This window comes from Sminthopsis crassicaudata, chromosome 1 (assembly GCF_048593235.1).
Source record: "Sminthopsis crassicaudata isolate SCR6 chromosome 1, ASM4859323v1, whole genome shotgun sequence".
Taxonomy (NCBI): domain Eukaryota; kingdom Metazoa; phylum Chordata; class Mammalia; order Dasyuromorphia; family Dasyuridae; genus Sminthopsis; species Sminthopsis crassicaudata.
In genome coordinates, this window is record NC_133617.1 from 408,725,520 (window position 1) to 408,797,608 (window position 72,089).

At 34.2% G+C, this 72,089-nt stretch overlaps 1 protein-coding gene across 4 annotated transcripts; it reads left to right on the plus strand.

Annotated features, from left to right (window-relative positions):
• Window positions 1-10,058: 10,058 nt before the first annotated feature.
• On the plus strand, window positions 10,059-57,124 carry CEP78 (centrosomal protein 78). Of its 4 annotated transcripts, none has more exons than XM_074280111.1 (17): window positions 10,059-10,280; window positions 10,891-11,176; window positions 14,175-14,350; window positions 14,460-14,532; window positions 15,276-15,379; window positions 15,978-16,152; window positions 18,859-18,972; window positions 19,957-20,021; window positions 20,316-20,424; window positions 23,282-23,299; window positions 24,927-25,062; window positions 26,855-26,900; window positions 27,069-27,200; window positions 39,496-39,573; window positions 40,687-40,853; window positions 41,509-41,677; window positions 53,686-57,124. In XM_074280111.1, exons 2-17 carry the CDS (start codon window positions 10,924-10,926, stop codon window positions 53,761-53,763), a joined length of 1,893 nt encoding a protein of 630 aa, XP_074136212.1. In that variant the 5' UTR covers window positions 10,059-10,280; window positions 10,891-10,923; the 3' UTR covers window positions 53,764-57,124. The 4 variants fall into 4 exon arrangements, with proteins under 4 accessions (XP_074136212.1, XP_074136209.1, XP_074136211.1 ...); XM_074280108.1 differs by lacking the exon at window positions 53,686-57,124 and adding an exon at window positions 46,256-46,870; XM_074280109.1 differs by lacking the exon at window positions 53,686-57,124 and adding an exon at window positions 46,256-46,870 and having other exon boundaries at window positions 10,120-10,308.
• Window positions 57,125-72,089: the final 14,965 nt, after the last annotated feature.

Below are 72,089 nucleotides of genomic sequence, written 5' to 3' on the forward strand. Positions count from 1 at the left end.
TATTTTTTTAGCATTTAAAACCCTTCACAATCTGGTTCCAATTTGTCTTTATTAGACTGATTTCATATCACATCCTTAATGTCCCCTTTATATACTTTATGCACTAGCTGTCTTGCATGCCAATTTCTACAGACAATTTTCTGGCTCTTACTTCTTTTGCACACGCTGTCCCCTGTGCCTGGAATGTTCTCCTGCATCTCATTTCTTGGAAGCCCTATTTCTCTTCAAAGCTTCACTCTCATGTCACATCCTATCTGAAGCATTTCTTGACTCCCATAGTTAGTGCTTTTCCTCTGTTCTGTATTTGCTTTGCATGTATTTTTACTTATGTATCTGTATGTTTTAATTTACGTATCTGTATCCATATTGTCTTATCTATCCTCCCTCCCATTCTAGATTATAAATTCTTTAAGGATATGGATTTATTTTTGTCTGAGAGCCTAAAACTGTCTAGTACATGATAGATGGTTGTCAAATTATTCTTTTTCATCATTTTCATCATTTAGACAAAATGTAAGACTTTAAAACGATTCCTTATGTTTGTCCATTTTATGTGAGATTATATGGAATATTATTGTTCTATAAGAAATGATCAGCAGTCTGATTTCAGAAAGGTTTGAAGTAGCTTACTTAAATTGATGTTAAGTGAAATAACTAAAACCAGGAGAACATTGTACACAGCAGCAAGATTATGTGACAATCAATTGTGATGGACTTGGTTCTTTTCAACAATGAAGTAATTCAGGGCAATTCCAATAGATTAGTGATGGAGAGAGTCATCTGCATCTAGAGAGAGGACTATGAGGACTGAATGTGAAGCACAACATAGTATTTTCAGCTTTTTTGTTGTTGTTTGATTTTTTTTCTCATTTTTCCCCCTTTTGATCTGATTTTTCTTGTGCAGCATGACAAACCTGGAAATATGTTTAGAAGAATTGCACATGTTGAACCTATGTTGGATTACTTGCTGTCTATGAGTGTGGAGAGGTGAGAGATAGGGAGAAAAATTTGGAACCCAAGGTTTTGCAGGGGTCAGTGTTGAAAACTATCTTTGTATGTATTTTAAAAAATAAAAAGCTATTGTTTTTAAAAATGTGAGATTACAGAAAATTTATGATAAGAGTTGTAGAACTAATACAAAATGAGGAAATGATTATATGACTGTGTAGTGTTCAAGATGTGGCTCCTGGAAAATCCCAATCTATAAGCTGAAACATTCATTAATTCAACAATAATTCTCTGCATTTGTATACCACTTTGTAGACTTCTAGGCATCTTTTATACTCATTTTGTCTTCTAATATGTGTGATGCTATTAAAAGAGCCCTGGAGAAGTGATCTATTCTCAAGGAAACCTAAGTTCAACCTCTAGTTCTACAACTGATGTGTCTTTGGACAAGTCATTTATCTGCTTTGACCCTGAGTTTCTTCGTTTGCAATATAGGAATAAAAACTTTTCTCCTTTCTATCTCACTTTATTGTTCTAAAAATCAGCTGAGAATTAATTCCTACCAAAAAAAAAAAAAAAAACTATTGGGGCAGCTAGTTGGTGCAGTGGATAGAATAACAGCCCTGAAGTCTGGAGGACCTGAGTTCAAATATGACCTCAGACACTTAACATTTCCTGACTGTATGACCCTGGGCAAGTTATTTAACCCCAACTGCCTCAGAGGAAAAAAAGTTATGTTAATTATAAAGAAGTCTGTGGTTATGGTTATTTTTCAAGCCTTATACTAACCATAATAAGTAGATATAAATTAATTAGAATTATATAATTCAAAAATGGAAAATATCAATATTATACCTATTGGTAAACACCCATTTTTGGGTGTCATTTGAAGTGTCATTTATTTTAAATCACATCAATTAAACTCAGTCTTTATTAAGTACCCACTATTAATGTGGGCAGCTAAGTGGCATTGTGAATACAGTACTAGGTTTGAAGTCAGGAAGACCTGAGTTCAAATATGACCTCTGGAACTTACTAGCTAGGTGACCCTGAGCAAGTCACTTAATTCTGTTTGCCCAGTTCTTCATCTATAAAATGAGCTAGAGAAAAAAAAATGGCAAACTATTCCAGAGTCTTCGTCAAGGAAATCCCAAATGGTTTCACCAAGAGTTGGACACAAGTAAAAAATGACTGAGCAACAACAAAACTGAGATGCTGGGCACTAGATATACCAAAAAAATAGGATTTGGATTCTACCTTTCAAAGCTTACAGATTAATAGGAGAGGTGAGACGTAAAAAGTAGCTAGAATATAGAAGAGAATGTGACAAATTCACAGTTGAAGTCTAGAGAAAGTACAGTGAGCAATCTAAAATCATTTTCAGCTGGTAAGATCTGAAGGTGAATAAAGATTTCTATTGAAAATATAATGGGATGGAAATTAATAACAAGAAAATAGAAAGGAAGATGGCCTAGACATAACAGATCTCAAACTGTAATACAAAGCAGTAATCATTAAACCAATCTGATATTGGGTAAGAAATAGAACAGTGGATCAGTGGACTAGATTAGGCACACAATACATAATGAGAAATTATCTTAGTGTAAGACATGGAACTTTGCAGTATTAGTCGTGCTGCTTCCACAGGTGCCTTGAGGAGGGATAAATATCACAGGGAATGTGATAGGGAGAGGGAGTTTGCCTCTTAGATAAAGAAGGGTTGGGAAAATAGAGATATGAGCTCAAAGAAAGAACTGCTCTGATCACATTTTACCTAAAATTAGGTATATTACATATCTTATTAGGGAGAATTGTAACCTGGAAAGAATCCTGAACAATCCGAATCCTAAAGGAAAAAGTGGGACTAATTAAACCTCATAAAAAGGCTTAACCTGGGCTCTGATTGTGTGTTCCCATTCTTTGGAATTGGGGTACATCCATTCTTGCAAGAATGTAAAATAAATCTTTCCTGCATTCATCAGTGAGCCAGTAGAGTTCTTGGTAAGATATTTTGTTTCTTTCAATAGTAAATTTTGATAAATAACAAAAATCCAGATTTTTGGAATTCATTATTTAACAAAAACTTCTGGGAAAACTGGAAAGCAATTTATCAGAAACTAAGCATAGACTAACATCTCATACCATATAGTAAAATTAGGTCAAATTGGATAAATGATATAGACATAAAAGGTGATAAAATAGGTAAATAAAACATTACCCTTAGATTTATGGATGAAGGAAGAATTTATTATCAAACAAGGGATAGAGAGCTATATGGAATGTAAAATGGATAATTGTGATTACTCTAAATAAAAAGAGTTTTGCACAAAAACAATGTAGGCAAGAGGAAAACTGGGGGAAAATTTGTACAACAGTAATGTGGACTTATTCTCTTCCCTTGTCAGGAAGAAGCCCAACTTGCAATTATCAGGTAAAAACTAAGTCCCAGACTTGAATAGAGTGATAGTGAGGATGGAACTTCTTTTCAACCTCCAGTGTCTACCTCCCAACCTCTGGGTATCTTGTTTATGGGTATCTGGGTATCAACCTTTGAGATATTGATTAGCATATTATTAGATAGATCTAAGGTCTGGTCTTCCAGATGCATTTTATCTGGCTCCTTGGTCCCTCCCTCTGAATTCCTGCCTTTACTTCTGCTCCTACCTGAAGAAACCCTCAAGGCTGTATTTCCCCTATAAAAGATCCCTCATGATTAAGAATTAAGCTCACTATGAGCTACTATCTCTCTTCTTCATAGTGCCTTCTTAGTGTAACAGGGAAACTGAATACCTCTCACTTGATAATTCCAGACCCAATTTTAAAAGTCTGTTAAAAAGCCTAGCAGAAATATCTCATCTTCTGGACCTTAATGACCTGGAGATATACTAAGAGGTTTACAAACTGAGTAATCTCTATTTGTTGGAGAAGTCTGAGGTAAACTAAATCTCCTTGGTTACTCTAGTTTAAAGAACTACTTACCTCTAAACAAATCTCCTCTTTGTGGAGGATTATATGGTTTCTCATAAAATCATTAACTAAGGTATATTGAATTTATTAACTTAGATTCAGTTTATCTGAGGAATTTGGGGAAATGAAATAGGGTAAATTGTTGTAAGCAGTTGCAAAACTAACCATCATAAAATTCAGGTCAAAATTTAACAAGTTCATGTTACTTCCAAGCATTATTCTTGTGGTTACGACTATATAATTCATTTCAATCTCTGTGGAATTTATCTCTCTAGACTGGCTGAATCCCAGTTTAGAAAAGTTTGCTTCTTGCAAGATTCTAAGAATAAACACTTCTGTTCTTCACTTGAGAGATCTCTGAGTATTTGTAAATTGGATTTGTTGTACCACACACTTCCTTAATGACATTTTTCTCCTAACTATACAGCTAATTTAGGTTACTCTGCTGAACTCCTCTATGGATTTAATCTGCCTGTCAATGGCATCTCCAGGACTCATGGCATATTCCTTTAATGGATTCTTCCAAACTCCTTTCCTTAATAATGTTAACCCTATTGCTTTCCCAACTCTATTTCATATTTGCTGCTCCTGGCACCTATTCTACCTCTTATTTAGGAAAACTTTTTCTCATAAATAAATCTACCTTTTGGCAAAAAGAGAATGGCCATTGTGAATTTGTCACATGTTTATTTCAAACTAGAAATTGCTACCCTAACCTCATTAATAGTTTCTCTGATAGATGCCTTCTCTCTCAACTACATAGAGAACTGAATCAAATTTAGAAGAATGAGACATTCTCTAATTGATAAATAACCAAATGATATAAACAAATATCTTTTAAAGAAAACAAAGCCATCTATAACCATAAGAAAATATGCCGTAAATCACTCTTCTGGACTCCTTTGCATCCAGTGGCAAGATATAGAACAGGAATATTGGAGATAGGCCAGGAAGCAGCAGGTCTTTTTAAGCTAAGGTATGTAACAAGTCTCGGTTTGACTGAGGTAACTACCTATTCAATTGTTAAAGCTAAAAATGAGGCATTAAAAAGAGACAGAAAATGGTCTCTTTCACCTAGCTTAAAAAAAAACCCAGACCCTTAGGATTTCTGGCCAAAACAAAAACAATGGGTATTTCCATTCATTCTGAGTTAATCTAGCCCAAACAAGTGGAACTTGGCCAGTTGATCTATGAAAGACACAGTGATTTGGGTTTAAAGTTTGATCTTTAAGATCTTTAAGAAAGAAATCTATTACATAAAACCCAAGATATTTTGGGAAGTTTCTGCCATCAAAATTTACATTCCTTTGGGGAAAGCACTGGCAGGTAAGAGTATAATACTCTATGTGAACATTTTCTTTTCATTAATTCCCATTCCATTATATTTTCAATCAAAATCTTTATTTGCCTTCAAATCTGATCAACTGAAAAGAGAAAGAAAAAAGAAAAAAGAAAAGAAAAGGAAGAAGACTGATGGAATCTGAATGCAGATAGAAACATTTTTATTTTTCTTTTTTGTTGTTGTTTATATTTTCTTTTACATGACTACTATGTTTTTATAACTGCACATGCATAACCTTTATTAAATTGCTTGGGTTCTCAATGATGGGGTAAGGAAGGCAGGATGAGATCGAATTTGGAACTGAAAATTATAAAATAAACAAATACTAAAAATTCTTTTGCATATTATTGGGAAAAAATAAAATTCAATTTAAAAAATTTAAAGCAAAATATAATGGGGTAAAGAGAGGAAGTCTTTTCCAATTAAGGATGATAGCAAGAAGCAAGAGCATAGAGTAAGGAGAGGGGGAAGATAAGTGATGTGACTGTAATAGACACCAGATGATTGTAGGCACCAAATGTTAGGGTTTGGTCTTGTGAAAAATTCACACTGGCCATTCTCTTACCCAAAAGGTAGGTTTATTTAGGGGAAGAGGTTACAGATAAAATGATGGGATACAACAGACACCAGGAATGGTAAATATGAAATAGTGTTGGGAGAGCATAGAAAGTGGTTTTAATAATTAATGATGGAAAGGGCAAATTCCATGCTTGTTCTTTACTAGGAGAAAGGAAACATCCCATGAGGTTGGGACATGCCCTTAGCTAGCAGGCTAAATCCTGAAAGGGACTTAGCACCCTAAAAGAGGTAGTTAGCAATAAGAAGTGGGGTCTGACCAGGAAATCTTTGTATACTTCAACAACAATACTATAGGATGATCAGTTCTGATGGACAAGGCCCTCTCCAACAATGAGATGAACCAAATCAATTTCAATAGAACAGTAATGAACTGAACCAGCTACACCCAGGGAAAGAACTCTGGGAGATGATTATGAACTACTACATAGAATTATCAATCCCTCTAATTTTGTCCACCTGCAGGCTAATTGTACACTATTTCAAAGTCTGATTCTTTTTGTACAGCAAAACAACTGTTTGGACATGTATACATATATTGTATTTAATTTGTACTCTAACATATTTAACATGTATTGGTCAACCTGCCATCTGTGGAGGGGGGGGAAGGAGGGGAAAAATTAGAACAAAAGGTTTGGCAATTGTCAATGTTGTAAAATTACCCATGCATATATTTGGTAAATAAAAACTATTTTAAAAAAAGAAGAAGAAATGGGATCTGAGAGAAAGGTTAAGAGGGGTACCACATGGCATGAGAGAGAAGTAAGGGGAAAGACACCATGAGACAGAGGGTCACAGCAGACTAACTCAAAAAAGGTCAGTAAGTGTGGTATGGCCCTAAGTAGATTTATAGGGGAAATTTAACCTCAGGGACATGACTGCCCATGACTTCCCCAGAGGGTGGGACCAGGGAGCTAAACTTATTTCTATCAGAGCCTTCTCCCTGCCTGCCTCAGGGATCAATTTTATCAATTCTTCAGTTTCTCTCTGCCTACCACCCCCACCATTAAGGACCCCATCAATGAGAAATAGTAAAGTTTGGCAAGAACATAGAATATATACAAGAAAATAGTATGGCGCAAGGCTGGAAAGGCAGTTTGGACAAATATTGCAGATAGTCTTGGATGCCTAAGTAAGATAGTGATACTTGTAGAGAAATAGAAGCCAAAAAGATTTTTAACTATAAGAGTAATAAAAAGAACAGTGGATTAGGAAAATTTGGTGGAGTAAAGAATATAAAGTTAGAATATAAAGTAGGCAGGATGACCACCTTAGGAGATTAGGAAAATAGTTAAGCAAAAGAGCTTGAATTAGGATTTTCACTGTGGAAGTAGAAAGGAAAAGATGTAGCCCAGAAATATCCAATGGTTTCTGAAACCCATCAAATATGAGAGGGAAGTCTGATAAAAGGAAGAGTGAAAGACAGCTAATAAATTTTAAGCCAAAGGTTTATGATATCAACTAAAGCAGAGAAATTTAAGAGTGGGTCTAGGTGAGAATTTGGTAAAATTAACATTGAATATATTGAATTTGAGGGGTTAGTGGGACAAAGAGGTCAATAGGCTCCACATGATACAGAAGCTCAGGGGAGAAGTGAGGGTTGAAAATATAAATTTGGGAAGCATTCTGCATTCTAATTTAATTCATGGCAGTGAATATGTTTGACAAGGGAGAAAAATTAAAGAAAAGAAGGTCAAGGACGGGGCCTTGGATATTTATGTATGTATGTAGTATGTATGTATGTAGACTTTTTTAGCCATTACTATCATCCTATTCAACAGGAAGGAGCCAGAGCTAGGCATTCCTGTTTATCTTTGCTGTTATTCCCCTCTCTTCCACTGGATGGAAGTGCTGAGTAAAAACCAAGTTCTCTAAGTTTCTCACAGTTGACTTTCTAAGTCACAGTATTACAGTCAATTGTAAGAGAAAAGGCTTTTTCCAGTCTTACCTCATACAATTTTCTTGCATATATCCTATATTCTAGCCAAGAGATGTGCTGATTCAAGGCTTGATTTTTAATTTTTATGTCAGAAATCAGCAAATGCTCTAAACCAGGACTTGATTTATTGTTTTGTTTATTATTAATTTTAAAAAGTAATGGAGGGGCAGCTAGGGGGCGCAGTGTATAGAGCACCAGCCTTGAATTCAGGAGGACTCAAGTTCAAATCTGGCCTCAGACACTTCACACTTCCTAGCTGTGTGACCCTGGGCAAGTAACTTAACCCCAGCCTCAGGGTGGGAAAAAAAAAAAAAGTAATGGAAACCATATTAATATTGCAAATTAAAGTTTGAAAACTTGTGGTTTTTTGACAGAGTTGGTTGTTAAACATTTAAAAAAGAGACTCTACCCCTTTCTACAGATGAGGAAAATGAGAGTCAAAAAGATGAAAAGATTTGTCCAATGTTACTGATGAAGCAAGTATCACGGAGAGGTTTTTAATGCTGAGCCACAGAGTGTTCACTATGTTCCAGGTTAAGTAATGCCTGTTAAAAGCACAAGCCTGGTCCCTGAAATAAAGGAACTCACATTTTAATGGGAGATAAATATGGGGTGGGGGGAGGATGTACATGCAAGATAAATGTAGCAAGGATTACCATTTGTGTGGCTCTTAGAGAGACAAAAATAGACATTCTTCTGACTTCTCCCTCAAATTCTCCAAAGTCTAGTTCAGTTAGATGGAATCTCAGGCTAGAAATATATCTCTCTTCTCCCTTAAATAGCATTGGTCTAAAGAATGATGTCATTTTCACATTCAAGCTAAACTCTTGATTACTTCCTTCCAAACCATCTATCCAAGTTGATCTCTGTCCCATCAAATAAATACCAGTTCAAAAAAACACGTTGAGCAAATAGCAAAGAAACTTATCTATTTAAACTGATAAATAGAGATCGGAGAAAATATATTATGAGATTATATATGTGCATATATATTTAACCAATAGATTATCATAGACAATACAAATTGAAGGAGCATTCCCACTAGGAGCGATAGAACTCATTCATCAAAATACAGTCCCAGATTTCACCCAAGGGAAAATTCTCCAAAACCAAGAATAAAAACGGGATTTCTGTTGGCTTCTTCCCGGCATTTTTTTCTTTTTTTTCAGCATCCTGAAGAGGGGTTGGTATAGCCGTTATCTCTCGGACAGCAGGAAACCGGAAATGCTGAAGAGAAGGGATCTCTCTTCTCTCCAATCTCACCAATTACACTCAATCCCTCACCCAGAGCCTGGGCACTGACTTCCACCAATATCTATAGAGCTTTGGTAACATACATATAAACCACAAAAGGCCTCGGGCAGAAGGTGGGATGTGCTGACAATATACTGACAATACCTATAGAGCTTGGGTAACACACATATAAACCACAAAAGGCCTCCTGCGGAAGGTGGGAGGTGCTGAAGGCCATCAGGAAAACCTGGAGAAGGAGATGAGGAGAACATTCTGAGATATGAGGGACAGCCAATGAAAAGGCCCAATACGGAGATGAGGCACCCTGTACAAGGAACTGCAAGGTCAGTGTCTCTGGCTCACAACACGTGCTTAGAAAGCATAGGAAAACTGGAGTTGGAAGCAGCCAGATGGTGAAAGGCTTAAAATGCTATAATTTTTTATTTTGATCCCTGAGATAAGGAGTCACGGGAGACCAGAGAACGCTTGTAAAACATGGTCAGACCTTCAATGGACTTTAGTTAAATCTCTTTGACAGTTTAGGCCACAGGGGTTCTCTGAGGACGTTTATGTGGCTGGGGTTATGGCAAATGGGCTGAGGGGCAGAGACAGAGTGTGAGTTTTTGTTTTTACTGTAATCTGGCCCTCCCACAGTCTGAGGGACAGGGAACTGACCCCTAGTTAAAAAGTTTGAGGACCATTGGTGAGGGGTCTCTTGTGTTTGACTGGTGACATCCACAGGAAAAAGGTGGGTTGGGGGCAGAAAAGGCTGGTTTCAAGCATCCTTCTTTGCAATCCCTGCCTTTGCCATTTTCTACCTGTACGCCTTACGTCATTTACGCCCCCTGGGTTTCAGTTTCCTTACGTGCAAAAGAAAAAGTTTGGACTTTTTGACTTGAGGGTCCCCTTGAATGACCCTCAAAACCTAAATTTTGGATTTCCCAACTGGAATGGCAGAGGGAGGGGAGCAGAAGGACACTTAAAACCAACCAAGCTCCCACGGTTCCCACGGCCAACCCCCGGAAGCCGACCAGGATAGCCCCGCCCCTTCCCAGATGCCCCGCGGGCGGTGACGCGCTGACGTAACGGGCCTGCGTGGGGACGCTCGTGGGTCGTCGAGTTCGGCGCTATCTTCCCGGGTTACACCAAACTGAAGCAGTGCGGTGGGCGGCGCCAGCCTGGGCAGTACAATGGACCTGCGGCTAACGGCCGAACCCCGGCCGAGCACCGGACCGAAAGACATGTAGCGGGGGTCAACTTTCTTTAACCGAAAAGGTGAACGCCGCGGAGCACGGGGCATAGGGTGAGGGAATGGATGGAGTCTGGGGAGCCAAGCGGCGGCGGTCGGTGCAGCTGCCCGGGGATCGTGGCGCCTTCCCGCCCTGGGCCGCCGGAGCCTCGCGGCCCCCGTGGCTGCGGCCAGCCCGCGCTGCTTCCCGCGCTGCTTGTTCTAATGTGTGGGTAGAATTGATCTGCTTTTCGGTGTAAAGGGGCTTCTCAATAAACCCCACTCCACCCGGAGACCTTCCGAGGACCAGGTTTTGATTACTGCCTTAAATGTCCCGCAGACCAGACACTCCCCCAAACACACTCAAAACCAAGTCTTTTAAATGCAAAGGAAGTTCTCCCGCTGTGTAACTGCTAGAGCCTGGGGGAGGGAGGGAGAGCTAATGTCTGGTGCTGTCCTAGCACCTTGTAAGTAACCATCAATCTCCCTTTAAAAAAAAAAAAAAACTACTTATCTATATAAAGACCTCCAACACTTCCCTCAGGAAAAAACAAAATCCAAGCCCCACACATATACCCTTCCAAAATGAGTGGTGATTATTCCAATTCCAGTTCCTCCTGGGAGTAAATCTCTACTTTTTTTTTTTTTTATTCTCAGGGGTCAGGGTGGGTTTCAACTGGTGGCCAGAAAATGATCGACTCAGTGAAGCTCCGGAGAGAGAGTGCTGCAGATTTCTTTTCTCACTATGAATATCTTTGTGCTCTTCAAGATTCTATACCTCTGCCTGTTGTGAGAGCCAACCTGAGGCTGGGGGTGCTCGATTTCAACGCAGACCGCCTCAAGCTCCTGGACTGGGCACCTTTGCTAAGCGCTCTTAGGATAAATAAAAACTTGCCCTCTATTGCCATCAGAAGTTCATATCAACCAGGTTTTGGAGATTCAGGTTTGTGGTTCAGAACTGAAATGCTACTTAAACCTTTAGGCTGCTCTTGGCTTCACAAGAGAATGTGTGAAATTTTAAGCAATTGGGGAATTATATTTTCATTAGTAGGTAGGTGGGTACCCCTAGGCTTTATCTGTAATAACTGTGCCCCATAGGGTAGATTTAAGGGAGGAAAGTAGAAATATTCTTCATTAGTTTTCTCGAAGGAAATTTAAGAAGCATTTATTTCTTGTGGTAAAAATTTACTAGGAGCCTGTCATCAAGGGGAGGGAGTAAAGGGAGGGAGGGGATAATTGGGGAAAATGAATACAAGGGATAATATTATAAAAAAAAAATTACTCATGCATATATACTGTGAAAAAAAATTATAAATTAAAAAAAAAACAAAGTGATATGAATGGTAAACTCCCCCCAAAAAAAAATTTACTAGGAAAATAATTGTAGGAGCAGAGTTGGTATTCAGCCACCATTTATTAAGCACATATATATGCCAGGCACTGTGCTTTCCAAGCCAAATGGTTTAACTACAAATCCAGTATTCTTTTCATTATACTGAACTGCATATTGAACCGTTTTCTACTTTAGCCATAATTCATCGTTTTGTATGTGGCATTCATTGGGTACTTACTTTGCTACATGGTATCATAAAATAGCTTTCTAACTTTCTAATACCTCTTGTTTGCTACTTAGGGATTCAAAAGTAATTTAATAAATGGAATAGTAGTACTATATGATGTTCCCGATAAGTTATTTTAATATAGTTTAGTGCTATGTGCTTAGTACTTGTACTAAAGGGTCAAAGGAAATTAGGTGGTACATTAGTTAGAGTTCCTGGCCTGGAATCAGGATTGAGTTCAGATCTATCAGTGTGACCCAAGTCAAGTCACTTAATCCCTGTCTGCCTCCCTTTCCTCATCTTTAAATTGAGGATAATAATGAGACCTGCTTCATAAGGTTGTGAGGGTTAAATGAGATACATGTAAAGTGCTTAGTACAGTGCCCAACACATAGTAGGCAGTTAATAAATGTTACCTTTTATTACTAAAGTTACTGAGGAGGATAGTCACTGGCTCATAGATGTAGTGTGGGAATGGACTTGAGTGATTGTTAGTCCAACCCCATCATTTTATCTTTGCTTTTGAAAAATCAACTTCATTGATACATTTTACCTTTGTCATTTCAACTCAATTGTCCAGACTCTGGAGTTCTCCCTGGGGACAAAGAAGAACCGCTAAGTTCAGGTTTCCAATTCAGTGACTTCTGACAGCGTAGATGATATTCTGTCCTGTTAGCTCTCTTCTCCCAGTAAGGGTTAAAGGTGTGCTTCATTGCCAGTAGAGTTGTGTCTCTGCTTTTCATTCATATTGTATTTCTTGTGTGGATTTTTCTTGTTTCTTTCTGCTCTACTTCATACATATCTTTCCCCATTTCTCTGAATTCTTGTTATCCATCTTTTCTTACCATCCAGTAATATTCTACAAAATCCACATGCAATTTATTTTGGCCATTCTCCAGTCATTAATACCCACTTTGTTTCTAACTCTTTGCTACCATGAAGAGCACTATCGTGAATGTTTTGGTTATATTTCGAACCTTTGTTTTTGTCTGTATCTTTGGATTACATATCCGATAATGGTTTAATCACTATTTTAAATAGTCCCAAATTGAAATCTAGGATGTTTAGACCCTTCACAAATCTACCAACACTCATTCATCAATGTGTATTTTCCCACAGACATCAAGCATTGTTCATTTGTCTTGTGAGGTGAGACTTCAGAGTATTTTTAGTTTCATAAATAATTTGGGACATGTTTTGAAACATTTCTAGTTTGTAATTTGAAAACTATAATGACTATTGGTGTTAAAGTCTTGTAAATTCCACATATATTTTGGATATCAGACTTTTATTAATATTTATGAAAATATTTTTCCACACTTCAGTTTCTCTTAATTCTGTTTTCATTAGTGAATGAAGCTTTTTAATTTTGTGTAGTCAAAATTGTCTTTTATTTTCTAAAAATTTACCTCACAGCTGGATGAGATGGCATACAGTTGTAATCCCAGCTACTGGGGAGTCTGAGACTGGCTGATACCTTGAGATCCAGAGTTCTGAGCTGCAGTGGGCTATGCCAATCAGGTATTCCCACTAAGTTTAGTATGAATATGGTATGCCCCTGGGAATGGGCAAGCCACAAGGTTGCCTAGGGAGGACCAACCAGAAGGATAGAAATGGAGCAGGTTAAAGTTCTGGTGTCAGTGAGATTGAGTCCTTAAGCCCTAATTTTTTCCAGCCTGGGCAAGCAATAGGGAGACCCATTTTCTTTTTTTTTTAAGCACCTGTAGGCATAGTTCTGAAAGATATTTCATTGCATTTTCATCTAAAAGTGTTTATGGTCTTTTTATACTTATTTACATCCATTTATGCTTATTGTGATACATGTTATAAGGAAGCTGCATCAAACAAGTAGCCTGTAGCATGCTACCTGAAATACTTTTCTCATATTAGTCTACATTCCAGCAAAACAGGATTAATCTTTTTCCTCCTAAGCACTTAGAATTCCATTCTTTTTTGCACAACCCCTTTATATTCCTTACTTTCCCTTTTTACCTATCAAATCACTGCTCATCCTTTAATGTTACTCAAATACTATATCTAAGAAAGCCTTCTCTGACCTCCCTAGATGACAACAAACTTTTCTCTTAGATCTCACACTGTTTTATGTTTGTAACATGATTAATACAATTAATTTTGTATATTTTAGCTCTTGACCATTGCTAAAATTTTCTGCTCTTAGAGACAGTTACCTAAACTTTTCATCTTTCCTCATGTAGTTGTTTAATGTTTGTATTTATATGCAAAGTTGGAAGAGGGGAGATAGTTTCTTCACACATAATCCATTTCTTAATGTAGGGGGAAAAATGTCCTATGTAAGCTTTCTTTGATTGTCTTTGGTACAAGTTTTCTTTGGTAACAACTTTGAAAAACATTTTTTTCTAGCTTTCGATAGGTATAAAGGCTATTCTAAAAGGCGAATTCCTACAATTAGATCCAAAGAAGTGACTATCCAAATATGTAAAGCTGTTAAAGGCTGTTTAAGTGTATCTACTACTCTGAAGAACCTAGAACTTCAGGGACTATATTTAAGAGAACGAGATTTAATATTGTTAACAAGGGTAAGGTTTCTAAAATTCATCATGGCAACATTTGGTACTAATTCTGTTTTTTTATTTTATGATCCTCATGTGTTTTTAATGGTATGATTTTTTTTTTTTTCCATTGAAGGGATTGAATAAATCAACATCTTTGGTACATTTATCTCTAGCAAATTGTCCAATTGGAGATGGAGGTTTAGAAAGTGAGTTTTTAATTTATTTTTCCTTCCAGCTTTCCTAATCTTATTTTTCAGAAGTCAGATCAAGTTTTCTAGCATGAAGCTAACTACTAACTACTCCTACCACTACAGACCATTGTGCTGAGCTCCCCAATTTTTTATCCTTTTTTATTATTTTGTACTATATTAGTTAGCACTTAATTGTATCTTGTTTTGTATTATCATTTTTTTAAAAATGAGATTGTATTGTCTTCTCAAATAGATTGTGTAGTTGTTGAGGTCAAGAACTGTCTATGCTTTCCTTGTAGTCCTTGAACTATAACAGTGCAATAATAGACATATAGTTCTTATTTAATAAATTCTTAATGATTGAAAACAGAAACAAATGAAAAAAGATTGTAGAGCATGTGATTTTTGGAGAAATTGTTTTAGTAATTGCATAGAAATTAAAGCATAGACAGGAAGAAACATTTATAATTTATACTTTCAAAATACAGGAAAATTCTTGTTATATCAAAAGCATTTCCAAATACTCAGACGGTATAATTTTTAGTTAGTTAACTTGTGATTTTTGTAAATTAGAATAACACTGCAATTATAATAGACTTACTTGTCATGTCTTTTCTGTTTCACAGGGTTGGGATATATACAGGTATTAAAAAAACTTAGTGATTCAAAATAGTTACTGAATAAGAATAGATTCAGAAAAGTGCATAATGACTTTTTATGTTTAATCTGTTGTCTTTGGTTTCTCTGTTTTTTTTTAGCTATCTGTCAAAGTGTTAAGACCTCAATAACTCTCAAGACTATAAACTTCTCAGGGTGTAATCTGACTTGGCGTGGAGCAGAACATCTGGCCAATATCTTAAAGGTAATTCATGTTTGAACTTTAATCTTAATAACTTAGTGCATCTGGCACACACACAAATGACTCTTGAACAAAATTTTTATTTTCTTAGATGACCAAACAGAAAGTGAATGAAGCTATTGCTAAAGATAAGTGACTAAATTTTGGTATTTGGAAGATATCTACATACAGCTTTTCCATTTATATACAGAATTTCACTTGAGAAGCTTGCTTGTTTTTTTTTTTTTTTAATGTATGATGATGAATACTTCTGATTAAACAATTATAGGAGCCAGGCATCATGGTGTGATGGAAAGTTTATTGGACTAGTAGTTAAAGGTGGATTTTAGTCCTATTCGTTCTCAGCAAGCTTTTATATGACCTTGCTTAAGTCATTTTAATTTGCTTCTGCTTATTTTTAAAGCATCAAGTTAAGAAGCTTGCTGTAGCAGTTGTCTAAATAATCTTTTAGTTTTATTTAGTCTTGTTTTCAAATTTGTTTTCATGGCCTATTGATAGTATATATATAATTTTACAATTTAATAGATCATTTTATAAATGATTTTGTTTACCTAAGTATTGGTTATTCCCAGAGACATTTCATTTGTCTAAATCTTTCAAGTACCAGGCAATAAAGAGACATGAGGATGTGTGGGCAGAGAGTCTTCGCTATCGGAACCCTGATCTGGATGGCATGGCGGGCTTGCAGCGTCTCTCACTCAACTGCAACATCCTTATTGGTGATCAGGGTGCCAAAGCTTTTGCAGAATGTCTTTGTGAAACTTTGTGGCTGAGAGGTTGGTAAAAATATTCATTGGGGGCGGGTAGTAGAAGTGACCTCCAATCTGCTCTGTCATGACAAGTATGACAATGACTACAAAATTCTTTGCTTTGCTCTATTGTAGAATAAGGTATTTTAGTTTTATTTTTATACCCTGGCTTTCAGAATGTTAATTGATAAATAATGTTGAAGTAAGAGACATTACATACAAAATCTTTAGTTTAGTTAGGGATTTTATCTACATTTAAAGCTTATTTGGTTTAGAGAAGTGCCTTTATTGACTCCTCACTCTTGGGAAACATTGCTTAGAAAATTCTTTGTAGCTGTTTTCTTTATTCTTTTTTACTTTTATTTTGAGAGAGAGAGAGTGTGTGTGTATGTGTGTGTAAAAGTCTTATATCCAAAAGATATAAAATACCGTATTTTGAATATTGTAATATAATTTTTGTTTTTAATAAAATATGTGAAATATTTTTTCAAATGTCTCCAAAATCTTAGTGCTGTTTTTAGCTTTAATGGTATAACGGTATAAAAGAGCACTAAGATTTTTGGGATACTCTTATCTTTTTTTTTCCTGGGTTTTTCATAATTTTTCTCTCAACATTCTTTCTCTTTGTTTTTAGTTCTTATCTTTTGCCCTTCTCTCCATTTTTACTGTTGTAGGTCCTTTTCTCTCACCTTTCTTCACATGCCTTACAGATCTTTTATTATCATCATCCTATTATTATCATTTATTAAGTCTTAGTCTGACGTTTCAGCTCCATGGTTGCTTATTGGACTTTTCAAACTGAATTTTCCCAGGACAACTCAAGCTCAGTGTATCTAAAATAGAACTACTATCTTTTCTCTAAACACTCTCTTCCTCCCAATCTCCCTGTGTCTAAGGCACCATCACTTTTCCAAGCTCCCAATTTATACCCTATTTTCCTTTCCTTTTTAATCTACTCATGTCTTATACTCACTTGTCAGATCTTACTATTTCTGACTTTTTGGTGTAACACCCCTTGTGTTACACAGCCACCACCTTATTTCTGGCCCTTGTTACTCCTTGTGTAGATGTATTGCAATAGCCTCTTATTTTCTCTCCCAGCATCAAATCTTTCTCTATTCCAGTTCATCTTCCACACAGCTGCTAGTGATTTTCCTTAAGTGTTCTAATCAGAGGAATAAGATACAGTCTTTATTGTCTCTGGGAGACTCTGTTTGACTTTAAAACACCCTTATCAACTTGACTCCAGACTATCTTTCCTGCACACTGCACATTTTTCTACCTTCTGTACTCTATGATAATAGCCAAACTAGTCTTCCCTTTGCTCCTCACACATTCTGTCTCCCACCTCTGTACCTTCATATTGACCACCCCTAATTCCTCGAATGTGTTTTTTCCTCATGTATGCCTCATCTCTTTCCTCAAAATGTATCTCAAAAGCCTCCGCCTATGTCAAGCCTCTTGACTGTTAAAGCTTTCTCTCACAAAATCTCATAATTTTATACTATTTTATAGTTACTCTCTTTGCATTCTGCTTATGTGTTTGTCTCTCCCATTAAAATGTAAGCTCTTTGTATCACAAGGACTGAGGACAAAGTAGGTGTAATAAATACTTGTTAATATTGAGTTATATGATAATAGAGTTATATATATAATATACATATATATGCACAATAATATTGAGTTAATAATAAAGATAATAAATACTAACAAGTATTATATATTATATTATGCTAATATTATATATTATAATATACTAACAAGTAACAAATATTGAGTTTGTGGGAGTCTTATTTGGCTGACTGTTGAGACCATAGATTATGATATGGGGATATAGTACAAAATTTTTACTTATAACTGTTGCTAATAAGCCAATATATGATTAGAGTTGATTAGTTACAGCATTTTTGCCTTAACTGTGAAATTTTATCAATATGATTTTGGTCCTAGGCACTAATAGAAAATGTGGCACAAATTTTCTGTTCTTCCTCCTCACCCCATTAAAAATGAAAGGAATTTAGAACTCATTGATATTTTAACTTATCTTATTTAAAAATTAGTTTACATTTCTTTGTTCATACATGCAGTGTTAGCAGTCCAGAAATGTTCTGAGTAACAGGAAACTTAAATTAGAATTAAAATAAAAATCTTCAAAAAGCATGATTTAATCATGAAGTAGTTTTGAAGTCTCTGCTCTGACACTTGCTATATGACTTTATACAGGTCTCCTAGTCTCTGTGGACCTCAGTTTCCTTGTGTGTAATACAGAAAAAATAATAAGCCTCAGCCCTGAAGTCAGGAGGACTTAAGTTCAAATCTAGCTTCAAACACTTAACACTTCCTAGTTGTGTGACCCTGGATAAGTCACTTAACCCTAGTTTCCTCAGCTAAAAAAAAAAAAAAACAAAGAAAACAATACTCACATTTCCCACCCTCTTCCTGAGGGGAATTGTATATTTATACAGATTTGATGGTGTTGATGATAATAAAAAGAAAGTGAAGAAGGCAGCTCACATGTCAGTTAGATCTCTGATGATAAATTTAAAGGTCTTTTGTAAGAGTGGTACTGGATAAGTAAACAGAAGTAGATTGTGATACCCATGTAAATGAGATTATAGATCCATTTCAGTAATAAATGTAATAATGTAAAAAAAGATATTCCATATATGAGGCGTGATGACTACATGTTAAATATATAAATTGGTAAGTTGAAATATTTTTTCTTATTTCAAGCACTTGATCTGCAGCAGTGTGGACTTAGCAATGAGGGAGCTAAAACTCTTCTAAAAGCCCTAGAAGGAAATACAACCATAGTGATTCTGGATATAAGAAAAAACCCACTTGTTGGTATGTTAAATTTATTTTACTCAATTAATCATGACAAAACTTAAGGGAAAGTATTCAGAATATAAGTATTAACAAGTTCACTATCTCGGCTTCTTTTACATTTTTTATAAAGGGATTTTTGTATTATTAAATGGGTTATACAAATAAATGGTTCCTGGTTGTTCCTGTGATGAAGGCAGGTGGGTTTTGGTCTTTTGTAATTATAGGCCTGGAACTGAAGAATAATGTTAGCTTTTTATTATGTAATTTTTTGCTATGGTTTTGTCTGCCACTTTATATTTGGCCCAGTAGGGTGGAAGTGCCCTTTGCTCCAACTCAGTTGAACTGTTGATCCTTATCAGGACTGTATACTATTAAATCTTTTGACTTTCAGTATTTCAATATATATAAGTATCTCCCTAACCTTTATTTTTCTTTGCCTCCTTTGTTTTTTAGACCAGTTAGAACCTATTTCCTTACAGGGAGTTTTAGCTTAACATTCTGTTGCAAAGGTGAATTTTTTAGCCACAATAAATTCATAATGTTTATATGATCTTTGAGATTATGCTTAGAATATTTAGAATGTAATTCATATCTTTCGTCTTGTTTAGTACATTTTTGTTGGAAGCCCTTCTTTACCCCTAGAGTCTGAGATCCTCTAGAGGTGCAACTGGAGTTTGTAAGGGTGTATTAGGTGATTTGAGCAAAGACTGAGTAAAAACTTCAAGCAAAAAATGTTTTTCTAGCCTCTTCATTTGTTCTTTCATCTACATCACTTGTTATTGACAAAAAAGCCTTTAGAAGGAAATTTATATGTAGAAATAGCTTCAGATATTTTTCAGGGGAAATATACACAAAGAGATCACTTGTATATAATTACAGTAATAAGAATTTTCCCTCTTTCTTGAAAAGAGACAGCAGTGATATTTGGCTTGTTTTTTGTTTGAAACAAAAACATGCAGAATCACTGGAAAAATTGTAATTTAATTTCCATTTTATTTGTAGATCATTCTTTGATGAAATCAGTTATTGAGAGAGCTGTACAGAATGGAAAGAGTGCCAAATCAGAGGTATGGTGTACCTTTTATTTTGTCCATAAGGATTTGCTGATGTATTCTTTAAATAGCAAAGGCACACGTGAAATTCATTTTTCAATTACAAGTCATTCATTTTCTAACTAATAACATAAAGGCAATCTCATACTTTTCCTTCTGTTAGTATTGCCAAAGATTATATTGCTAATTATATCACCAAAAGAAAGTTAAACGAATTTTTTATTTATTTAACATTATAATTGCTGGCTGAAGCCAAAACCTCATAAGTTGCTTGTCACTGAAATGTAGTATTTTACTTCTCTTTTCTAGTACAAGTGGTTAAGTTCTCCAACTTTAAAGGACCTTTTCAAAACTAAACAGAAAAAAAGAACTATAATTCTGGGAAGTGGTCGAAAAGGAAAAGCTACTATTCGTATTGGTAACCCTCCTTTTTTAACGCCGCTTGGAAATTCCCCCTGTAATATTTACTTACTTTTTTTTATGGGTGCTCAAAATATTCAGCAACAGAGCTTCAGAATTGAAATGTGCTCGAATTACTAATACTGTATTGAAAAAATAAATGATGACTTTGTTCAGATTGTGAACATTTTAATGATGATAATTTGGCACAGGCATAGATTTTCAACTTTTTAGAGAAAAATCACTTAGGAAAAAAGTGCTTCTAATTAAACTACTGTCTAACACCCCAAACCTAACTTACTTGTCCTGTTGGGGATTTTTATGTTGACTGTTATGAGAAGAATATCTGTTTATTCTAATTTTTGCAAGTAATTTTTGAGTAAGGGTTTTGATGAAGAATAAAACCTAAAGGTAATGCTTTTTAAAATCTGTAATATTTCTGAAGATATCTCTTTTCCTCTGTCTTTCTCCCTTCCCTTGTGTAACGAATGAAGTGCTACAACTGAAAATAAATGTGAGAATGTGTCTGATATTTTTGGAAGAGGACATATCCACATTTATTTTTTGAAATATTTTTAAAATGGCTCACTAATTCAGATGAAATAGATTTAAAGGGAGAACCTGTCTTTGAGTAATACATTGGAAGATTAGATATTTTCATTCAAAAACTTGCCAAGTATGAGTATATCTAGATTTTTGAAATTATACATGCAATTCCATGATCAAATATAGTTAAAATTTATATATATTTTTAAAAGTCTTATAAACTTCTGTTCTGTTAGAATTTTTAAAATACTGTGAGCAAAGGCTGAATAAGAACTCAGTTCTTTTTCTTTCAGTCTCTTTTTCTCTTCTCATTTGCTCTTGATGATAAGCTTTTTATATGCTATCTTGTGGTTGATGGGAATGGTCTTGGGAAGATATCAATGTAGGAAAATATCAAAATTGCTTTTACTGTAGATTGTAGGCACTTCAAGGAAACTTAAGAACGTAAATGGTCTTCACTGTACTTTTACATTAAAAAGTATGTCCTAAGCCAAAAAACAACAGAAAAAAACTTACCTCCTTGCTAGGAAACTTTTATATTTACTTTCTTGAGCAGGAATTTTGATTGATTGCATACTTATTTTGGAGAACAGTTTGTTCCTGATAGTAGGAAAAAAGAGTCTACTTTTTCCCCCGTTGTACAGATTTTAACAGGTATTATACAATTTTATTTAAAAAAAAAAAATCTTAGGTCAAAAGTTCTCTTTTAAAAAGTCTAAATGAGAGGCACAACAGACAACATAAAATTAAATATGTTAATAAATATATGGTAAAATTAAGTACACTTTGCTCCCAATTTAAAACATGTTTTTCCATGGTCAGCTATGTGGTGGTTTGTTTTTTTTTTTTTTTTTGGCCTTATTCTGAAACCTTTAAAATGTTTCATTCTAAAAGAAAGCACTCTGGAAGGAGTCTCATTCTTAATTGAACTTCTCTTATAAATAAATAGGGCTCCAATTTTTTTTTTTTTTTTTTTTTTGGTAATGAAAATATTCCTTAGATTTATACTGAATAAGTAGATTAAAATGGACAATTTTCATAAAGGATTTGCTTAGATTTGAAATGTAGCTTTTCAGCTTTATAAATACTGGTACATTAGAGCAGTTATTGAAAGAATGCTTGTTAAAAATTTTATTGTTGATTCAAAAGTTAATCATTATTTTATTACCCACAATATGATATATATACAATTTAGTGAATTTTGAGATTATTTCATTCATCAGTGTAGATAACAAATCCATTTATTTCTTTTCATTGTGTTCAGTTCTTGTTCAAACTGTTGCACTCTTCCCACAGATGATCCACTCAAATTTGACAACCTGTACAATAATTTGGTACTTCATGTGCTATATGGGAGAATTTTTTTTTTCTGAACCTGTGATTTCATTTTCAATACAGATTATCAAATCCTCTATAACTTTTTAGATTTAAAAAGTGACTTTCTAAAGTCCTGGCAAAGGCCACATACTATTATGTGCCACCTTGCCTCTCAAATAGAGCTAACATAGCAGTCCTGTAGGGATTTGATGTGGAAACCAAGTGTGAATTCTTTCCCAACACCAACTCTATGGGTACATGAGAAGGACATGTTCAATGAGGACATTATATTTTTTGAGCTCTTTAATTTGCATAGTAGAGAGTTGAATTTAGAATCAGAATAGTGTTAAAGTCTGCCCTTCTAACACATATTGACTCAAGTCTAAGCAAGTCATATAATTAATGCCAACATATAGCAGTAGAAGTTTCTCACTGTTGAATCCTATACTAATGACATCATATATGTACTCTTATCCTCTTATTAATGTAAATATCCTTAAATCATCCTTTAAATATTATACATTCTTGACTTCACGCCAGTTCTTTTATTGGAAGATACATATAAGGGTGATCTTTAAAAGAGATTAGATTATAAGGTGGAAAGAGATAGACTAGACTAAAGATTTGCCTACCATTATTATTTCTACCTGATAATATATCATAAAGTGTCTTGGAATAAAAAAGTTTGGTATGTTGGCTAGAGTTGGTTTTGTAGTGAGGAAGGTTCAGATTCAAATGCTGCTTCTCATACTACATACTAGTTGTTACCCTGAGCAAGGTACTTAATTTCTTAGTGCCCCAAGCAACTTTCTTGAGACAAAATTGGGTGAAGGAACCCACTTCCTCCTTAATGGGAGCTTCCTGTATTCAGGAAATCCCAAATCCTTCCTAAGAATAAAATTCATAAAATTCTTAACATGGTTAAGCAAAGTGAAAATGTGACACATTTGCAAGCTGTGATCGGCTACTGAAAAAGTAATTTTGTTTCTTGGGCTTTTTCATACTTGCTTCAGTAATTTGGAGGCACAAAGGTAAGTACTTCAAATTGGTGTCTGGGTTAGTAATTAATTTCAGAAGGGTATAGTTGCTGGATTTAACATATGCTTCAAAGTAAAAATTCAGTATCACATTTAGACATGTAAAGAAGAAAATCAACACAAGATGAACTAAATTTTAATGTAATTAGTGAGTTATGAATTTATCCCATAGGCATGGTAGAATAAAATCTTATAAAAATTTGCATATTACTGATAGTGATTAGGACATCTTTTATCCTACTGATTTTACATGCCATTTGGAATACTAAGAGAGTTGAACTTGACTAATAAATTTTTGCAAATATATAAAAACTTAGCTAAGGTGTTTTTAATGTTGTGAGAGAGGAAATTTAATTTTTGAATGTACATTAAGCTTTTACTGTCCTTTCTACTTATTCAAAAGTCATAACCCTGTCTTGATCATTAAGATAAATTTACAATTATAATATATTAATACAATTATGAGCTAATTATACATAGTAATAAACTGTTGTTGAGAGACAGTAAATGCATAAATTACTTTATTTCTTATAGACTCAATATTTTTTCTTTCACCAATTTTTTGCTGTTTTTGTTTACATTTGTACTTTATCTTCCATATGAAAGTAAGTTTGAGTTATTCAGATTGTTTCATAGCAGTTTGCTGTCATTCTGTGAATGTGGGGAACAAATTCCTAACTTTCATGCTAACAAACCTCTGTAATAATGTTAGGATAAGAGAATAGTCTCCGAATAATATAACACTGTAGCTGCAAAGTGCAACCATCCCAGAGAATTTGCATACCTTTCTTTTCCCATTTCTCTAAAGTATAGGAGTGCCAAGTTTTTGGATGTCTGAGGCTGGTTAGAAAAATGTTCCAGAAATTGATTCTTAGCCAATAAATTGCTGGCATCATTCTTTACGTTAACTTTTTTTTTTTTTTGAGTATTCAATACATGTTAAGCATCCTATGCCATCATTTTTAGGTTTGGATTACAAGGTAACTCATAAAGCTGGAGGTTAATTGAAAGATTCATAGATTGGAGCAGGTGAAAATCTTTAGTGCAGGGGTATCATCAGTCCATAGTACTAACACTATTCATCATAGCCATGCCCATGTGTTAGCTTCCCACATGCTAAAATAATCCTGTGACCAGTTCTGATATGAAATATACGTGACAGCATATAAAATTATAGCCTATTGTCCAAGTGACTTAAACATCATTCCCAGAGCCTCCTTTTTAAAGAAGCAAGGGCTAAATGGAAAAATACTAATATAACTTCATAACTTCTCCTGTGACAGTATTTTGGAAAGATTTGTGGCATATGTCTTCCACACTTGGACAAATGGACACAGTCCTTTCAAGCCAGTCCATGAGTTGCTAACTTTTTCAGCATATTGTATGTGACGTCAACATCATACTAAAAGTATACTTGGCATAGTACAGCAGTAATGAAATGACTGTTCTTTATAAAAGAACATTCAAATAAATTGCGTTATTCTGTATTGCGTTAGCTTAAATGCTATATGTATATTTTTCTTTTGCCCCAGGGTGTATGCATATACGGTAATTTAATTATATGTGTGTGTTTCATGTCGCTTTTAATTCTTTCCTTTAAATGCCTCTTCAAACTATTCAGGAGTAACAACAATGAAACCTCTAAGTACAGGAAGAAAACAGTTATGTAGTAAAGATTCTTATACTCCAGAGTCATTGCCACCTGGTACCTATGGCTTCCTGCCCTGGCGTACTGCAGAACGTGCCAATAGGACCAGGTAGAGTATTTTTAGCTTCTGTCTTTATAATGGAAAAATATATATATTGATTCTATGAAATGAGCCAGATAACTTATCAAAATACATATCTTTTGAACCTAAGTGTAAACTACATTGATATTCATATTTAGCCATTTTATTTTGAAACCAGAAGGGAGGAAGAGAATTTTTGTCAAGGGAGATAAAAGTAAACATTCAGATTTTAATTCTGATAAAAAGATAATTTTATAAAAGTGATTTTTTAAATGGCTCAATGAGATTTTGGTCTTGAAATGAAGTTAATTGGGGGCAGCTAGGTGGCGCAGTGGATAGAGCACCAGCCCTGAATTCAGGAGGACCGGAGTTCAAATCTGGTCTCAGACACTTAACACTTCCTAGCTGTGTGACCCTGGGCAAGTCACTTAACCCCAACCTCAGGAAAAAAAAAAAAATGAAGTTAATTTTTGAGGGGGAGACAAAGACAAAAAACAAATAGTCTTTGCTCTTACATTACTTCTTACATTAGCTTACATTCATAATAGATTTCAGTGAGGTACATGTTTTAGTATATTTTATACTAATGTATATTTTACTTATAGTAAACCTTGTATTATTAATTATGATGAATTAAAATTTCCTTTAAATGTTATATAATTTTAAGAATTGAGTGTTCCTTTGACATTCCTGAGTATCATATTTTTATACTTGTTTCAAGTAAATGATCCTTGCAGTAATAAATATTTCATGGAGATTTAATCTTAATTCTCTTCAGGAAGACTTCAAATTTCAAAGAATAGATATTTTAATTAATTTGTAGGTCAAACTTTGGCAATCTCTGGTATCCAGAATATAACTACAAATCAAATGAAAAAGACTTCTGAGCAGTTAAAAATGCTTTAACAATATTGGCGCATTAGAGTGTATTCACTTGACTTAATGAAAACTTGTCTTGCCTTCTCTCAGATCTGAACTCTTATTTTATATATAGTTCTAACAACTTTGTTGGTCTAGGTTTTGATCTAGAGAAGATGAGAAAGCTATAAATTAAATGGGAACAGAAAAAAATAGTGTAATTGTGGCATTATAGATAGTTATACTGACAGTAATATAAAGTGACAGCTGACAGTGAAGCCACAAAAAACTCACCTTCTCTTCTGCAGCAGCCTCATTTTGTTCACTTACATAGTCAGAGTTGGACTAGGTTTATTCTTTTTTGTGAATGTGGACTCTTTGAGCAGTCTGGTGAAACCTCTTCTCACAATGTTTTTTAATGCATAAAAGCCAAGTATTTTGGATTACAAAGGAAATAAATCATATTTAAATATTACTGTTTTTAAATTCTGAAAAGACAGATTTATGCATTGCATCCCTGATGTAAAACTCCTAGACTAAATGATTTCTCTGGATTTTTTCAGCTTTAAAGTTTTGACACATCAAGATTTTGTTTTTGTTTTGTTTTGGTTTTTTTAAGGGAAAGGGAGGAAAAAAGGCAAACCTAAAAAGAAATGTAGCCAAAGGTCATTTAATGTAGGTTTTATCTTGTTTTTTATAGTGACAGTCAAGAAAATGTCAAATATCTTCATAATATTTTCTCAGAAAGAGGAGGATGTGTGAAATATTAAACTTTAAAGTATTTCGAGTATTCAAAAAACTTTATTTTTGTGCTTTAAGGGTTAATATTAATCTATCTGGAAAATTCACTTATATAAAATATGTACTTCTCCAAAGATGTCAGTTTAATGTTCCATTGTATGTTATTATAAATTCCAACATTTTTACCTTAAAATATGACCTAAATTAATTGTCTCTTTAGGGGATTTCCACTGATTAAAACCCGAGATTTACCTTGGCCAGTTCAGGTAATATGCTAATATTTATTATATTTCAATTTTGGGGATTGAGATTGATTAAATGATGAAAATGTAATATAATGATATTTTACCAAGAGTTTGGAAATGTTCTGAAATATGCTTTAATATTTGGTCATTTTAACCTTGCTTAAACAGTTTCCTGTGATTTTCTTTCAGGAATTGGATTTTCCTGTGAAAGTAACTGTGGAGACCCCATCCTGCTCAGAAACAGAAGAGTCAGAAGGCACTAATTTAGAACCTCTTCCTGAAAAAACTAGCCTAACACCATACAGAGTAAATGAAATAGAGGTATGAAACCATCATCTTTAAAGTTTGGATAGGTTTATTCCACTTAGTAGATTATATTTTCCAAAATTTCCACCATAATATGCTGAGCCCCTTCAGGAGGCCTTCCAGAGTTTTTTTTTTTTTTGTTTGTTTTTGTTTTTTTAATAAAGTTAGGATTATCATGTAAATTTAATTCATTGGATCTTCTCTGAAAATTAATTTGCTCACCAGGTATCTGATTTTTGTTGAGTTTAATTGTAGGATATCTATTTTTAAAAGAAAAAATACCCCTTTATCTCTGCCAGAAAGAATCATGAGTTTTCAATTGGTAATCTTGGCAATAAAGAATTAACACCAATCAAATATAATGCCCTTTAGATTTTAGCCTTGTAGTTCCTATGTTTGTAGGAGCAGTGAATTCTTCATTATATTACTTAAAACTGATTTATCATTTGGGGGCAGGTCAAAAACTAGATATATCCAAATTTTGAACATTTTAATGGGAATTTCTTTTGTGTATAGCTTGGACCTAGATAGCTATTGAAATCCCATATAATTCTCAAATTCTGTAATTTTTGGAGGTGATTGACCAAGTTTCTTAAAGACTATTCAAGTTGGAGTACAAGCTCTGACATAGTCGGCTGCTGAAAAGACTAAAATTTCTAATGACTACCCTAGCAAAAGATGGGTGGATGAAAGGAGTGACATTTATTAGGCACTTATTATGTATTGGTCCCTGTGCTAATAGAATGGAGGGGAGGGGGCAGCGTATCATCTTGATACAGGCAACCAGTAAAGATGGAATGGAGTGAACTCTGCTTTGATGGATAGAGTGAAAGTAGAATATCTGGGCCTTTTCATGACATGGAAGTTCTAGCCAAGATAGAGATTATTATGCCAGGTTCAGGGAACAGGCCAGAGGCTAATCACCATTAGACTGTTACTTGCTGATGAATTCTTTGACCATGACAACCCATGAAGAAAAGAAATACAAAATTGTAGTTTGTCCTGTGCCATCCTCTTTGATTCTAGAGATTAGGTGGCAGAGTTGTAAGAAAGGGACACAGAGGTTGCCAAAAACCATATAGTTTTTAGGTTATTTGTAAACATTAATTAGAGTACTAGACCTGAAGTCAGGAAGATTTGGGTTTAAATCCAACCTCAGACACTTCCTACTAGATTGACCCTGGGCAGGTCACAGTTTGTTTAACTGATAAACGAAGATGATAACAGCACCTATCTCTCAAGGTGAGGATAAAATGAAATAGTAATTGTAAATCCCCTAGTACCATACCTAGCATATAGTGGATGCTATAGATTTGTAAACTATTGGTAGTGGTGGTAATAGTAGTAATACTTTAAATGTGAGAACCTTTTTTTACAAGTGAACATACTACTGGAGGAACTGAATTTACTTTTGTTCCATGCAAAAGCAGAAACAAAAAAATGTCATGGATTGAATCATGGATTACAGATCTCTTTGAGAGGGAAATAAAATTTAGTGTAGTGGTTTCATTTGACATTGAAAAGCAACAGGAGACATCATTTTGTGGTACTTTTAGTTGTCTCATTAGCAATGCTCATGATAACTATTTGTAGAAAAACCACAATCCAAACAATTAGAGTAAATGTGCCAAAATGTATCACAGAAGTTGAAGAGAGAGAAATTCTAAGAGATGTAGATAAGATTTTCCAAATTAAATAAACATGGTTTCATACTTAAGTACTTTTAATGTAAAGGTAGGCTTGGGTAAAGAGAGAAGAAAATATGTTAGAAATAAGAGCCAGAGACTTGTAAATTTCATTGAAACCTCATGATTTAGTGATATATATATATATATGTGTGTATAAAAGTGTGTGTGTGTGTGTGTGTGTATTATATATATCATGAATTCATAAAGCTTCTGAATTCTAATTATGATAACTATTAGCAGGAGGTAGAGCTAAGATGTCTGAGTAGAGAGAATATTCAAGCCAAACTTTCAATATTCCCTTCCATACAACTTTAAAATAACAAATCAAATTCTGAAGCAGTATAGCCAACAGAAGGTCAGGATGAAACATTTTTTCCAATCCAAGTCAATTTAGGAGATTGGAAGGAGACTTCTGTGAAACTGGAGTAGGGGATAATCCAGAGCACATGTGGCAATAACAGATATGGACTTCAAAGATTATGAGAACAGTAGTAGCAACAGTTATGATAGCTCTCCCTTCCCAGCGATAGTCAACAGTTTGGACAATTGGTCAGAAAGAGATTATCAAGGACCCATGTATGGGCACTGGATGCAAGATTCTATAGTGCTTACCATCTTCATTGCCCATTATTCACTTCTGAATTGCAGTTCCAGGACATAGAGGAGTGCTTGTAGTCACAAGCAAGGATCCATTACAGTTTCAGGGCAAAGAGAGAGCAACAGCTTTGATCAGAGTTCCAAGGTAGAAAGAAGCATGTGGTCAAAAGGGAGTAGGGGATCTACTTGGTAAATATCAGAATACACACCAAAAGAGAAGTGACCACACCTCTTCCATCACATCGTCTTAGAATTACCAAAAAATTACAGACCCATTCTCCATCCCTACTCCAGAACTGAAAACAACATTGTGAAAAAGTCTGAAGCTTGGGACAGTGCACTCCTACTTCTCTTTCCCCAACCCCAAATAAACAGAGCCCAATTCTTAACAAAATTCAAACTCAAGAAATAGTCTGGGGAAAATGAGCAAACAACAGCAGAAGAACCTCACAATAAAAAGCTGCTATGGTGACAAGCTTAATTCACAAATTCAGAAGAAGACAGTTATGAAAAGACATCTACAAGTTAAATGGACACAAACTCAACAAGACTTCCCAGAACTAAAAGAGAAAAAATTATGATAAACACCAAATAACAAAAAATGTTGAAAAAATAAAATTGGTTATATTTTGACAGAAAATTACTCTTTAAGGCAGAAATTGTATCTGAATCATCTTTCTTTATTGACTGGATAGAAAAAAAAGATCAAAATTAGTATAAAGTTAAAAGAAAGAATAGGAATGGGGAAAAGTAGAGAACACAATTAAAACAATTAGAACAAATGATTGAAGATGAAGATTAGAAAATAAAACTACCTTAATTATGAAGTCCAAAGAACCTAAAAACCACCTTTAGCAACAAACACTTGACCTGCATGCCAAATAGAAAGATTTGATTGACAAACAAAACATTTTAGAGAATAAAGTAATTTACTGGTGGAGAAGGACAGTGGAGAATTTAAGAATAATTTTGCTTAATAAAACAGGGAGAAAGAGTGGAAGGGAAAAAAAAGTTACCTGGATAAGAAGTCATCCTATTATAAGATGTTAAGGTAAAACTGTGAGTTAGAGAAAGAAAAGCCAGTTACGTAGAAAAAAGATTCACAAAGGTTTTTATACTCTTCTCACCATGTGAAACTACTTTTTGGACTCTTAACATGAGTTAACAGTCTAGATGTGCAATGGAAATGTTATTTAAGAAATGTAGATAAAAATGTATAGCAGAGAGTTTGCTACATGAAGTTGGGAGGAAAAAATTCCGGCCGTCTTAAACAAAAGAATGCTCATGACTATTAAGGCATATTCCCATGTTATTAGTTATATAAAATTTGTAAAAGACTCATCTATTCATACAATGAGGCTCTCTCTTTGATGAGCTTATTCATATGGGAACAGGCTAGTTTTTGCAAGTGGCATTTCACAGGCTATTATCTCACACATGAGTAAAGAATGTAAAGAATCCAAGATCCTGATGTGCATTTTTTGTTAAGTACAAAAAAAGCAATTTATTCAGTAAAACAAAAGACCATCCAACCCAAGTCACTTAACCTACCTGTGCCTCAGTTTTCTTGTTTATAAAATGTAGAAGTTTGTCAGGGTGACCTTTGAGAGTCCTGTGAATCTATGTCTCTTAATGACTTCTCTAAAATGTCTCACCTGAATTTGTTAGGGGAGAGCATTAAAGATTAGTTAAAGGTTACTTAAAAGCTGTAACAGAGAGAACTATGGTAAGATTCTGATCTTTAATATCAAGCAGAAGCAAGGTATGGTAGACTTAAAGTTAAAGGGAACTCTTCTAGAAGTAAAGTGTTCAGATGCTAGTATTTGTTGATAATGTTTTGCTAGATGATCCAATAATCCCTCTAGGATTTGGCCCAATAAAGAAAAAAAACAACAACAACCTATTCTTCAAATTATGCTATGGGATTGAGTGATTAGCTTGTAGATCTCCTTTGATCTATGTTGTTACTGTCTTTTACAGCTATTACAAATAGGCAAATTGAGCCCACAACTAAAAAGATAATGTGGTAAATAAAAGAAGTGATAGGATAAATGAAGTGCTATGTTACACAGTAGGATCATGAACTCAGGAATTCATTATCTCTAAAATTTGTACTGAATGAAAATTTAAATTGATTGAAGTTTATTTTAGTGTCTAGTAAGTATTATATTCCTAAACTGGAAAATTACATTAGTCCTAAGGTTTTTTGAGTTATAACTTGAAAACCAGTTGTTAAACACTCTGTGGGTTTTTCTTTTTGATTACAAATTATTAAGTTATTTGTATGAGAAATAATATTTAAGTGCAAAAATGAAAATTGAAAACATTTTAACCTTCTTGTATAAGTTTAAGTGCTTTCCATAATTGGAAATGAAATCTGCATAATTTTTCCTTGACTATTTTCTGAGTTTGTTTCAGTGATAGCTAAAGAATCCAATTGCATTCATTTCTACATGCCATAAGAATACATGATATATAGAAATTTAAATTTAACCAGTAGATAACAGAGGCCATCATATATACTTTTTAATTTTACAAAAAGAATTCACTTCAAAATTTGCAAAACTGGCAGTTAAGTATTTCATAGATGAATAACTTCAGTAGGTAGGGTAAAAAAAAAGAAACTAAAATAGTAAGAGCTACTGATAATTGACAATAAAAATATGCAAGATATCTGAAATTATAATGGCAGACATTTGATTTCTAATATAGGGATTTACATTTTAAGAACTACTACATGTTTAGGTGTACTGGAAATAGTCTGAATAAAAATCCTGCATTTACTCAGTATTGTCCCTGTTATTAAAATATAACGAAGCACTTTAATGGTAAATAAGACAGACTTTCTGTTGTTGACATCAAGTTAACAATCTTATTATAAGAGAAAGTAATTAAATGATAATTTCTTAAATATTTGTGAAGTTGATTTAAGGAATTGTAGAGAATATTATACATTTTTATTTTCTTAACAAATTTAGTCTCAAAGTTTACATCAGAAATTGATTTCCAATCTTTTCTATAAGAAACGAGTTTTCATAAAGCCAAAAATTATTTGGTTCCCTTTTTAAAATAAAATCAGCCATTTCTTTAAGATTTTCAATGCCAAGTAAATTTTATTTCTTGATTAGAATCTAACAAAGCTCAAGAACTGAAATAAATTTCTGAAATGTTAGGCAAAATGTTAGGCAAAAGTGTAAAAAAATGTAAAGACAACACTGATTGGTCCCCGCCCCCCCCCTTTCAAAAATAGAGCTAAATTTCAGAATTGTCTTCCCACCTTTGTGGTTAAATTTAATCCTTCGATTGCTACAGTGGATTGAAACAATGAATTTTTCTTTTTTTTAATAGTGAATGAGTATTCCGTGTTAGAAAATGTGTGTTCCCAGATAAATGATGTAATTAAAGGAAGTTGTGGCCAAATTGTAACCAGTGTCCTTGAGATTATTTACATTTACTGAAATAAAGTTAATATAGGACAAGCAAAATCATTCTGAAATGTATTTATGAAGTACTATTCAAAGCAATAAAATTATTAAACAAAAGCTAAAATAGTTTTCAGAATGCTTTAACAATATTTTATTCATACACACACACACACACACACACACATACAGATATTTTCTTCAAACTATCCACATAATATAGTATGTGCTAAATATCCAGATTTTGGCATTATGTAGAAAAATAGATGAAAAATTAACTGGGTTTTTGTACTTCTTGTCAGGATATTGTTTATAATTTTGTAAACCTGGTCTTTGTTATGAATAATATCAGAAAACTTTACAATCCATGTGAAATTGAGTAATGTAGGACATTAAAAAACTGTACTTAATAGTATATAATAGAGGTAGTTCTTTCTTTTCAAGGATCAGAATTGAACAGTATTTGTTGTTGTACATGGTTAGTTAGGGTCTGTTTTGGTGCATAGATTTTGTTAATAACAGCAAGATTATAAAGTTAAATAATTTTTGTGGCTTGTAACAACAGTTTGTACTTTTACCCTCTCTGCTCCCTTACATCTCTCTGCCTTCCCACCCAAGTATCTCATTAATCTCAAAGGTGAAATAGTTTAAAAAAAAAAAAATCTGTGCAGATTCATCATTCTGACTAAAAAAATATTACAAAGCATATATATTACTGATCACAATCACAGATTCTCAGAGATCTTGAAGGCTTCTAGCACAAGCTGTACCTGAACAAAAATCCTATTTATCACATTGCCAACCAGGGGTTATTCTCTTGAAATCCTAGGGTAACCAAAACCTGGAGCTGCTCGTTTTTTTGTGAAATGCTTTAAATGGTTAGGAAGTTGTAATGTATTTGTTGTTGTTGTTTAAACATCAAGCCTAAATTTGCTTCTTTGCAATTTGTTCCTATTACTTTTAGTTCTCTCCCCTATGGACAAGCAGAACAAAATCCAAATCCTTTTTCATATAGCAGACTTTAAAATAGATAATATGAAATATAAAGAAAAGAATCCAGATAGTAGTTTTAGACGTATTCTAGACTTGGGGAGAGTGGGTTTTAATGAGTTATAAGGAAAAAATAGGATTCTATGGTTTAAGATCCTGCAGAGAAAAACAGCTCAAAAAGGATGAAGTGTTCCTCATGAAATTCTGACAACATAGATCCAATTCGAACTAAAAGTAGAAATTAGCTATAGTCTCTTCTGGACTCAACCAAAATGGTCTTTTTGTTCCTCACTCACTCATGACTCTCCTTTTTCCTTCTTTCTCTCTATTTGACTATTCTGTGCTTGAAATGTGCTGCCTTCTTAATCCCATTTCATAGTCTCTTCCTTTGACAGGTACTGTCTTCTACATGGAATTACTTGACTCTTCCTCTATTGGTAGTGCCTTCCTTTCCAAACTACCTTGTATTTATAATGTATAAAACTACTCTATGTTTACTATTACTTAAATCCATTCTGTATACTTTATGTTCTAGCCAACTTGAGTGATTAGTCTATCAGTTGATAAATATTTATTGAATGTGGTAAGAACCAGGAATACAAAAAAGAAAAAGTCCCTGATCTCAGGGAGCTAACAATCTAATGGAGAAAGACAACATACAAAAAGAAGCTGAAAGGCAAGGGAAGGTATCTGATGCAGGGGGACTTGAAGAGTATAGCCCTAGGTACCCTGCTTAAAGGGAAATTCTGAAGGAGCCATGCAATCAAAGGGAGTATCCAGAGGATAGGGCTTCTGAGGAGGTATGAGTTCCTGGGGAAAGTAGTCTTACAGGATGATAAAGTTCATGGAGTGTGATGTTAAAAGTCTAGAGAAGAATGACTGGGACACTTGGTCAACAGACTGTTCTCATTTATTATTCCTTGGTGTCATTTTTCCCTGTGCCTGAAATGAATAAGGTCCAGCTCTGCAAAGATAAATAAGTGAAAAAGTGTTTTTTTAGTTCTTAACTCTGGGTAAGTTCTGTTGTGTGTTCTGGGAACATGCTTGTAAAAAAAAAGGAGGGGGAAGACAAACCTCGTCCATGAACTCTGTCAGATTTTTTTGATGATAAGGGTAGAGTGTAACAGGGAGGAAAGGAACATATGGTGAGGCAATATGATAAGTGTTTTGAAAGGAAGCTTTTAGTGAGACAAGACTGGCCGTTTTCCTGAAGGATAATAGTCCCATGGATAAAGATCACTCAGGAAGAAGGCCCAGGGTGGAAAGGAGGATGGAAATACTGTTGAGAAAATGGTGGAAGAGTCAGAACACACTCTGATTCTAAGATTTCTCAGAGTACAATATGGTATGTTACAAAATTTGATGTCGAGGAGAAGAATATACAGGGTAGATTGTTCAAGTTACTTCAGTAGACTGAGACTTGAACATAGAATTTGAACAGTAGAGAGAGGGGAATAGATTGTAAGTAATGGGAACATTTCAAGGAGTTAAAATTTAAAATATATGTATTCTGAACTAAAATATTCCCTACTTTTATATACACAATGGTATGCAAAATTATGGAATTATATAAATGTCCATTTCATCCCACTTATTTTTTTATTTTAATAATATATGGTATTCTTTCTATTCTTTCAAAACTCCTATTTGTGTTTCCTTCTGAATTTCCTTTTTTTTTTTTTTTAAATTGTCATAGATAGACCTTTAAAACTGTTAGAATGCTCTCTGTTTGGTATCAGTATTGCTTACCTTCTCTTTCTTATAACCATCCCCACTCAATTAACAAAGTGCAAGAAAAGAGAGGGAAAAAACTTCTTATAACAAATAAGCAAAAGTCAAACAAAAAGAAGCTTCAAAGTAGCCATGTCTCAAAAGGTGTTTCCTTACCTTGTATTCATTACTTCTCTACAAAGAGATGAGTGACTTACCTTATTATAGCTCCCCCCACTTTGGGGGGGAGAGGGAAAGGGAATTGGGTTAAGTGACTTGTCCATAGTTACACAGCTAGGAAGTGTTAAGTGTATTAGACTAGATTTTAACTCGGGTCCTCTCTGACTCTAGGACCGATGCTCTATCCACTTCGCCTTGTAGCTAGCTACTCCTTGTCATTTTTTGTTTATTAAATCAACATTCTTAAACTTAAAAAAAAAAATTTTTAAATTTTTTTTACAAATTATCCTTCAGATTCTATTTATTTCACTATCAGTTGATATTACCCAGAATTCTTTGCAATTTTCTCTTTCATCATTTCTTATAGCACAGCAAAATTAGATCACATTCATGTAACACAATTTGATCAGCTATTCATTCCCATCTAAGGCATTACCTTAGATGCTAGCTCACTCCATTATAGACTGATTGGACTGAAACAGAACAAAAGGTCTACATGGATTAGAGAGGTCATTGGGTCATAGATGAAGAGCTAGAAGGAACCTGAGAGGTCATCCAGTCCAACCTTTGTATTTTGCAAATGAAGAAATTGAGGCCCAGTGAAGTTAAATAACTTCTTTAAGATCACACTAGTAGTGAGTCAGAGATAGAATTTGAATTGGTATCTTTTAACTCTAAATCTTGAGTTTATGTTGTACTTCTTTTCCCCCAATCACCTTGGTTTAAGAAAACCCTTTTTATGTGGTAAAGTGCATTTGAAGTACTAGTCGTGCTTTTTGCATTTCCAGAGAGAGTTACATTTCCTCCTCAACCCCAAAGAGGATTAGATGGAATCAAGGGTTTGGAGGGAGATGAAAAATCACTGACCAGAGTCTTGAATATTAAAGTATCTGAATAAAAAATTAGACAAGAATTTTAAAAATTTTTGAAAAATACAATTGAATTTCCCCCACCAAAATAGCACTACCGCATCATTCCTAAATGATTTATAATACTATAAATAGCTGAGAATTCTCTCTTCTTCCCTCTACCTCCTGTCCTATCATTCAGATGTCTTCTGCCACTATCCTCTTTCAACCTTCCTCTCACTTGATAAAGTGGCCTGCGAAGACTAAAAACTCCCCTACTTGTTCATGTGATTCCATTACTCCCTCTGCCATTCTTACTTTTTCATTTATTTTCAAACTCCCTCTTCCTACTGGCTCATTTTCTGTTGCCTATAAACATGTCCAAGTGTCTTCTATCATGGGGGGAAGTGGGGAGAAGCCCCTTCTACCTTCCTAGCTTTGATTCTATATGCAGAAAGACTACAGTCTACAGTCGTTCAGTCTACAGACTCTTCTTTCCTTCCTCTTGCTTTCTTCATCCCTTACAGTTTGGCCCCTGACTTTATCATGACATTGAAACTGCTGTTTCCAGAATTACCAGTGATTTCTTTAGTTGCCGAATCAGTGACTTTTCTTGGTTCTCTCCTTGACCTTTGCAACTTTTGACCTTTGATCACTTTTTCTTCCTTGATATTCCTTTTTATCAAGTTTGTAGGACTTATTGTCTCTTCTAAAAGACCATTTTTCCCTATTTTCTTTACTGGATCCTCCTCTAGAACATGCCCTCTAACGACATAGGTGCCCCTTGGGGTTTTGTCTGAGATCTTTTCTCTCCTTTGTACTATTTCATTTGGTGATCTCATAAGCTCCCATGGATTTAATGCTAATGGTTCTCAAATCTACTTACATTACCCCAAACACTCTGCTGACCTCCAATTTTGTATCTCTGACTGCCTTTCGTCTCATACTGGGTGTCCAGTAGACATCTTAGATATATCCAAAAATCCAAAACAATTCATATCTTTCTCCTCTCCCCTTCCCTTCCATATTCATATCTTCCCTGTTACTGTAGAGGGAAACATCATTCTTCTTAAATCCTCAGGCTTACAACCTAGAAATCATTACAAGATAGTATTATGTTATTTCTTCTGTACCTTCAATATTTTTTCGCGTATTTCTGTACACCATATTGGTGCTTAATGAATAAAGAAGGCCAAATTAAGTACAGAAGTAACCGCTTTTTACCATATAGACTAATTAATGAACTATGTACATGAGTTCAGCATTGATGTTAATAGGGAGCAGCCAATTTTCAAATGCACTAACTTCATTCTGAAGTCTAATTATCTCAGCTCAAACACAAATCACAAAAACACCAATTTTTTAAAAAAAATTCTACCTCAGTTACTCATTTGTCCTCACAAATTTTCACCTTTCCCATACCCAATCTATTGCCAAAGTCTATGGATTTTACTTTTGCAAAATTTCTTGATGATGCTGCTTCTCCTCTGACATGGACACTACTTCTGTGCAGGCTCTCCTCACCTCATACCTGGATTATTGCAATAGTCTGCTGATGAGTCTACCTGCTTCAAGTCTCTTCCCATTCAGCCAATAAAGGGATATTCCTAAAATGTAGGTATGGTCATGTCACACACACACACACACTCACCTCATTAAAATTCTAGTGACCTTTGTTACCTCCAAGAGCTAACACAGAATCCTCTGTTTGGCATTCAGAACTTTTTATTGTTGAACTCCTTTCTACCTTTCCATTCTTCTTGCATCTTACTCCTTGACACACATTTTTCCATTCAGTGACATAACTCTTTGGCTTTCCCAAAAATCCTCCATCTCTATCCAGCATTCTTGGAATGCTTCCCTTCCTCTGCTCCTACAACTGACCTCTCTGAACGTATTTATTTACATGATTTTTCTCCTATTATGTTGAAAATTCTTTGAGGAAAGATTCTATCTTTTGCCTTCTTTTTGTATCCCCAGTGTTTAGCTTAGAGCCTAGAAAATATAGGTGCTTTATTAATATTTATTGATTGACTTGACTATTAAGATTCCATTGTCATTGGAATATCAGATATTTACTTAATGAATCAAGATAACATATATCAAAGTAGAACTAAATTATATTTTTTTCTTGAATTTCATGATGAGTATTACCTGAAAAAATTGTTTTATTTTAGCAGAGGACTCAGGGAATAAATGCTTTTTTAAAATGCCTGCTATGTAAGTGCACTTTATAATTATTATTTCATTTAATCCTCACAACCTGGGAGATTGGTGCTATTACTATCCCTATTTTACAGTTGAGAAACTGAGGCAAAGAGGTTAACGTAGTAGTGAGTACCTGAGGTCAGATTTGAACTCAGGTCTTCCTGACACCAAGCCCAGCACTCTGCATACTGTGATGCTACCAGCTAGCTCATTCATGTGGAAGCTTTTTCAGATGCGCTCTTTTGCTATCTTAATGCACTATATCGAGTATTATTCAGTCTTCCATGAGATGAGATAAGATTTTCTCTCTTTCCAAAGAGAAAATGAAATGAAACTTCACCCTATTTTAATATTACTTGGAAGTGACTTAATTATTATGATAATGGTACCAGATCTGTCACTACTTAGATATGTAATCTGCTTTAAAAAAACTTAATTCCTCTGAACACAAGTTTATTTGTCTTTCAATTAACAGATTGGATTAGATGACCTGTAAGAGACCTTGCACTTTAAAATTCAGTTTTTGGAACTGATTGAAACTTTAAAGATAATTTGTCAAATCCTCTCATAAATTTACACATGAAGAAGTTGAAGTACAGAAAATCTGTGACTAAGAATTTCTTTGTAGGCCTTTCTTAAGTGTAATAATTTTGCTGGTTTTCCACAGGAGAAGTTGGAAGAGTGTCTAGAGCAGTTAAAAGCAGAAAGGATGATGAGAGTCAAGGCTGACAAACGAGTAACTGAGGTAAAATTAAAAATAATTTGTGTTTTTGTTATTCATGTTTGAGCTGAAATAATTAGACTTCAGAATGAAGTTAAGTTAGTGCATTTGAAAATTAGTTGCTCTCAACATTAATGTTGAATTCATGGTATATAGTCCATTAATTAGTCTATAGAGTAAAAAGCTTTGTTACTTCTGTGCTTTATTTGGCAGTCTTTACTCATTAAGCACCAATATGGTATACAGAAATATGTGAAGAAACATAGAGGGTACAGAAGAAACAATTTAATACTATCTTGGGGTGCTTTAAATTTGTATAGGAAGATGTAAGACCATTTAGAGTATTAAAGCAAATATAGTAAAGAGGAGATGGTATTTATGGCCATAGGAAATATAAAACAATAGAGTGACTCAGGTGCCTCAGAGTTAGGAAAGGCTTTTTGAAGGTGAAACCTGACCTTGTGGGAAATCTTCGAAAGGTATTCGTTTAGTAGAAGCAGTTTAGCTACAGAAGCAAAGTAGAAAGGGTAACATGAGCCAGGGCAGAGAAGAAAAAAAGGAAACAGCAATCTGATGGGAGAACATGGGAGAGGAAAAAGTGGTGTGGTGTATCAGTGGCAGGTTTGCCAGACTGATGGAGAATCTTGAACACAAGGCCAAAAATTTGGCATAGAATTCAACAAGCAACAGAGAGAAACTTCAGAAATTAATCCTATAATTACCTGTTAGTTTGAACTTTTGCTTATTTTTCTGGAATCAGACTTCTAATTTAATTTCCTAATTGACAGAATGTTTTAGCCATTTTCTAATAAAGGAACATAAACATTTTCTGGAAATCTGTACGAATTGAACCAATTATTACCTAGCCAGTTTTCTGAAACTATCTAAATTACAGAAGTGATTTTACTGGAAACTCCTAAACTACTTTGAGAGAGATGTGTTCTTCTTTGTGTTAAAAATAAATATTTAATAAGTAAAAAATGAATCTTGGTTTTCTTGCTTTTACCCCAAGATTATGGGAAATGAATCTGTTTTCACAGTTGGACTTGATGAAATATAACCACAAGTTTCTTATTCCTTTTTTCATTTAAATTTTGCTTCTTATTAACAGTGAGTAAACATTATATTCTTTCCTAGCTGGAACTTGAAAATTCCCAGTTGCGAAATATAAATTTCTCTCTATCTGAGGCTCTTCATGCACAGTCCCTGGCAACCATGATTTTGGAAGATGATGGTGTTTTGGGCAGTATCGAGACATCTTTCCAAAAGTTCCATGCATTTTTGGATCTCCTTAAAGATGCTGGGTAGGTTAAATGCTGTTTCTTCCCTTGTCTTAACTTTCATTTTCAAAATTTAGCTTAGGCAACTTTTATTACCTAAGCAAAGTTCAATATCCAAATAATTGTAATTATAATTAACATTTTTCCACTGATATGTGGAAAAACTCTGTCAAATTGAAAATCATATGCGATTACACGAATGCACAATAGTTAATTTATATTTCTAAAGGGTTAGATAGAAAATACATTTATGCAAGAGTAACCCCATGAGAGCAGTAGCTGACAGATGTGAGATCAAAGAATAGCAAATAAAGTTAATAGCTATTCAACAGGGGCAGCTAGGTGGTAAAGGTGGACCTGAGTTCAAATTTGGTCTCAGACACTTAACACTTCCTAGCTGTGTGACCTTGGGCAAGTCACTTAACCCCAGCTTCCGGGAAGGGGGGGGGGGGGAATAGCTATTCAACAGTAGTTTATTAGGAGACTCTTTTTAAAATTTGGACAAAAATCCAAGAAAGTACACAAAGATAGCTTATTATGAATTAGATAGAAAAAGGATCTCATTTTGAGGCCAAATTTGAGACTTTATTTTCATCTGTTTCTTTGCTCTGATCTTAGATATATTTATATGCATCTATAATAACCATTTATTGCTTTTCCTACTTAATCTCTATTCTAGACTTGGGCAACTAGCCACAGTAGCTGGTATAAGTCAGTCGGATTTTGATTTCCTAGATCAGTCCCAGATGAACACTGCAATTAATGCTATACTTATGGAAGAAAAGAAAGGAATTGAAGAAAGCCAAGAACCTGGTCAGAATACCCCAGGACAAATGCAGAGCATCCAAGTAAGTGAAGGTTGGCTAAGATCAGGCACACCATCTTTTCTATTTCATTTTGGTGTCATCTATCTTAATATAATAAAGAATCTCTTAATTTCATCATTTAGGATATCATTAAGAATATCTGTTCAGTAATGTTGCAAGGGCTACCTTAGTGTTTAGTTTGTTTGTACATTATAAACAATGAAATATTATTAAAATTATGTTAATATCCATTATTCATTTCTTCATGTTATTTTTAATAGGTAGAATGGAAAGATACAGTGGAGAGAGTGCTGGATTAGAAGTGGATTAAGATTCATGTTCCCGAGTTCAAATCTGGCCATAGAAACTTACTAGCTGTGTAATCCTGGGTAAGTCACTTAACTCTGTTTGATTCATTTTACTCATCTGTAAAGTGGGCAGGAGAAGGAAGTAGCAAATCACTCCAATATCTTTGCTGAGAACACCCTGAAAAATGACTGAACGACAATAATAACATTATTATTATTATTATTATCATTATTATTATGTAGACTATAATCAGACTGTAAATTAATATATTAATATTGGCTAATATGTCTAGTCAGCTAGTCAAATCAACAAACATTTTTAGGTGCCTATTATGTGACATGCACCATGCTTAGATCTTAGAATGTAAAGAAAGGCAAAAAAAACCAGTTTGTTCTCAAGGAGTTTGCAGTATAATGAAGGAAACAATGTATAAGCAACTATGTACAAGCAGGATACAGAATAAATGGGAGATACTTGAGCGAAGGCACTAATATTAATGTAAAAAGGACTGGGAAATTTTTCTTGCATAAGATTGGAGTTTAGTTGAGACTTGAATGAAGTCAGTGAAGCTAGGAAGAAGGTAGACATGAGTAGGGAGAGAATTCCTGGAGCAGGGGATACCCAGTGAAAACAATGAAGTTTTTATGAAAATGAAGTCTTATGTGAGGAATAATAAGGAAGTCAGGGTCTCATGGAGGGGCAGAATGGGGAGAAGGGAGGTGTTGTTAAAGATGAAAAGAGTACTGAGAAGAATAGGACTTCTCAAACAAAAATTTTACATTTGATCCTAGTGGCCATAGGGAGCCACTGGAGTTGATTAAATGGGGGTGACACTAGTAAATGTACACTTTAGAAAGATCATTTTAATAATCAATGTGGGGGGTAAATAGGCCTAAGAAGAATTTTAAGGCAGGGAAATAAACCAACAAACTATTGTAATAGTCTAGGTGTGAGGTAATGAGGATGGGGACCAGGGTGATGGCAAGGTTGGAGGAGGAAAAAAAGGGTGAGTAAAGATAAGGATAGATATTAGAAAAGCAGAAATGAATAAGTTAGAAAGATTTAGCAACTGACTGGATATTGGGAGTAGAAGATGATATATGAGTTGATGACCCTAGAATCTTAAAACTAGAAAATATGAAACTTAATATAGTGTTTTATATTTATGAACTGCTTTTATTGTTTCCTACAATGTAATAAGATGTAGGTAATACAGTTATTATTCTCATTTTATAAATGGGTAAAACAATGTTCAAACTGAAAGGGGTCATTTGTTTTGAAATAGAAATCCTAAGAAGGTTACAACTTACCTATAGTTATGTGTTCTTCAATCATTTCAGTCATTTTCTACTCTTGGTGACCCCTTTTGTGGTTTTCTTGGCAAAGATAATGGAATGGTTTGCCATTTTTTCTTCCAACTCATTTATAGATGAGGAAACTGAGGCAAACAGGGTTAAGTGACATGCCCAGGGTCACACAGCTAGTATGTGTCAGAGGCCAGATTTTACTTCAGGAAACTGAGTCTTCCTGACTTCAGGTTCACCTGTAGATAAGATAAGATAAGAATCTACTGTGTCACCTAGTTGCCCCTCTAAAGTTACATAGCAACTAGTTAAACCTGAACTAGAATTCAGATAACTTAACACATCTAGGTAGTATTCTTTCTACTGTATTGCTAGTTTAAGAAGAGGGTTTGGGGTTTTGTTTTGTTTTTTAATTAAAGCTTTTTATTTACGAAGCAATATGCGTGGGTAATTTTTCAACATTGAAACTTGAAAAATCTTTTGTTTCAAATTTTCCCCTTCTTCCCCCCACCCCCTCCCCTAGCTAGCAAGTAGTCCAATACATGTTAAATATGTTAAAATGCATGTTAGATCCAATATAAGTATACATATTTATGTAGTTATCTTGCTACACAAGAAAAATCAGATCAAGAAGGAAGAAAAAAAAAAACTGAGAAAGAAAACAAAATGCAAGGAGACAATAGCAGAGATTGAGAATACTTTGTTGTGGTCCACACTCAGTTTCCCTGGTCCTCTCTCTGGGTGTAGGTGGCTCTCTTCATCACTGAACAAGTAGCACTGGTTTGAATTATCTCATTGTTGAAGAGGGCCACTTCCATCAGAATTGATAGTTTTATAGACTTGTTGCCATGAACAACAATCTCCTGGTTCTGCTCATTTCACTCAGCATCAGTTCATACAAGTCTCTCCAAGCCTCTCTGAAATCTTCCTGCTGATCCTTTCTTATAGAACAATAATATTCCATAACATTCATGGACCACAATTTATTCAGTCATTCTCCAATTGATGGGCATCCACTCAATTCCCAGTTTCTTGCCTGTAGAGTTAACTCAGTGGAATTGATGAGATAATGGTTCTCTAGTATACATATATTTAGTACTTAGTATGATGATGTAATGGTTTTCTAAGTCATACATAATCAGTATGCTGTAATGATGTAATTACAATAAGGTATATAAGGTCTAAGAAGGACTGGAAGATAGGCATTCTATCTTTGACCAGTCTAGTGGTGGCTATCCTGCCTCCTGAACTCCTGCACAGAGATCAAGCCTGGTCCCGAGATCCTCTAGAAAGCTAGCCTGAACACTACATTATGGCACCCCATGTTGGGCACCAAAATGTAATGTTTGGGCTAGCTTTCTGTCATAGTCAAACCAGTCTCAGTCAGACCCAGTCTTCTCTAGCAGTCTAATAGTCTACTAAGTCTGACTTTGTCCCCAGTTTAAATATCCTGTTACAGTTATATCATTACAGTATACTGAGTATGTGTCAACTAGAGAACCATTATATCACCATACTAAGAACTAAATATAGGTATACTAGAGAACCATTATCTCATCAATTCCACTGAGTTAGCACCTTGTTTCAAGTATACTTCTCCAGAGTTTTGTCTCTCTACACTTGCTACAACAAAAAAGGCTGCCACAAACATTTTTGCACATACAGGAGCCTTTCCCTCCTTTAAGATCTCTTTGGGATATAAGCTCAGTAGAAACACTACAGGGTCAAAGGGTATGCACAGTTTGATAACTTTTTTGAGTATAGTTCCAAATTACTCTCCAGAATGGCTGGATTTTTTCACAACTCCACAAACTATGTATCAGTGTCCCAGTTGTCCCCACATCGCCTCTAACATGGGTCATTATCATTTCCTGTCATCTTAGCCAATCTGACAGGTGTGTAGTGGTATCTCTTAATTTATATATCTCTGATCAGTACAGATTTGCAGCACCTTTTCATGTGGCTACAAACAGTTTCAATTTTTTTTTCACCTGAAAATTGTCTATTTGTTTCCTTTGACCATTTATCAATTGAAGAATGGCTTAAATTATTATAAATTTGAGTCAGTTCTCTATATAACTTAGAAATGAGGCCTTTATCAGAACCTTTGAATGTAAAAATGTTTTCCCAGTTTATTGCTTAAGAAGAGTTTTATTGAGAGAAATGCTGAATAATTCAGTTCTTTATAATAAAGAGAAAAAACAGAAATGGGCTTAAATAATGGTAATAGTTTAGCTTGCTTTAAAACAGAAGATAATAAGCAGTGAATTAGGTTGCAGTGAATTCTGTGTCTACAGTTTTTGAAGATAGAATATATATGAATTCTATCTAGAATGGTTGAGACTTTCACAAGCTTTGAATTATTAACTAGGCCACTTGACCTCTTTAAGATTCTTTCTAGATGATTGATTAGTAAATAGAAAATAGGAAATAGGAAAAAAAATAGAAAATAAGGGGAAAATAGACTAATAGATTAATGAAATAAGAAAATGAGATTTTTAAGGTAAATCCTGAGAACCTTTTAACAATTTGCCATACACTGGTATAAACTATTTTGCAGGATGGTTAAAAAAAAAAAAAAAAAAAATAGAATAAAAACACCTTAATACAAAAAGGGGACACTTTTTTTTTTTTTTAATGAGTCCTTACCAAGTTAAGTTCAAAATGTAAAAAATGGCTACCTACCTGGAGTTGACCTATAGGTATTTCTTTTCCTGCTTTCTCTTCCCAACCTGTTGTAGGCTTCTTCTTGAAGTATACCCTGTTTATTAATTTGGAACTTGTATATAAGTTTTCTTGAGACTTTGGTGGGTTGTAGGAAATGGCCTTAGACAAAGCTGAGCAATTGTTGAAGTTTCTCAGGAGCAAGATGACTATAAGAGAAATGACCCTCAGAACTATTTGAATTGAATTTTAAGTATATTTTATGTTTAATAAAGTGACAGTAACCAGTAGAAATTTTAATTAAATGAGTTTGACTAATTTTAATTATACTTTTCAATTTCAGAAAGTTAGTGGCGATGTTAGAACTTCTTTGCCTCTTGACACCTTCCAGTTTCCAGTTTCTACTCAGGAGGCCAAAGAAGTTCAGGGAATCAAGGGCGTTGATCATCAACAGGTTCCTCCTAAAGAATTTGTCCCTACACCATCATTATCATTTTTAGCAAATATGATTGTTGAAACTCAAGATCAAAGAAAAGAAGAGTCTTCCAGAAGTAGTAGAAGTTCCTCAGAGAAAAGTGCCAGAATGAGTGAATATACCTCAAAATACTCTTCAAAGAAACAGTCTGAAAGTTGTTCTCATTCCTTCTCTGAGAGCACAATAAGCCAGAAAAGCAAAGGACATAGGGAGCATAACCCTTTGGCTCATGAAAAATTAAAATATCCAACTTCGAAAAAATATAGTCTATCTAGGAAAGAAATTGGAGATGTGACAGTAATTTCCAAAACAGAGAAAAGTAAACACAGAACATCAGAACATTCTAAGAGTGAATCAATAGCATCTGATCTTGAAATTCCAGAAAGTATCCATTCTCTATCAAGTGCGTGACTCAGATCTAGATGTTTGAAATTATGTCTTGCCTTAAAAATTTCAATAAACTTGGAAGCATGGACCTGGAAACCATTTGAGAAACTTTTACTATATAATGATGAAATGTATGGTGTATATATTCTCAGAGTATAAAAGTTTGAATAGGGTCTTATTACAGACGTTCACATCTTTAAAGGATCTTTGATTTCCTCAGTTTTCATGACTCTTTTACATATATATATTTCCCACTTACATGTAAAACTGTTTTTAAATTTTTGAATTCCAAAATCTCTTCCCCCTCACCCTTTCCTGAGAAGGCAAATAATTTGATATAGGTTATACCTTTGCAGTAATGCAAAACAATTCCATTATTAGTCATGTTGTAAAAGAAAACACAGATTCTCCCACGTACCACCTCCCTCCAAAAAAATAAAGTTTAAAAAAATATGCTTTGATCTGCATTCAGACTCCATCAGTTCTTTCTCTGGAAGTGGATAACATTTTTCATCATGAGTCAGAAATTATCTTATATCAATTGTATTCTGAGTAGTTAAGTCATTGACAGCTGATCATCATATACTTTCCTGGTTTTGTTCACTTCATTTAGCATCAGTTTATGTAAGTTTCCAGGTTTTTCTGAAAGCATACCATTCATCATTTCTTATAGCAAAATGGTATATCACAGTCATATATTACAACTTGTTTACCCATTTCCCAGTTGCTGAACATCCCCTCAATTTCCATCTCTTTTTCCTACATCACTTTATTTTTTTATGAAGCTTTTTATTTTCAAAACACATGCATAGTTTTCAACATTCACCTTTGCAAAACCTTCTGTTCCAATTTTTTTTCTCCTTCCATTCAAATTCTGTTTCTTTGCCACCGTGTGGGCAGCTAAGTGATGCAAGAGATGGTGCTGGCCCTTGAGTTAGGAAGACCCTAGTTGACCCTAAGCAAGTTATTTAACCCTGTTTGTCTCAATTTCTTCATCTGTAAAATGAACTGGAGAAGGAAATGACAAATCCCTCCAGTATCTTTGCCAAGAAAACTTCAGGTGGGGTCACAAAAAGAGTTGGATGTGACTAAAACAACACAAGAAAATAGGTCCTTTCCTCCTTCCTTTTGGGTTTCTGGGATAAAGATCTAGTAGTGTTTTTTCTGAATCAAAGGGTATAGATAGATTTGTCTCAATTTTCCCACACCCCCTCCAGCAGTGGTCATTTTCCTTTATTGTTGTATTAGTGTGATAGGTGTGAGGTGGTACCTAAGCTGTTTTAATTTGCATTTCTCAAATAGTGATTTGAAGCATTTTTTTTTTTTTTTAATATGGCTATAGATAGCCTTGATTTCTTTGTCTGGAAACTGTTCATGTCCTTTAACCATTTATCTGTTGGGGAATGACTTATATTCTTATAAATTTGACTCAGTTTTCTATTTATTTGAGTAGAAAGACTTTTATCAGAGAAACTTGCTATAAACATTTTCCCCAGGTTTCAGCTTTCCATTTAATCTTGGCTGCGTAGGTTTTGTTTGTGCAAAATCTCTTTAATTGAATGTAATTTTCTCTTTTCTCCTTTTTATTCTTTTTTCACTCATTTCATCCTCCTCAAATATAGTTTTGCTTCTGACCACCAGTTCCCTTAAACCTCTCTCTTTTATCATTCTCCCCACACACACACTTTACCACCTTTTCTTCTTACTTCCCTTGAGGGTAAGATAGATTTTTATACCCAATTGATGGTATATCCTATTCCCTCTAAGCCAGTTCAGAAAGTTTGAAACATTGCCTGCCATTCTTCCCTCCCCTCATTCCCCTTTTCCCTCCCCATTTTCATGTACCTTGTAAAAGTTCTTTTGTCTCTTTTAATATGAGATAATTTACACCATTTTGCCTCCCTTTTCTCAGCATATGCCTTAACTTTACTTTTTTTGGATAACATCTCATCAATTGACACCCATGTCCTCTTACTCCTAAATGCCATTAATAATGATAAAATTCATAGAAATTCGAAGTACCTTCTTCCTATTTAGGAATGTCAGCAGTTTAAACTTATTGAATTGCTGATTGCTCTTTTCTGTTTACCCTTTTTTGTTTCTTTTGAATCTTGTATTTGAAAGTAAAAGTTTTTATTTAGCTCTGATTTTTTCACCAGGAATAATTTTACAAATTTTCATTATTTTGCATTCTTATTCTAGGATGTCAGGGCAGGTTTCCCTTGATAATTTCTTGAAATATAATGCCTAGACTTTTGGTTATTGATTTTTGGTAGCCCAATGATTCTAAATTATTTCTCCTGAATTTCTTTTTCAGATCAGTTTTTGCAAAGAAATATTTCACATTTTTAAATATTTTTTCATCCTTTTGATTATGTTTTATTGTTTCTTGATGTTTTGTGGAGTCATTACCTTTCATTTGTCCAGTTCTAATTTTTAAGCAATTATTTTCTTCATTGAACTTTTGTACTTATGTTTCTTTTGTCCAATTTTGCTTTTTTGGGGTTTGTTTGTTTCAAATGGATTTTTATACCACTTTTACCCTTTGATCTATTTTGCTTTTTTAAGATGCTATTTTCAGTAATTTTTTGTGGGTGTGCCTATTTTCCTAACTTGTTGGCTCTTTTTTCATGATTTTCTTGCATCACTCTACATTATTTTCCCACTTTTTCATTTATGTGATTTTTAAAATCCTTTCTGATTTCTTCTAGGACTTGTGAACAATTCACATATTTCTTTGAGGCTTTGCAGGTAGCTGCTTTGATTTTTTTTTTTTTTTTTTTTTTTTTTTTTTTTGTCTTTTTCTGAGTTTGTTTTTTGAACTTCCCTTTCACCATAGTAATTTTAAATTGTCAAGTTTACTTTTTGTTGTTCCTGCCTATTAACTTTTAACTTTTGTATAAGTTGAGTTCTGCTCCCAAGTGCTGTTTCAAGCTTCAGGCTTTCCATGCTTTTGTTTTCAGAGTTAATTCTGGGGGTTTGTAAGTTTTTAGTTCTTCCATGATCTAAGGAGATGTGTAGTCACTGCTCTCTTGGCCTATGCTCTGGTTTGTGAGAGACCACAAGCCCTGGAACTGTGACCAGGGCCCCTGTTTCTGCTAATGCTCCTCATTGTAGGGCTGCGATCCTGAACTGCCCATAGGGATGAGAGTCCTGCTCCCAGTGCCCGCACTATCTGTGAGCTGAGAGCTCTGGAAATGTTGTCATTGATATCAAGGTAATTGCCTCCAAGGCGTGCTGCTGGATTGGTTTGGCACAGTCTGCACTGGCAAGGTCTGTGCTGAACTGCACTCCATTCACCCCGGTTTTGTTTATAAAACAATTGAAACTACTAATAAGCTTCAGGTATATTTAATTCCTTTATGCAATTAGATCACCAAACTAATATGTTGCATTTGGTGCATTTTGTTTTTTAGTCTTAGAAAATACTAATACTAATTTAGTATTTTACATTTGCATTTAATTGTCAAAACAGATTAGAGAGCTTATTCCTATGAATATATTCCATATCAAGAATGTTGTTAGTAGTAAGAACTATTAAATAAGAAAAGGGATAAGGCCTGAGCCTGTGACTTAATTCCCAGATGAAATTACTTCCTGTACTGGCATCTTCTCTGAAACATATTGTCCTTTGCTTAGAATAACAAGAGGTTAAAAGACTTGTTTGTGGTTATATACTAATTTTCCTAGTCTTAATTTTTTTTTTTTTTTAATCTTAGCTCTTTTTTTCATAATACCATGCTACCTGAGAGCTAGTGGAACTCAAATGAAAGAGCTCAGAATAGAAGTGATCCAGTTTGGCCTCATGTAATGTGAAGTGCAGAGGGCTTTTATCTTGTAGTTAAATCAGATATCACTGAAGGATTTTAAATAGGAGTGACATTTGGGGAAGATTATTTTTGGAGCATATGTAGAATGGACAAAGAAATTGAGGCCAGAGATGAGAGTTAGGAAATTATACAGTACCAACTCCTTGTAGATAGGTACTATGTTCTACTTTATTGTGTCTTCCACAGCAGAGATATAAAACTTGCTGCTAAATCGGCTTAAAATATTACTAGAAAATGTTAAACAGAATGAATAAAAATACTGTACAAGATAATGTTAATTTGTATTTTTCTAAATCAATATTTGGCCAATAGTTATTTTTTTCTTTTCTGAATTTGACAACCATTGACTCAGTACTTAGAAGGTTTTATTTGCACATATTAAGCCTTCAGTAAATGGTTTTGTTTTGTTTTGTTTTGTTTTTTAATTTGCATTTGGGAAAGCCTCAAGATGTTTCCTCTGATATCTTAAACCTGGTTGACTAAGAGATTGGTAGAAGGGAAATTAGTTTGGGAGAGTTGGTAAAGGGGGGAGTTGTTTGTCCATTTTAAATATATTGAATAGTTTGAGTGGAAATGTCATCTATATTCTGATTTGTTTCTTTATTGCTACTCTGGAAGTCTAAATTAAGCATTCATTATGCAAGAGTGCCTTTCTATGTGTCTACATCTATTTTTTTTTTTTTTTTTAGTCTTTTAAACTGCTTTTTGTTTATAATTCATTTTTTTTTTTTTAATATTTAGTGAAATTTTGTAAGCCACTTCAGGTAATTGGTAGGGAACAAGTAAAAGGAAATGTATAGTAGGTAGTGAGGGATATGTGATGGAAGTTAAGATGAGAAATCAGAGTTCATAGAATTAAAATTTGGAAATTATCTTCATAGAGAGTACATGAATATTTTCAAGGAAAATATTTAGAGAAGAACAAAATAGAACACTTGAACCTTTAAAGTACAACTCTGTTTCCCAAATTAATCCTACTTACGGTCCTCCTGTGCCTCCATTTTGGCCTGAGGTGTATTTGCAACATCTTTCCAGATGATATAATGTATAGGACATTCTTTTTGACACTGGGTGAAGAACTTAGGTGAGTGTATTTCTTCCCTGCTTTAATCCCTATTTGATATTCATGCTCAAAAGGATCATCCAGCAGTGTTATAAGCAGCTATAAGTAAATTTTGTGATTATGAAAATGTTTATAGAACTTTGTGAAAGGATATTTGTGTGGTTTGTCGAGGTTGAGTATTGGTTGAATTAGTTTGAAAGTTCTTATCAAATTCTTTCAAATTTCTCTACTACAACTTTTGTAACAGATATTGTCCATAAATTGCAATTTTTCATCATGGCCTACTTAATAATCATCATGTACACAGTAAAGCAAGGCAACCAGATATCCCATGATATGTATTCATTATTATTTCAATAACTGCTTGTCAGAAAAGATTCTCAACAAATTTCAAGAGTTGTATGAGAAAGTGAATCTTTGCTTTCCAGTTTAATTGGACTTTTTTTCATAGTTAGGATAAATTATTATTAACTCACTTTCTGAAATATACAATTACTAATGGTTATACTTTTCTGGAAGAGTCTTAATAGAAATATGTTAGTGAGGTGATGTTAAGACATCATTTGGCTAAGGGTTAAATAAATTAAAATCATAAAGGCACTCAACTTTTTTGCTAAAGTTTTTCCACCTAAGATACATATATGGTATTCTTGATTTCTTACATAATGTACAGTATAATGTACTGAAGAGGTTGAAAACATCACTCTTACCTGTTTTCTTATGCCAGGTTGTTAATTTATCATGAATTAAGGAAAATAACAAAGATAGTTCTAACACAAGGTTATCCCTTAAAATAGGTAAATTAATTTTCTAAATTCTTTTAAGGATAAGTTGTACTGTTTTACCATGAATGTTCTTGAATATGAAGTTTGTGCTACCTTTAAACTGTCTTTAAAAGACAAATAAAAAATACTAATTTTTTCTCTAGTTCAGAATGTTAAACTGTCGTACATTGACAGTAACTATACTTGTCAAGGTGCAGCCAGTGCTTCTGAAAACTTTTAAGTAAAAACTCAATTTTTCTTGATTAGTGGAGTAGAATTATTCATGCCTTCTCTATAACCAAATAGAAACAGGCTTATATATTTTACTTGGTGTAGGTATATCCTTCACTGACATAAATTCTTCAGGAGTTGGTAGGTAAAAATTGGAATGACTGAAAACATTCATCACCACATGGTCAACCTGGTAATGAACCACTCTAAATTTAATGAAACTGGTACTTAAAAATTAAACATACATTTTATGATAAACATTAAAAATTAAACATACAAGCATTATCGAAATCTTTACAAGATGGTAAAGTCTGTCAAAAGTTTTGTCCCAATAAATACAGACTTTGGATATTCCAGGTTACCTCTGCATCATGACATGGTTAACATAGAAAAATTTTTGTGAAGAAAATATCTTCTTAAATTATAATGTTTCCTAAATAACAGCTATATAGTCAGTTCAGGGTGGGGAATATTGAAAATGAAGCAAGCACATATTGTGAGCCTTATGTCAAAATAGCACATGGTAGCAGATAACTCCCTTGAAAAATAATTAGGTTTTATTGCTTTGTACATTCTTGCCTTAGGTTTATGTTTCTGTAAATATCTTCCTACCGAAATATTTATTATCTACTATTTACTATGTTGCTTTGAGCTTCACTGGGCCTTAGTGTCCTCATCTATTAAAAAAAAAAAAAAACAAGTTGAACAAGTTCATTTCTAAGGTAGCAGTTTCTTCAGGCTTGCCGTCCTGTGTAAATCCTATTCATGTCTTTCTATAAGTTCTATGTTAAAGTGGTTCTTTGTTAGGGGACAGAACTCTGAAACAAGGATTCTTACAAGGTGTTAAGTCAGTGGAATTGGTGAGACAATGGTTATCTAGTTTAGCATGGTGCTTAGTATGGTTGATTTAATCTTACAACAAATAATGGTTTCCTAGTGATATAATGATTGGTTTATACTCAATGTAGAGCATAGAAGTTGGAACTCAGACTCAGAGCCAAATTCATTCTCTTCATCTCACAGCACTGTGGCGCTTCCCTCACTGAAACCAAGGCCAGCCTTTCAGACTGTGAAGGAGATAATAAAGGATTGGGACTTTAACACCTGGCTATTCTCATAGTGATTAACCTGCTGAAAGAAGCTGCTCCAAAACCTCCTGAAAACCAACAAGAACATTACAGTTCTTTGCATTCTTCCAACATCTCAAGGGTTTCAGTAGAGTATATGAATTTTTCTTCAATTATCTCTTGTTCTTGCCATACTGCTAGTCCCATGTTCAGTATTGGGGAGAATAATATGTGAATAATTCGTTATCTACACGTCATAACTAGATATAAACAGAGGTGTGTACATGGGAGGTAATCTGAGAAAAGAATGCACTAGCCGTTGTGCGTAGGGGGGAAAGGCTTCCAACTGAGTCTTGGAAGCCAGCGGATCAGTAGATGGAGGTGAAGGGACTGGTAGTCCATGAATGGGGATAGCCAATGCAAAGAAAATATCCCATTGAGAAAGTGAGCAGTTAATCTGAAGCTAGATGTAGAGTTCTTGGAAGGGAGTATAGAGAAAACAAGTGGGAAATTAGGAAGGGGCCAGGGAATAAGCATCAAGTCACAGAGGAGTTTGTTATTGATCTTGGCAATAAAATGGAACCACTAGAGTTCGTGGGGAGATGGGAAACAAGTAGACAATGCATTGCAAAAATCACCTAGGCAGCAGATAATGAAGTGGAGTGAGAAGAGAAGGTAGGAGGCCAGTTAGAAAGCTAATTCAGCAGCCTGGAAAAACGAGGGCCTGAGCCAGAGTTGTGGCTGTGTGGGTGAAGAGAGGGATAGCTATCTATCTATGTGTATAATAGATGTTTCATATGTGTGTGTGTATACACATATACATCTCATGTACATACGTGTGTGTATGTATTCATATGTATTTTATGTGAAGGTACAAATAATAATTGGCAATGAAAAGTTAACAGTGACATAAAGGTTGAAAACTACTTAGATGACTGGGAGTTTGGCACTAACCTCAGAAGTAATAGTGAAGTAACATGTTATCAAACAAGGAGTCAGATCTCCTACAAACATCCCCTGGGGAGCTTAGACATGCACCAGGCTATAAAAAAACAACACTTGTCCTGGGACTCCAGAATCCTGCAAGACCCCGATGGAGGCAAAATGATAGAGAAAAAGTTGAGTTCAGGACATCATTGACCACCAGCTACATTGAGCTTAGAAGGAAAAGAAATACTCTAGACAAAGAGCACTTCAGCTCAGTATCCTAGCAGACAACAAACCAGGGAGCTATAGGCAAGGTCTGACAGAACGCTAGGGTACTAGATCCAGAAGCAAGAGGAAAAGCCTAGGCAAAGGCCAGTTGTCTCTGAATCACTTGGAGCCCAATGCAGGGATAGTCCTTGAGGCCTGCAGCAGGATGGCAGAATTTCATGCAAAGAGGTCCTATAACCTTTGGCAAGAGAGAATCCCTAGGAAAAGCTTTACATCAGAGTAAAGCCAACAAGAATTTATTAAACAACTACTATGTAGAAGAGGGACCATACTCAAAATCAAGCAGACCCTTCCCAGGCCATTTAGTGGCAAAACTTGACCTGAGCACAGGCATCCATACTTCCTCAAACTTGATTCTGTGACTGCTAAGATGAGCAAACCAAGAACACTATGAGGAATGCTTAGAGAGTAAACACTGAAGCAGAGAGTGACCCCACAAGAAGTTCAAGTAAAACCTCGCAGAAAACAAAAGGATTACAGGAAAAGATCAAATAAGCAGTACAAAATGGAAGGCCAGAGAGGAGAGAATTCATACTATAGAAGTGTACAAACTCTCCTAAGAACTAAATGCCATAAAAATTAGGATAGCCCAAACAGAAAGCAGTGACTTCTTAAGACAAAAAGAATATTAAAATGGGGGTGGGGGGAAGGAAGGGAAGAATTGAAGGGGAAAAAAAAAACAAGACAATATAACAACAACTGGATCAAAAATAACCAATCTGGGGAAATGGGGAGGATTCAGAGATAATTTGAGAATCATGTTATCTGAAAATCATAACCCCTTATTGCAAAAGTCTTGATACTATATTTCAAGAAATTATAAAGGAAAGTTGTTCAGAATGTTTAGAACCAAAGAGCAAGGTTAAAACAAAGAATTCAAAGGTCACTTCCTGAAACATCAAAATGAAAAACATGAATATTGTAGTCAAATTAACTTCCAGGTCAAAAAAAAAGAAAAATACAATCCACCAAAAAAAGAAAAATTCCAAGTACCAAGAACCTCAGTAAATCTTACACAAGATTTGGAAATTATCATTATAAAGAAATACAGTGTTCCAAAAGGCAAAAAATAAGGACTGATAATTAAACTATTAAGTATAATCCTCCATGGGGGGAGGAGGAAGGAATGGATCTTTAATAGAATGGAAATTTTCCAAATATTCTTGTCGAAAATGGAATGCAGGCAAACAAGAGAAACATAGAATGATATACATTTGCTTAATTGGAAAGGAAATTTGGGAGTGGATTATTTACATATTAATAAAGGAATTTCTTCTAAGAAGAAATGTCTTCTTAGAACCCTAATATCTTTTTTTTTTTTTTACTTTTTTTTAGTATACTTTTTATATACAAAATATGCATGAGTAATTTTTCAACATTGATCCTTGCAAAAAACCTCTTTCAATTTTTCCCCTCCTTTCCTCTACTCCCTCCCCTAGATGGCAGGTAGTCCCATACATGTTAAATATGTTAAAGTATATGTTAAATACAATATATGTATACATATTTATTCAGTTATTTTGTTGCACAAGAAAGATCAGATTTAGAAAGAAGGTAAAAATAACCTGAGAAGAAAAAACAAAAATACAAGCAAACAATAACAGAAAGAGTGGAAATGTTATGTTGTGGTCCATACTCATTTCCCAGTGTTCTTTCTCTGGGTGTACCTGGTTCTGTTCATTACAGATCAATTGGAACTGATTTGGATCCTCTCATTGTTGAAGAGAGCCACATCCATCAGAATTGATCCTCATACAGTATTGTTGTTAAAGTGTATAATGATCTCCTGGTTCTGCTCATTTCACTCAGCATCAGTTCACATATGTCTCTCTAAGCCTCTCTATATTCATCTTGCTGGTCATTTATTGTAGAACAATAATATTCCATAACATTCATATACTACAATTTACCCAACCATTCTCCAATTGATGGGCATCCATTCATTTTCCAGTTTCTAGCCACTACAAAGAGGGCGGCCACAAACATTTTGGCACATTCAGGTCCCTTTCCCTTCTTTAGTATTTACTTGGGATATAAGCCCAGTAGTAACACTGCTGGATCAAAGGGTATGCACAGTTTGATAACTTTTTTGAGTATAATTTCAAATTGTTCTCCAGAATGAGAACACTAATATCTTTAAAGGTCATAGAGACTAGTAAAAAAAAAAAAAAAAAAAAAAAGACTGAAGACTAAGGAGACAACAAAGATAGGAGGCAAAGAGGAATTATACTGAAGAAGAAAGAAGAGAAGGGAAATCAATATCACATAACAGGTCCATAAAAGGAAGAGTATTTAGTCATAGAAGAACAGGTAAAGGGAACTAGGATCCCATGAACTTCTCTTTTATTTGAAGAAAAATAAAGGAAGGTTGAACACATACATCCACGTAGTCTCAGTACAAAATACATTAAACTCAAAAGAGAAATTGAATAGGAACCAAAAAGAGAGAAATGATTCTATGAGAAATTACAAAACAGATAAGGAAAAGTAAATCAAAACAAATGCAAATGTTGGAGAAGGAACATAAAAGAAGGATTAAAAGGAAATGAATAAAATCTTGAGAACAATGGTTAGCCAAAGAAGAGAAAAGCTGAAAGGAGAAGGACCAGGTTATTTCTAAATAGATCACAAATATTAGGCAAATTTCTATTTTATCTTTTTATTTATGAAGTGAGAAGCAGGAACAAAGAAAAAAAGTATACCAGTTATGGTATACAGTTATGGAGAGGAATAAACAGTATACAGTCATGTATGTAAATGGGGTGTATTCACCCACAAAATGGAAGAATATACCAGATGAATTAGACAACAGAATCCAACTATGTACTATTTACAGGAAACTGATTTGAAACACAAAGATTTGCATAGAATTGATATAAAAGTCTAGAGAAAAATCTGATGCTTCAGCTAATCTTAAAAAAACAGGTAATAATCCTGATTTTAATTAAGGCTACAGTAAATATAAATATTATAAAAAGATAAGAATAGAAATTGTGCTTAAAGGCACCATAAAAAGGAATGAATATAAATTCTTAAAATATATATCCTTAATAACATAGTGTCTTAATATTTAAAAGTTAAACTAGAAAGAAAAATTGATAAAACTATAATAGACATCTTGATGTACCTTTTTCAGACCTAATCAAAACAAGCCAAAAGTTAAGAAAGAAATCAAACAACTAAATCAAACTTTAAGGGGAATGGGAGGAAGATGATAGATGCCTGATAAATACTAGACAGGAATATATTCAGCTGTACATGGCATTTTTACAAAAATTTATAATGTATTAGAATATAAAGTTTCTCAAAAATGTAGAAAAGCAGAAATATTAAATACATCTATTACTGATAACAGTGGTATAAAGAAGAACACAATCCTCCAGTCTCTCATGTTTACAAACTAAGAATCATTGCATTCCTCACTATCTCTCATCCTTCCTCTCTCCACATAAGTCTCTTTCTGAGGCCTGTCAATTTTTCCTTTGCAACATCTCTCAAATAGACCCTCTTTTCTCCCCTGACATGCAGGTGTAAGCTCTTACCATCTCATTCCTGAACTATTCTAATAGCCTGCTGGTGGGTCTGCCTTCAATTCATCTTTCATTCAAGTACTAAGGTGGGAAAGTGCATTGTCTGTGTTGATCAGGTCTGATTATGACCTCCAATAAACTCCAATGGCTATTGTTTCCAGAATCAAATACAAAAACCCTCTATTTGCCATTCAAAGCCTGTCGTGATTTAGCCTCTCCTCCCTTTCCAGTCTTCTTATACCTTACTCCTTGTCACATATTGGCTATCCCATAAACAAGATCCTCTATCTCTTGGGTCTTCACATTTCCTTTTGCTGTAACCCAGACTTGGAGTGCTCTGTCTCTGCTTACTGACTTCTCTGGTCCCAATTAAAATCCCATCTTTTATAGGGTGCCTTCTCAAATCCTTAATTCTATTGCTTTTCTTCTCAATTATACACACATACACACAAAAATATACATACATATTCTTTGTGTGTATGCATATATATGTATATGTATCTGTGTGTATACATATATATTATATATATATATATATATATATATATATAAAATATATTTGCATATTGTCTCCCAAATTCCATTGTAAACTCCATTAGGGCAGAAACTAATTGGAGAAAATGCAGCTACAGAAATAATGACCAGACATCTGGCTAAGGAAAATGCCAATGAGATTTGCAAAAGAATTATATGGGTATTAGACAAAGATGCTCCTTTAGAGGAGATCATAAGACACTGTGCTACAGTGGGAACAAATGCTTTTTACACCCGGACAATGATGAACGTGGAAAGACAGGGTCCCTCCTGGCAAGGGACTTCTAGAGAAACTCGGTGATGTTTTCAATGTGGAAAAATTGGACATCTCAGTGTAGGTATGGAGATGCAGTGAGAAGACAGGGTGAGAGAAAACCAAAAACCCCATGTCCAAAATGCAACAGAGGACTCCATTGGGCATCAGAGTGTAGAATAATTCAGGGAAATGGGATGAGGGCCCCAGGTCCAGGGCCCCAGGCAAAAAAGACTTGGGGCATGATGGCAACTGATGTTACACCCAAAGAGCCTTTAGAAAGTCAGGACTCTGATTTGATCAACCAGCAGAAAAGTAATCACATGGCAGAAAGGGATTACCTGATAAGTGAGTCAAAAGGCAATCAGATTGCAAGAATGGATTACACTTGGGGAGAATACGGGTCTTTTAAACCAACAGGGCTGTGTCCAGTGCAAACAACTCCAATGTAATTGCCAGATGATGAGAAGAGATTTAGAAAGTGGTAAATAGAAGGAAATTAGATAGGTTAACTGTCTTTTGTCTCTTGTTTTTGTTATCAGAGCTGAGCACTAGGCCCTTAAGAAATGTTGATTGGTTGAATATAGTTCTTTAAAGAAAGCATTTAAAAAAAATTATTGGGTACCAAATAACATAATTGTAAGTCAAAGAAAAAATTATTGAGACAATAGAAAATGAACAGTTTCAGAAGAAACCGGAAAAACCTCCATGGACTGATGCAGAGCAAAGTGAGAAGCAGACGTTCAACTTATACAATGATTGCAAAGAAAAACAGCTATAAAATAATTTGTAATTATGACCAATGAAATGATAAAATCGCTGGTCAAGAAGATTGATGAAATACACCATTCACTTCCAGCAAGAAAAATGATTAAATGCAGAGAGAGTTATACATTTTCAGAAATGGCTAATGTGATTTGTTTTAATGTATAATGTATGTTTATGTAAAGGTTTATTTTTTGATGGTAAGGACAGATTTTAAATATATGTAAATATAAAGGAAAGATTATTTTAAAACTGATAGAGAAGTTGGGAAGTGTGGGTAGGTATTTGGGGAAAAGTTTTGTTTTGGACTTGCTGGGTTTGAGATATTTGGGGATATTTAGTTTGAGAATGTCGGGTGTCAAAAAGCAATTAGTAATGATTGGAGCTCAGTAGAGAGAGGTAGGACATATAGATGTGGGAATCATTTGCATGGATATAACAATCTATGGGAACTGATGAGATCATTAAGTAAAATTATATAGAATAAAAGAATAAGGTTCAGGATAAACCCTTGCAAGATACCCAAGAATAGTGGGCATGATATAAATGGAAGGAGACAGAGAAGGAGCAATTGGATAGATAGAAGAACCTAAAAAGATCAGTGTCACAAAAAAAAAAAAAAAAAAAAAAAAACACCCCCCAAAACAGAGAAAAGCATGTTCATGTAGATGGTCTACAAGGCCAACTGCAGTAGAAGGGTTAAACAGGATGAAAAATGGAAAAAGGCTGTTGGATTTGACAATTAAAAGTAAACTTTGGTAACAAATCTCAGTTAAATGATGTAGATATAAGCCATATTATAGAATATTTTTTAAAAAATAAAAGAATTGGAGATAGCAAATTAAGGAGAGATATAGGTCAATAAGTATTAGGGATGAGAGAATAAGATTTGTTTTTTGTTTTGTTTTATTTTGTTGGATGATGGAAACATGGATATTTGCGGGTATTGGGGAAGGAGCTAGTCAATAGAAAGAAGATAGGAGAGTAGGAATGATAGTAGGGGCAGTTTGATAGAGTAAATGGGATCAAGGATAAATGTGGAGGGGCAAAGTCCAGGGACCTTGGCAAGGGAAAATGTCACTTTTTTATCAGAGATAAGAATGAAGAAAATATTTGAATACTGTAAGATGAGGAGGAATGAATCTGGAGGAGTAGAATTAGTTTCAATTTTTTCATTGAAATTTAGGGCAAATCTAGGAGAAGGGGTGGGGGGAAGAGGAGGAATTGAAACACCAGATTTTACAAGGGTCAGTGGTGAAAAATTATCCTTGCATATGTTTTGAAAATAAAAACTTCAATTAAAAAAAAATTCAGGGCAAGGTCATCAGCTTAGAAGGTGGGAGGACTGTGTTCTTTGGGAGGGTTAAAGAGTTAGTTTGGAATAGCTGCTGTGAAAAATGGGATAGTGTATCAATTAAGAGGAAGAGAATGTTTGTCTAGCTACAGTAAAGTCTCAGTTGAAATTAGATAACATATTTGTGGTGGATCACAGTCGGCAGGATTTCATGATTTCCTACAGATCTGTTCAGCAGCATGTGAATAGGAAAGACAAAGGCAAGTAGTTAAAATAATTTAGGGATGGAGTTCTACAAAACATTATTAGCAATAGAAGAAGGGGGTTGAGATAGGGAAAGGAGGAGAGTATATATAGCTAGTGCAGAGATGATAGCCTGAGAAAGAAATGAGGAGTGGAATGATTCCTATATAAATATAGATTCACATCTTCTCTGCAATTTACAGTGTTAGAGAGTCATTTGAGGCATTGAGGCATTTGTTGAAGGCCAAATAGTCAATATGTAGCTGAGGCAGGCCCTGAATCTTGGCTTCATTGGTATATGGACTGAGAATAGAATAAAATGGTTAATAGAGAATTACAATCCACAATAAGTGAAGGGATAGTAAGAAAGTAATTGCTTTCTGAATACAAATAACTAAGGTTAGATAGCCCATATTCTAGGAAATAAAAAGAATTTCAGCAATGTTTATTGAGGTTCCATTAGTGATCTTCTCAATAATGATCTTTTTTTGGCCTCTGTCATATTTAACACTGAATATCTCTTCTCCTCCTGGAAATCTCCTCCTCTCTGAGTTTTTGTCATTTATTTCTTTTGGTTTTCCTACCTATCTGACCTTAGGTTGATGATTATCAATTACATATTGACATTTCAAGTATAAATAAAACTAGAAGCCAAAAAAAGTTGCAAGTTTACAGGGTTTCCAATAGGTGAAATCTGGGCAGGTCATTTAATCCCATTTCCCTCGGTCTCCTTTATCTGTAAAAAATGAGGTGGAGAAGGAAATGGCAAAACTTCTCCAGTATCTGCCAAGAAAATATCAAATGGGATTATATAGAGTCAGATACTAGTGAAATGACTGAATAACAACAACAAAAAAGGAGAACAAAAAAGCTTCTGGTGGGTCTAGTTTCATTATGCCTCTAAGGGCAAGAAAAGACATCACTGCATGATCTTTAATCATCATCTCTTACCTCAAAATGCTTAGGTTGGCTAAAGACAAAGGAACCAGCATGAAAATGATTGCAGCTTCTATTTCAGAAGATGAAAAATGAAAGAAAATCTACAAAAAACTTGAAAAAATCCTCCAGACCAAGTCAATATTAACACATGGATAATGTCAATGTTGCATATTGAGAAATATTAAAACACTCAGAAGAGAAACATAAGTGCATAGGGATGATAATTTTTATAAACATGTCATAAACATTTATTTACACAGACATGCACACACACACACACACACACACACATATTCACACCTATCCACAGACCCATTTAGACACACACACATCTGTACACACATACAGAGAGCAAAATGCATATATATCTTACATATACTCTCACATTATACACATGTGTATGTGTATATATGTACCCACATATGTATATGTGTATGCATATGCATCCACCCACATGCAAACATGCAGCCAAAACAATATCAGTATGGCTGACATATAATGTAGATTTCTCTCTTAATTGAATTTTTTAGTTTGACTTCTCTCTTCTTTCTGATCCCTGCTAACTTTTCTGCTGTAAATCTATTCCTTAACTTGTCTCGTTATTACTTAACCAACTTCCATCCATAAATCCCTCTCTTGTCTTCCTCCCCCACTTTTTGCTTCCCCATCCACCTATCCCTCCCTCCTTATTTCTTTATAGATTTTGGCTAGTGCTATACCCTTGGTGTAGTGTTGCCTATTTAACTCCGATGTGAATAAGTTTTCAGAACTACTGGCCCTTCTCCCCCTTCTAATTCCTCTGTATCTATTCTTCCTCTGCACCTCATTTGAATAACATAATTACTATTTTTACCTTTTTCTAGGAGTTTTTGCTTTTTTTTAGAATCTACTCATCTCTGCCTTAATCTTTCTTTTGAGTTATCCAATTGCTGATATCAATATTTTACATTTCCATGTAAAAAACATAAACAATTTGTCCATGTTAAGTTCCTTGAAATTAATCTTTGATATGGGCTCTTATATGTAAAATAAATTTTACATATAATATTTTTAACGTTTATTTTTATTCAAAGTGATAAAAAAAAAAAAAACTACCAAAATTAGTGTTGTATTTCCTCTTTTTTTTAGGATAATCTCAACTCTAAGTTAGTAGCATGGTAGAATGGAAAGTATATTGGTTGTGGAATTTAAATCTCTGGAATTCATATCTTAAACTTTATTCTGAGTACTTGTGTGACCTTACATAAGACATATGAAAGCCTACTTTCTCCCTACCAAAACCATACATGAGGATGTTCTCCATCCACATATAGGTTACTTTGATAAGGTATTTGTAAAGATAAGAGGGTAGGTATATGTCAGCACTTTTAAATCAGTCAAAAATCTTTTAAATAAAATAGTTAAAAATATAATATTTTACTATTACAGATAACAACATATTTTATTTAATATTTAATCATATAATTTTGATTTGATTTTAATTAATCTAACAAAATCATTTCATAATATAATATAGTTAATAATATTTAGTAAAACAATTTTAATACAGTTATTGATGCTCTTTTAGTAACCTTTTATTGGTATTAATAGAGAATGAGATTTTTCCTGTATCCTTGGAATGATCTTCTTCTTCAGGTACCTTCTATTAGTTCCTCATCATCCTCATAATTATATCACATCAGTTGTGGATTTCCTTTGTATTAGTGCAATCAGGCTGCTTTCCCCATCTTTATTCTCTATAGTGTCATTTCTCCTTCTGTATAAGCACTTCTGGGACTATGATTTTGAGAGCCAAATGTGATGGTTCCATTGTTTTTGACAGAGAAAACAATTTCTCCTCTCCCAGCCAATTTTCACTGTTACATGCCCTTGGGATGACTTTGCTTAGTTGGATATCTTGGAGAGCTTTCTTGAAATCATTTCTCTCTGCTTTATGAGGCAATGTTTCTCATAATTACCCATCATCCTCCTCCCAAACTAGTTTCTATCATAACTCAGCATTGCCTTTGGCGGACATCTCTCTCCATTTGGCAAGTAAATCATCTATTGCTGACTAAGATGCTTTCTAGCCTTTTTTGGAATCCTTATTGTAGCAGTTAATTTACATTGGTTCAAATTATGCATTAAATTATTATAATCAGTGTCAATGTAATTTATGTTGATCATTTCCCACTTTTGATGATCAATTTCCTAAATAGTTGAGGATTGAATTTTCAATTATGTCTTGTCTCTTTTTCTTATAATTCTTTTTGCTTTTTACCCGTTTGGATCTTATATCTGACAAGTTCATGGTCTGATGACCACGTGACTCAGGAGTAACTCCCACTTCAATAATAATTTTTTTATGTTAAATAGCATGTATTTTGTGTTTACCATGTCCAGCACCTATCAATTCTTTTCTGGAAGAGGTGTTCATGAGGCTTGAAGTTTCTGCATAATCTTTAAATCTTCCTTTGTCTTTTTTTATTATCTCCTCACAAACCATGATTTACACACACACACACACACATCCCTCCATATCTTCATCTTGCCCCATATTTTCATGAAAGTTGCCTACCATTATTGTATATGTTGACTTGGTTTGGAAGGTTTCATTAAGTCCTCATGGAATTTTCTACGTCTTTTATTCTCAGCAATAAACTCTTTTCATGATAGACCTTTTGCAAATATTTATTATAAATACTGTAATACATGAAGTAATTAGTCTTGTTGCCTTTGAGTATATGATAAAACCCATTCAGCCAAGTCTTTATTTGGTTCTCCACTGAGTATATATACACCATCTTTCCATATAGGATTTAGTTACACATTCTTTATTCTAGTTTTGTTTTTAATAAGGAGGTCACAACTGATATTAGTTAATTTAACTTCTCCAGCAAAATACTAATAACCAAATTGAAGTTTACTGATGGTCCAAAATACATGTGCTCCTATTCCTATTCCCTTTCTTGACACTCTGCTCCCGTACCTGTAGACACATAAGAGTGTTGTATAAGACTCCAGGGATATTTGTTGTGTTGTGTAGTGAGTGGTGTTACACTTCATGACTTGGCATGTATAAAATATTCATCACAATTTGGAAGAGCTACAATCCATTTCTGGAATAATATTTAAAGTATTGGCAAAAAACCTGATAGAGCACCTGCTTTGCTGGTAGAGTCTTTGGAGGGAAAAAAAAGCAAAAAACCCCAAACAAAACAGGGAAAGCATTATGATGCATCAGAATAAAATTTTGTAGGGAATATCAATTAAGATAAGTTTAATATTGTATTTTTCCCATGATGCCATGATCTCTGAAATATTTTTACTTGATTACTTACTATTGATATATTTAGTTTGCCTTTCTCTTATTTATTTTCTTTTTAAAAAGAGATGTTTTGGAGTTTTTTTTTTTTTATCCTCAACCTTAACTGTCAAGACATGAAAGTTAATTTAGAGTATTTTGGTAGTTGGGGTGGACAATACATGAGGTTTTACTTTTGTAGATTTTTTTCTAACTTTTACAGTTCAGTCAAGCAATTCTTCTCCATATTACCCTTAAAATAACTAGAAGATTAGTAAAATTTTGAAAAACTAGGGAAAACCAGCAAAGTATGGATGAAAAGTGTCTGCAATCCACAATTTACTGTACTAGACCTGGTACTTGAAAGACAAGTAGCTAAATAGATCTTTAATTTCATGAATCAAAGAAAACCACTGAGATTTTGTAAAAATCAAAATCAAAACAAATAACCCCCCCATATATACACACTATTCTTTATTTTCTGTCAATTAAATGTTGTTATTATTTGTTCATTGTTCCTGAAGAGGATCTTGACATCAAGGAAGTGATGCTATGACATGCAAGTGAACTGGATTTAACTAAGAAAGGGCTGTGCAAGGTCACCTGCTTCACTTTCCTCTCCATAGCCATTTGCTTCCAATGACCAGATAGAGATCAAAATGGCTAGAGATTGCCTTGGATGCAATGGCAGACCTAACCTCAAGCAACAGTCAAATATAATTGAGAGTGGAATCTTTGTATTTAGTTGAGCCATTCAAACAATAATTTCATTCATTTTTGTTTTGTTACTAATATACCTAAATTTTAAAAAAATAAACTTAAATGAGCCTTTAAGTTTTTTATATCACAATCATCTCTGGATATATTCCCTACTTCTCCCCAACCCTCATACCCATACTTACACCCACACCCACCCACACCCATACATACTCCATTTTAACAAAAACCAATCAAATAAAACCAACTGACAGTGTTGTTATTCCAAATTTATCAGTGCATGCTGTATCCATAATCTCCCACCTTTGTACTGTGCATGTCCTTCTCTTTGTTCTTCACTTTATATCAATTAATTTCTCTGAATTCCTTATATTTATTGTTTCTTACAGTATAAAAAATATTTCATGTGTATATATCACTTTTTGTTTCAATCATTTATAAACCAATGAAAAAGCATCTTATTTCCAAGGGTTATTTTTTTTTTATTTAAATTTTTTTATTTTCCCCAGTTACATGTAAAATAATTTTTTTTTACATTTGTTTTTAAAATTTTGAGTTCCAAGTTTTCTCCATGTAAAATTATGCATAACATGTCTAGAAAAGTCATGTTGTAAAAGAAAACAGATTTCCCAGCCTCCCTGGAAAACAAAACAAAACAAAACAAAACAAAACAAAACAAAACAAAACAAAACAAAACAAAACAAAACCATAACAACAAAAAAAACAACTCTCAAGAAAAAAAAAAAAGTTGAAAAAAAATGGTTTTTCTGATAGCATCTTACTCATAATTTCTTGTAGAATAATAACATTGCTTCATAATCCCATATACAATGTATTCAACATTCAACAACATATTCACAATGTTTTGTTGACAATTTCCAAATTTTTGTCCTGAGAAAGGAGCTGCTAGAATATTTTTATACATTACATACACACACACACACACACACACACATATACACATATATATATATATACACACATTTAAATATAAAATTTAAATATATTAAATATTTAAATATAAATTTAAATATATGTATTTAAATCCCTTTTGGTTTCATGCCTACGAGTGGATTGTTAGTTCATGATTATATAACTCTTTGGGCATAGATCAAAACTTTTGATCATTTATCAATTAGGAAATTGATTTTTCTTTTTAGTAAATTTGACTCAGTTTCCTAAAATTTGAGAAATGAGACCTTCATCAGAGAAACTTACTTCAAAATTATGTTCATAATTACTATTGCTAACTGTATCCCCTCACTCCCATTTATTCTTTTTTTCTTTTCTTTCACCTGACCCTCCTCAAAAATGCTAGTGACCACTCTCTCCTCTGAATTTCTCTACTCTTCTATCATCCTCCCCCCTTCTTTTTTTTTTTTTAATTAATTTTGTAATTATAACCTTTTTATGACAGTACATATGCATGGGTAATTTTTTACAACATTATCCCTTGCACTCACTTCTGTTCTGAAGGCAGGCAATCCCATACATGTTAAATATTTTACAGTATATCCTAGATACAATATATATGTGCAGAACTGAATTTCTTGTTGCACAGGAAAAATTGGATTCAGAAGGTAAAAATAACCTGGGAAGAAAAACAAAAGTGAAAACAGTTTATACTCATTTCCCAGTGTTCCTTCTCTGGGTGTAGCTGATTCTGTCCATCATTGATCAAATGGAACTGAGTTAGATCTTCTCTATGTTGAAGATATCCACTTCCATCAGAATACATCCTCATATAGTATCGTTGTTGCTGTATATAATGATCTCCTGGTTCTGCTCATTTCACTTAGCATCAGTTCATGTAAGTCTCTCCAGGCCTCTCTGTATTCATCCTGCTGGTCATTTCTTACAGAACAATAATATTCCATAACATTTATATACCACAATTTACCCAACCATTTTCCAATTGATGGGCATCCATTCATTGTCCAGTTTCTAGCCACTACAAAAAGGGCTGCCACAAACATTTTGGCACATACAGGTCCCTTTCCCTTCTTTAGTATTTTCTTGGGATATAAGCCCAGAGGTAGCACTGCTGGATCAAAGGGTATGCACACTTTGATAACTTTTTGGGCATAGTTCCAGATTGCTCTCCAGAATGGCTGGATTAGTTCACAACTCCACCAACAATGCATCAGTGTCCCAGTTTTCCCACATCTCCTTAACCCTAACCCTAACCTCCCCCCCTTCTCTTATCCCCTTTCCCTCCTATTTTCTTTCAGGATAAAATAAATTTCTATGCTCAAATTGAGTGTATGTTATTTCCTCTGTGAGCCAATTCTGATGAGAGTTTTACTCACTCCCCTTCCCTTATCTTCTTCCCCTCAATTGTAAAAGCTTTTTCTTGCCTCTTTTATATTAAATAATTTAAACCATTCTACCTCTCTCTTTCCCTTTATCCCAAAACATTCCTCTTTCCCCTTCATTTTATTCTATTTTTAATATATTATCCCTTCATACTCAGTTCACACCGTGCTCTGTCTGTATATACTTCTAACTGCCATAATAAAGAGGAAATCCTTATGAGTTACAAATATCTCTTTCCCATGTAGGATTATAAACAAATAAACCTTGTTAAATCCCTTATGATTTCCCTTTCTTGATTACCTTTTTATGCCTCTCCTGAGTCTGTATTTGAAAATCAAATATTCTATTCAGCTCTGGTCTTTTGAATTCTTGATGGTGCTTTATTTCATTGATTGTCAACCTTTTCCTCTAAAGGATTATACTCAGTTTTGCTGGGTAGGTGATTCTTGGTTATAATCTTAGCTCCATTGCCCTCTGGAATATCATATTCCACGCCTTTTGGTTCTTTAATATAGAAGCTGCTAAATTTTTGTGTTATCCTGACAATCTCCATTATACTTGAATTGGTTCTTTCTAGATACTAGTAATATTTTCTCTTTGACTGTATATATATATTTTCCCCATATAGATGGAATCTTGGGATCTCTTTCAGATGATTAATGGAATCTTTCAATTTTTATTTTACCCTCTGGTTCTAGAATAACAAGACAGTTTTCCTTGATAATTTATTGAAAAATGGATATTTCACTATCTTCCCCCCACCCATTTTTTCATTTTTTGGATTTGTTTTATTGCTTCTTGATTTCTTACAAATCTCATTAGCTTCCATTTGTTCATTTCAATTTTTAAGGAATTATTTTCCTCAGTGACCTTTTGTGCCTCCTTTTCCCATTTGGGGAATTTTGCTTTTTAAGGCATTCTTCTCATTGGCATTTTGTATTTCCTTTTGCATCACTTTCATTTCTTTTCCCAACTTTTCCTCTACTTCTCTTACTTGATTTTCATAATCCCTTTTGAGCTCTTCCATGGCTTGAGACCAATTCTTATTTTTTCTTGGAGGCCTTAGATTTAGGAGCTTTGACTCTGTTATCTTCTTCTGAGTGTCTATTTCTATCTCCCTTGTCACCATTGTACTTTCTATGGTTCGAATGTTTTTTTGTTGTGTTTACCCATTTCTACCTATTATTCAGCTTTTAACTCTTTGTTAAAGTAGGGCTTTGTTTCCAGGGTAGAAGGTGTACTGTCCCAAGCTTGAAGATTTTATGCTGTTGTTTTTAGAGATCCTTCTAGGGATCTTTATTGTGAACTAGCTGAGTATGGGCAAAGCAACAGAATTCTGCCACAGTGCCAGCAAAGGGGCCTTTGCAAATCTCCCTCTTCCCAGTTGTCCATTCCCTTGTCTGTGAGCTAAGATCTTTAGAACCATTGCTGTCATTAGTCTTGCCATGGTTGCTGCTCCTACCACAGTGCTGCTGCAGATGCTGTTGATTCAGTGGAAGCAAAAGTCCGATCCTGGGCTGGGGCTCCCCCTGCACCCTAGTACACTAAAACTTTTTTTCTGAGTTGTCCTTGGCCCCTATTTCTGAGAGGTCTGGAGATCATTACCCACTTCCTGGGCCCTGTTTGTGCTGGTGAGGGATGTACTGGGATTGTGCTCCAGACACTCTGATGCTACAGGCTCCTCCTGTTGACCTTCCAAGCTGCATTTGGCCAGAAAATTGTTTCACTCCACCTATTTTGTGGATTCTGATGCTCTAAAATTTATTTAGAGTCATTATTTAAAACTATTTGGAGGCATTTGGGGGAAAAGCCACGTGAACCTTTACTTTACCATCTTGGTCCTGCCTCTCCAGGTTTTTGTTTTATTTTTAACCACAAAAGTACTGCCAAAAATATTTTGGGATACATGCCTAGTAAACAGTAAGATAATTGAAAGAAAATGTATGAACATGTTTCTGACTTTTGTTTCCTGAAGTGGGAAGTTACTAACAGTCTCAGTAACTCAAATCTGGCCTGAGTAGAAAGGGAGGACAGAGTAAGTACTTTGTTATTGATTCAGTTAAATATATAAAATACACTTACATATATTATCTTTGATGTTGCTTTAAGCAATGTGTTAATTCAGTTTCCTTCAATCACTTCAAGGTTGTAATAAATCCTATAGAGAAATGGATGCTCTATAAATGAAAGTCATGTCAGATTTTGTAGTACTTTTAAAGTTGAAACTATCACATTGACACTATATCTCATTCAATAAAGAGAGTTAAAAACAAAACAAAACACCATACAACCACACACAACCACCTAACACTTTGATATGTGATGAATGTTAATAATGAGTGGTAATCGGAGAATATAAATTAATATCAGTTAGTGATGCAGTGAGGAGAGCACTGGCCTGGGACTCAAGAATACCTGAGTTCAAATCAGACACTTACTAGCTGTTTGACCCCAAGCAAATTACTTACCTCAGTTTCCTCATCTGTAAAGTGGAGATAAGAGCATCCATTTCCCAGAGATATTATAAGGATCAAGTGAGATTTGTGAAGTGCTATATAATCTTGATATAAATGCTAGCTATTATTATTATCATAATTAGAATCTTTGTTTTTTTTTTAATTTTTTGGAATTCTCCTTGGCTGGCTTCTGTTCATTCTGAACATAGTAAATGGTTGTCTGGGCTATAATATGTAGGAGACAGCACAGCAGCACATCATCCCTGAACTCTTCTGGTTTGTTTGGAATTGATGTAGGTTCCTTGGGCAGAGGAAGAGACCTAGATGCAGAAGCTTAGGACCTTTCTAATAATTGCTAGCATTTAAACTTTAATATAATATTTAATTTAATTTAATAATAATATTTAATAATAAACTTTAAGCATTTAAACACCACACTAAGTCTTTTGGTTTTAAGGTTTATAAAGTATTTTGTATATTTCATTTGGTCTTTACAGTAACTCTGAGGTGAGTGCTGTTATTATAATAATTTTATAGTTGAGGAAGCTAGGCCAAACAAAGGATAAATCATTTGCCAAGGGTCACACAGTTAGTTAAGTGTCTCATCAGGATTTCTATTCATTTCTTCATGTCTCCAAGTCCAGCTTTCTATCTACTGTACTACCTACCTGCCCCCCATTGTTAATTTGGTCTAACAGTTCATTACTGACATCTGGCCCTATTTCTGAACCTACTCTCACTTGAATGATTCTATACCTTGCCTAAACCATTCTTTATTACTTTTATTTTTAAAAAAAAATCATTTATTTAATATT

Bases quoted from the DNA above. Each gene is read 5' to 3' on its own strand.
- CEP78 (XM_074280108.1), top strand. From the start codon at position 10,924: ATGATCGACTCAGTGAAGCTCCGGAGAGAGAGTGCTGCAGATTTCTTT. The intron at 14,351-14,459 runs GTAAGGTTTCTA...TTTCCATTGAAG, and splicing joins ATTTAATATTGTTAACAAGG to GGATTGAATAAATCAACATC. The intron at 39,574-40,686 runs GTAAAATTAAAA...ATTCTTTCCTAG, and splicing joins CTGACAAACGAGTAACTGAG to CTGGAACTTGAAAATTCCCA.